At 39.4% G+C, this 72,089-nt stretch overlaps 6 protein-coding genes and 1 long non-coding RNA gene across 7 annotated transcripts; 5 read left to right on the top strand and 2 right to left on the bottom strand.

The window, feature by feature from the left end:
- Positions 1–1,458: 1,458 nt before the first annotated feature.
- LOC108829479 (transcription termination factor MTERF4, chloroplastic) lies at positions 1,459–3,214 on the top strand. Its single transcript, XM_018603129.2, has 2 exons — positions 1,459–2,827; positions 3,006–3,214. The coding sequence occupies exon 1, from the start codon at positions 1,519–1,521 to the stop codon at positions 2,806–2,808; it is 1,290 nt and encodes a 429-aa protein (XP_018458631.2). The 5' UTR covers positions 1,459–1,518; the 3' UTR covers positions 2,809–2,827; positions 3,006–3,214.
- Positions 3,215–4,192: 978 nt separating this feature from the next.
- Positions 4,193–6,711, top strand: LOC108829477 (uncharacterized). Its single transcript, XM_018603126.2, has 2 exons — positions 4,193–5,890; positions 6,194–6,711. Exons 1-2 carry the CDS (start codon positions 4,391–4,393, stop codon positions 6,542–6,544), a joined length of 1,851 nt encoding a protein of 616 aa, XP_018458628.2. The 5' UTR covers positions 4,193–4,390; the 3' UTR covers positions 6,545–6,711.
- Positions 6,712–8,682: 1,971 nt separating this feature from the next.
- Positions 8,683–10,153, bottom strand: LOC108829480 (transcription termination factor MTERF2, chloroplastic). The gene is given in 2 exon segments (XM_057006822.1): positions 8,683–9,877; positions 9,879–10,153. Coding segments are annotated over 2 exon segments (1,224 nt in total). The 5' UTR covers positions 10,062–10,153; the 3' UTR covers positions 8,683–8,836.
- A 13,048-nt stretch (positions 10,154–23,201) lies between these two features.
- LOC108828918 (uncharacterized) lies at positions 23,202–24,951 on the top strand. Its single transcript, XR_008944136.1, has 5 exons — positions 23,202–23,658; positions 23,724–23,847; positions 23,952–24,089; positions 24,175–24,683; positions 24,756–24,951. It is a non-coding gene; the product is annotated as an uncharacterized LOC108828918 (long non-coding RNA).
- Positions 24,952–41,840: 16,889 nt separating this feature from the next.
- On the bottom strand, positions 41,841–44,146 carry LOC108828915 (calcium-dependent protein kinase 19). The gene is made up of 9 exons (XM_018602571.1): positions 43,751–44,146; positions 43,339–43,684; positions 43,068–43,211; positions 42,842–42,994; positions 42,641–42,756; positions 42,399–42,566; positions 42,197–42,324; positions 42,018–42,117; positions 41,841–41,921 (listed from the first exon to the last, which is right to left on the bottom strand). Exons 1-9 carry the CDS (start codon positions 44,144–44,146, stop codon positions 41,841–41,843), a joined length of 1,632 nt encoding a protein of 543 aa, XP_018458073.1.
- A 1,006-nt stretch (positions 44,147–45,152) lies between these two features.
- Positions 45,153–46,149, top strand: LOC108828910 (uncharacterized). Its single transcript, XM_018602567.2, has 2 exons — positions 45,153–45,535; positions 45,624–46,149. The coding sequence occupies exons 1-2, from the start codon at positions 45,359–45,361 to the stop codon at positions 45,846–45,848; spliced, it is 402 nt and encodes a 133-aa protein (XP_018458069.1). The 5' UTR covers positions 45,153–45,358; the 3' UTR covers positions 45,849–46,149.
- Positions 46,150–49,873: 3,724 nt separating this feature from the next.
- LOC130511229 (uncharacterized) lies at positions 49,874–50,770 on the top strand. The gene has a single exon (XM_057008126.1). It carries the CDS (start codon positions 49,874–49,876, stop codon positions 50,768–50,770), a length of 897 nt encoding a protein of 298 aa, XP_056864106.1.
- The last annotated feature ends 21,319 nt before the right edge of the window (positions 50,771–72,089 follow it).

Genomic DNA, 72,089 nt, shown 5'->3' with positions numbered 1-72,089 from the left:
ATTTTATGATGTAAAATTTCATTAATAATTTTACAAAAATTATGTAAATTCGTAAAGATTTTGTCTATTTTGAAACAGGAAAATTCGGATATGTTTTCAAATCTATAGATCTAGTGATTCAATATGTAATCCGGTTTGGATTTCAAGAGATATTCATCAACTAAAATTTTGATAAAACCCACAAAAACCGTTAAAACCAGAGGGTGCATGTTGAACCTATAGGTGATTGATATAATTCAATTTTATTTAAATTGTTATTTTTTTATAAATTTAAAATTTAATTTCAATGTTTTAATTAGATATTTAGATAATTATTAATTGATAAAAGTCATGTCCAACATAAGTATTTTTATCTCCTATTGGTATAGGTGAACATATGAACATGACCTATTGACCTACCAAACATAACAAAACTTATACCCGCGGATCTTAAAACATGAACATGATCTATTGATATAGGTGTGGTCCAACTATTTAATAAAATAGATTAAAAACTATTAACTATTTAGAAGAAATATTATACAAAAAAACACAGATACGATTAAAACACACAAATATAATTTTTTTTTTAAATATAAAACAAAAAATATACCCGCCCTTTTAAGAGCGGATCAGAATCTAGTTGTATTTGAATTATATAGCGTAACTCTAATTTGTTGTAGAAAATGTTTAAATTATATTTTATGTGAAATGAAATATAAATAATTTAATTTTAAAAAATTACTAAATTTTTAAAAATTACTTTTTAATACTGATATATTTATAAACTATATTATTAAATTAGAAAAATGACTTATTAATAGTCTAGATATTTTATAAAATTATTAAAACTTTTTACTAATCAGTTAAGAAAAATATTCTACACAAATATGATTAAAAAGATACAAATATAAAAATTGAATTTCTAGAAAATGTAAAACAAAAAATATACTCACTCTTTGAAATGTTGATCAGAATCTAAATTGTATTATATTATCTTAATTAAACCACAGTTCATTTCCATTAATTTTATAGTGGACATAATATTTATTAATGTAAAGTATCAATATTATTGTTTCCAAATGATATAATTTTTATTTATTGAACTACGTAAGGTTGTCCACAGTTTGTAATAAGTAGTGAACCACTAATATTTTGGAATTAAAGGGTGACTTTACAAAATATGCATACATCTTAGAAGCATTACAAAATTATTTTATGAATAATAATAATTACTGGAACTGAATTTATTCTGATGGATTCCAAAAGAAAAAAATAACCGCATATTACGTAACATATAGGTGGAAGTTACAGATTTAGGAAACAAACGTGGAAGTTACAATTTTTTTAATAAAGGTAATTACATAATATATCTAGATAATTATTTAGATGCATTATATTTTACGTTGGACACAACCTTTAATCAATTGGACATGTTGAAGAATTAGTAGAATAGATATTTATCGGAGATAATAATTTCTTCTTATGCAACTTAGGGTTTAATTCGTTTTTCTCTTCTTCTCTGTATCGCCTTTTCTCATGTACTCGCTGAAGATACTCCATGGAAGAAAGTCTCTTGAGTTGCAGAAATGGCGTCACTTGAGATCTGTAGTGAACCTTCTTCAAAATGAGTCTGCTTCCCCAATTATATTATCTTCTCCTTCCCACTCCTTCTCCTCTGCTTCTGATGTGAGCTCTCTTCAAGTTTGTCGAAAAGGTAACAACTTTACAGTCTCTTACCTGGTTGATTCATTGGGTTTCACCACCAAACTCGCTGAATCAATCTGGAGGAAAGTCAGCTCTGAGGCCAAGGCCAATCCAGATTCTGTTCTGAATCTTCTCAGGAGTCATGGCTTCACAGATTCTCACATCTCCACCGTCATTACAAACTACCCACGACTGCTCACATTAGACTCTGAGAAAACCCTTGCTCCTAATCTCAAGTTCCTGCAGTCCAGAGAAGGAGCTTCAACCTCTGAGCTCACTGAGATTGTTTCCAATGTTCCGAGAATCTTGGGAATGAGATGGCACAAAGCAGTCGGCAGGTACTATGATTTCGTCAAAGACATCATCGAAGCAGACAAGTGCTCCAATTACGAAATGTCTTTGCCACATGGTACCTGCCAGGAGAACATCATCAGAAACGTGTTGGCTCTGAGACGATTGGGCGTGCCTCAAAGGTTCTTGTTCTCCTTGCTCACCTCCAACTTCCATGTCGTCTCCGGAAAAGAAAGATTCCAAGAATCCCTCAAGAAAATTGTTGGGATGGGTTTCGATCCCACCACCTCTAAGTTTGTCAGAGCTTTGTGCGTTGTTTACCAAATGAGCCACAAAACAACTGAAGAGAAGGTTAATCTCTATAGAAAGTTAGGGTTTAGTACAGTAGATGTATGGGAGATTTTCAAGAAGAATCCGTTGTTTCTTGCGCTTTCGGAGAAGAATATAGTGAACTCCTTTGAGACATTTATCGGTCTAGGATTCAGCAGAGATGAGTTTGTGACAATGGTCAAGCACTGTCCTCAGTGCATTGGGTTATCTGCAGAGTCGGTGAAGAAGAAGACTGAGTTTCTTGTGAAGGAGATGAACTGGTCACTAAAGGCTCTAGTTTCCAACCCTGCGGTATTTGGATACAATTTGGAGAAGAGGACTGTCCCTAGGTGTTATGTGATCAAAGCTCTCATGTCTAAAGGTCTGCTTGGAAGTGAACTCCCTCCATTGTCCCCTGTGTTAGCGGTTACTGATGAAGCTTTCTTAACCAAGTATGTGATGAAGCATGATGATGACAAGGAGCTTGTGGCTGAGTTGATGTCTATCTATCGTGCCTCTTAGATTCTTCATACACTTTCTTGTGAGTTTATGGAACATTGTCTTGATCTTGAATATTCTCACTATGTATACAGACTGAAGCTTATTTCTCTAGGGTTTGATGATATAATATCTTTGCTACTTTTTGGCGTTTGGCTTATTTCTCTAGGGTCATTGTTTTCGGCTCACCATTGAATACTAATTTTTTTTTTGCTTTACAGCCTAAAACAATGAAGAAGTGTGGACTGACTACTCATAAAAGTTTGAGGGTGATCTCTTTGGTACCTAAGAAAGTTTCAGAAGCTTGTGATTTTCATTTCTTGTTTTGGTTAATGTAGAGCAATCAATCACCATTGTTGCATATGCCATAAAGTTATGTAGCTTCAAATTTCGTTTTGACAGTAATCAAATTACACATGTCTCTACTCCATATAGTATGCAGACGCTGGTTTATGATTCGATAACAAAACTTAGTTGAATGGTAACGAAGTAGCCCATATTAATCTGTTGCTAGTGCAAATGGGAATCCAGGTTTGAATGTGTGTAGAATGGTGATGTTTAATTTTGATTCGTAGGCTTTAATCACCTCAGAATCAGTTGCATATAAACGATATCGCTTTTTCTGCTACTGTTGTAATATCAGATCAAGACTTTGGTTTCAAGTTTTTAAGATGATTTTTTTTGAAACATGGTTAGTTTTAAACGTTAAACACCAGGGAGTTCAAAAAGAAAAAACGTTAAAACACTAAAACAGTATACTAATGAAGGTCGATAAAATAAACAAGCGGATTGGTTGGTCGGTTAGAGGGAACAAAGTCTTTTCTATCGTCTATATGTAAATTCTCTGTTGCTAATTTGCATTTGGTCACGACAAAGTGATTCTTTCCTCACTTTTCTTTCTTTATCTTTGCTCCGTACCTTGCTGTTCTTGTTGTGTCATTTCAAATTGAAAATATATGATTAGAGAGACACTATTAATTTTATCAACTCAGACATAAGAAAACAAAAATTAACATCACTATCTGGAAACAAAATCAATTATTGTGTAATATACAAGATCATTATCATCGAACAAAGTATGGCCTCTCATATCATTTTGTTAAGCGAGTAAGAACCTTTTTACTAATTATCAATCATACATATTCCAAAACTATCATCAAAATACTATTTATATTGTACCTTGCTTTATACCATGTCATAATAAGACGTACTTTTGTATATACTAAAGTGCAAAATTTCAACAAATAAATATGAAAATTCAAAAACAAATTGTAGCAAAAGACAAAAAGCCCAAATAAGAAAACAAAGAAAAAAGAAAAAGAGTACTGACAAAAAGCCCAGAAATATCCTGATTACGACTCTCTCCCCTCCTCACGCCTCCCCAAATAAAGAGAGAGCAACAAAAACCCCATTTTAAAAAAGTTTTAAATAAAACAAAATAAATGAAGGAATAACATAAATTAATTAAATTACTCTCCATCCACCAACATCCGTTTCAGCTTCCATCGAAGAAGACGAAGTCGAGTCACTCACTTTCTGAGGAGTTAGTTTTTCTTTTTTATTTCAGTTCTCCTTGCGGTTGTCACAGTAACGCTCGCCGGAGACCATGGCTCGTCCTTCTTCGGCTTCTGCAACGGCCAAGCTACCTTCTATCAAACCAGAGGATTACGCTCACAGTCCGGTTCACTACGCCGTCGTTTTGGGAGATCACGCTACACTCTCTCGTCTTCTCTCTTCCGTCCCAAAGCTCGGAGATCCAGAGCAGATCCGCACCGAATCCGACTCACTGAGCCAAGAACGAGTCGCCGATCAGATCTCTGCCGTCCTTGACCGCCGCGACGTTCCCTCACGCGAGACGCCGCTCCATCTAGCGGTTAGGCTCAACGACCTGTTGGCAGCAAAGGCGATATCATCGGCAGGCGCTGACATTTCTCTCCACAACGCAGCGGGGTGGAATCCGTTACAGGAGGCGTTCTGTCGCCGGAACTCTGAGATTATGAAAGTGCTTCTGAGACATCACCACCGTCTAGCGTGGTGCAAGTGGCGGAGGCGGTTACCACGATTGATCGGTGTTCTCCGTCGCATGAGAGATTTCTACATGGAGATCTCATTCCACTTCGAGAGCTCTGTGATTCCTTTCGTCGGAAAAATCGCTCCCTCTGACACCTACAAGATCTGGAAACGCGACGGCAACCTCCGCGCTGACACTACCTTAGCTGGATTCGACGGATTGAAAATCCAGCGTGCCGATCAGAGCTTTCTTTTCCTCGGTGACGGTGACGAATCTCTCGACATCTCCCCCGGATCGTTGCTTGTACTCAATCGAGACGACCGTAAGATCCTAGACGCGTTTGAGAGTGCTGGAGCTCCGATTAGCGATTCCGATATCGCTGGATTCTGTTCTCAGTCTAGCTTGTACCGTCCGGGGATGGATGTTACTAAAGCAGAGCTCGTCGGGAGAATGAATTGGCGGCGCCAAGAGAAGATGGAAAGCGTCGGAGATTGGAAAGCTAGGGTTTATGAAATTCAGAAAGTTACTTTCAGTTTCAGGTCTCGCAAAATTGTTAACGACGGCGGCGAGAGCGAGCAAGTTCAACCTCTAGAGCTAGACGAAGACGACGATGGATTCCTAGTTGCCGAGAATCCCAGTTTCTTGGCACCGCAAAGGTCACAGAGACGGCACAGTAGCTTCGTCAACGAAGACAGAGATTGGATTTCCGTTGGCAGAAAAAGCGTCGACGTCTATCCCTCCGCCGCACCACCACCGCACTTTCAACCACCAAGAAGATCAGTAACTCAGTTCCAGCCTCCCAGAAGGTCAGTGGCCGTACCTTCAGCGGCCGCCGCCGCACCACCCCCGCAATTCCAGCCACCGAGAAGATCAGTGGCCGTACCTTCACCGGTGAATCCTTCTCCGTCTCCTCAGATCAAAGAGAAGGAATTCGTCAAGAGCTTGCATCCGTCTGTTTGGTTAACGGAACAGTTTCCGTTAAAGACGGAGGAGCTGCTTCCGTTACTAGACATTTTAGCGAACAAAGTCAAAGCCGTCGCGAGAATGCGTGAGCTCCTCACCACCAAATTCCCGCCGGGTACTTTTCCAGTCAAGGTAAGGGTAATCTCGTAAATGTCGTTTCTTACTCTTCCCAAGCTAGGAAACATTACGACCGTTAAACTCAACGAGTCAACTATATGACGTGTCACTCTTTTGTTGGGTAGCATGTTAGTCGTTAATGACTTTGCCACGTCAATCGTACGGTGTCGTTACATACTGTATATTACGAATTGGTTAAGGGGGAACCAAAGCTAGGCTGTTTTTTTTTTATTGCTATTTTAGATCTTTAATTTTGGGAAATTGTGCTTTAAACCTTTTTATGTTTTGTGATAAACAAAATCTTCTGGTGGGACACAGTTGTCGATTCCAGTGGTCCCGACGGTCAAAGTTGTGATCACATTCACCAAGTTCGTCGATCTTCCACCGGCTGAGAGATTCTACACACCGCTCTCAAGTCCAAGATTCCTATCCTGCGCAGACCAATGGGATGATGAGGAGGAAAAAGCAGACGCTCGGAATTCAACCTCACGGCCATCTTCGTGGCTGAGACGCGCTGGATTAGGCTCACAGAGGCGGATTGAGGAGGAGGATCAACAAACACCCGACCCATTTGCTATACCTATTGGGTATAAGTGGACTAGCATGAGGAATAACAATAAGTCCGATAGTAAAATGAAGCGATCAAAGTCTACTAAGAGATCTAAATGAAACAAGATGATATAATCTTTAGTATTTCTTTTTGTTGTTGTTCTTCTTCTTGTTGATATTCTGAAATTAGTAAGTAGTCAATATAGAGGAATTATCTCTGGATGTAGTTTCTTTTTTGTTTACTTTACATTTTTTAAAAATCTGAAATGGCTATAAGATTCAAATACCGTCATTTTTTACTTTTTTTTTTCCTTCGTCATGGTCTTAAAGAGTTTAATAACAAACGCTTAATATGGATGCAAGACTGACTAAAGTAAATAAAAAAGACGTAGAAAACAGCTATATTGTCATGCTTTTATTTATGGGCCAACCTAGGTTTACCAGACGTTGAATTAACTTTTCTACCAAAACAATATATATTCCTTGGTATTCTGTACTAAAGTTCAAACTAATGACTTTTGATAAAGCAATAATGAATGTTCTGCTTTAGGTTACATAAGACGCAAAATCTTATTCTTGGTATGCTAAACTGAAAGACTTGGTACATTATTAGAGGGTCTTGGAAACTTGGAGGTGAAGGTAATAACGTGGGACATGCTTTAGTAGATTTGTGACACTTACATTTTTCATGGGATTTATGTCGAAAGAAGGTTTTTTTTTTATAATTTTTTTTTTCTTATAAATACAAAATTGCAACAGAAGATATATGTCACATGGAATGGGACACGTTTAGATGTCTTAAATCAAGACCTACATCTTATGCTTTATACCTAGATATTCCAAAACAACGTTTGCTTTGCAAGGCGGAAACGAACAAACTTTGAGGAAGTTAAGTGCATCCAAAGACAAATCCTAAAACACATTAAACAAATTAATAAATCTAAAGATTTGAAGTTTGAACACTGGTAACAACAAAAACCAAAATAACAAAAAAATTAAAATATATTTTATAAAATAAGAAAAACTAAAGAACAAACTTAATTTTAGTCTCCATTTTCCGCACTCATTTTTCTAATATCAAAATCGTCCTCAACACATTAGAAGTACATGCATTCTTCTCTTCTAATTTCTTTAATTTAGAACTTGGAAGTATAATTCATTTTTGGTCTACACGCAACCCAAAAAAATAAGTAATATGTATCTCTAGATGTTTTTTTTTGTGCAAACTATCATTTTCATCATCTTAAACTTCAAACATACAGTAGTTATAGGGAAATATCCATCCTCTTTGATGACAACAATGAAATTTAGAAACAATAGAAACTAAAATAGATAAAAACTCCGAAGAGATTGACAGCTATAGGAGATAAAGATGAGATAGTTTAGAGATATATACAAATATGAGCTAATGCTGTATTTAGAGGTGATAGTTATCATTAACCAAGTCGGTTAATACTCATGTATAAATACCTACGTATTGTGAATAATAAAGTTAAGCTGTTCTATAAATTTATATGGTATCAGAGCAAAAATCTGAGTAAAATTTGCTTGAGATTTACAAAAATACGTTTAATGTTATGAGTGGAGAAGAATCAAAACAAGTTGTAAAACAGGGTGAAGCGATGGGTTCGTCGACATCACCATATGAGTTGTTTTCTTCTGATAATCCTGGCGCCTTGATTACATCTGTTCAGTTGAAAGGTGATAATTATAATGAGTGGGCTATGGAGATGGAGAATGCTCTTAGAGCCAAGAAGAAGATGGGTTTCGTGGATGGCACGTTAGCTAAACCTAGCGAAGAGAGTGGAGAACTCGAGGCGTGGCTGAGCGTGAACTCCATGATTGTGGGGTGGATCAGATCTTCCATTGAACCAAGAGTAAGATTCACGGTGACTTTTATCACTGAAGCGCACAAGTTATGGGAAAATCTGAAGAAGAGGTTTGAAGTAGGGAACAAGGTGCGTGTTCATCAGTTGATGGAGCAGTTGGCTTCTTGCAGACAGAATGAACAGCCTGTGATCGATTATTACGGGCGGCTTGCGATGATGTGGGAAGAACTGCAGACTTATAGACCTCCTCCGGCGTGTAGTTGTTCTGCAGCAGCAACTTACGAAAAGGAGAGAGAGGAGGAACGTGTTCATCAGTTTATAATGGGGTTGGACGATTCCAGGTTCAGCAATGTTGTTACTGCAATTAAGGCTAACCATTAAAGATTCAAATTATTTTGCCAGTCAGATTGCATATTAGAAGGAAACAGGTTGAATCCAAGTCAAATTGAGATTACAAAAGCACAAAATGGGATACATAAAATTAAGACCTCATCTTATTGTTCCCCTTTTTATCATTGGTACTAGGAGTCACTAGTCAGGAATATCTAAAACTAGAACAAACCTTGACGTTGCTCACTGTTGCTCACTGGTCTACTTCTCCGGTATAGATAGCCATCAACTCAGGCACCAGCTCGTCATGCTTCATCACATACTTGCTCAAAAACTTCTCATCCGTACACGACAAAACAGAGGAGACCGGAGGAAGCTCATTCCCAATCAACCCTTTAGACATGAGAGCTTTGATAACGTTACACCTTGGTACAATCCTCTTCTCCAAGCTGTAGCCAGCTACCTGAGGGTGCAAAGCAACGGCCTTCACCGTCCAATTCATCTTCTTCAGTAAAAACTCAGTCTTCTTTATAATCGACTCCGTAGAATACTCGATGCAGGGAGGATAGCGTTTGATTATCATCGCAAACTCATCCCTGCTGAACCCTAACCCTAGAAACGTCTCCAAGGAGTTCAACATCTTGTTCTTGGAGATTTTCAAGAAAGTAGGAGTGCTCCTGAAGATCTCCCATATATCTTCCTCAGTGAAGCCTAAGCTTTTATAGACTTCAACCTTATCTTCAATCGTCTTGTCGCTCATTTGATAGAGCATACGCAGAGCGTCCACAAACTTTGAGGTGGTCGGATCAAAACCCATCTCAACAACTTTCTTGAGAGAAGCATCGAAATTCTCTTTTCCGCAAATGGGCTGCGATTTGGAGATGAGCAAAGGGATTAAGAGCTTCTGAGGCATACCTAACCCTCTGAGAACAGATACGTTTCTGAGTTTGTTCTCAAGACTAGTACCATGTGGGAAAGAGTCATTAATGGAGCTCTTATCCGCTTCTAAGATGCATTTGACAGAATCATAGTATATGCTGATAGATTTCTTTCCCAACATTCTAGGAACTTTTGAGACAATCTCAGTGAGCTCGGAGGTTGAAGCTCCTCTGGAAAGCAGCAACTTGAGCTTGGGAGCAATTGATTTCTCAGCGTCTAGAGTTAGCACTTGTGGGTACTCTGTAACGATGGTGGAGATCTGAGAATCTGTGAAGCCATGACTCTTAAAGAGACTCAGAACATAATCTGGGTTTCTGCCTTTCGCTTCTGAGCCGATTGATTCTGCAAGTTTGGTAAGTTAAACCCAATGAATCAACGAGGTAAGAGACTGTAAAGTTATTACCTTTGCGACAGGCTTCAGGGCTCGCACTAGTGGAAGAGAAAGGAGGTTCATTTTGAAAAGGGTTCACTGCCAATCTCAAATGACGCCATTTTTGCAACTCGCCCAACCTTATTCCATGGAGTATCAGAGAATGCATGAGAGGGGGAGAAGGAAGAAGAGAAGCTCTGTTTCTATTCGACAAGATGACTCAATGATCGGTGTGTGAGATCCGTCCGTTTACTTGGAAATAGGGTTTATGATGCAAATGGGCCTTTACGGCTCATTATCCAAATATTTCTAAAGCCACCTCCTATACTCTTTGCTAAGCAAGTCTCCGCTAGGGCTGGGCACCGAGGTACCATTCGGGTGTCTTTTTTGTTTTAATCGGGTTCGATTTTTCATGGTTACCGAAATCCAGTCCCATTCAGATAATTTTAAACTTTGGTTCGGGATCAGTTCGGGTGCTCTTCGGTTCGGATTGGATTTGGTAAATTATTTTAGTATTGGTATAACCTCAAATACTATCGGTTTAGGTTTTAAATGGACTTTCGGTTTTTGAATATATCGTTTGTACTAAATGTAACCAATACAAATCTACATAAATAGTAACTTACAATACAAATAAGTAAGTAAAAACATCAATTTCGTCAAAACAACTTGAAATGACGTAAATTTGAAACGAAAACCAAGCATCTTTATTGATATAAATAAAACAATTGAAATGACGTAAATGGAGTTGTTTTTATTAGTTATTGGAGTTGTTCTGTGCTTATAAATAATTGGAGTTTCAAATTTTTTGAAAAAAAGTTTCGTCGGAATTCTCGGACTATTCCTACGGACTTTCGACAAAGTTTTCAGTTCCGTCAGGAAGTCATCGGAAAGTCATTGGAAAGGTTAGACGGAATTCTGAGCAATTACTGAATTTTATATGGGATTATCAAAAAATATGTAAATTTGGATACTACTACGCAAATAACACATATTAAATACTTAGTATAATATTAGTTCGCAACCGTTCAAATTTTACAACTATAAAAAATATTTACAAATGTATATCATTGTTTTCCTTAAATTTCATATTAACAATCATATACTTACACAATCATATTAATCTAATCTTACACTACAAAAATGATTTTTTTGTAAAATTGTGTTATGTAAACATTCTTATAGTTAAACCTTTTACAAATACTCCATTTATTATCAAAGAATTGGATTTTACCAATAGAAACTTGTTATCAAACCCCAAACACTGTTTCGTTGGAATATCGTCGGTAAATTCCGTCGGAATATCGTCGGTAAATTCCGTCGATTTTTTTTATATAAAAACCCCAAACACTGTTTTGTCGGAATATCGTCGGTAAATTCCGTCGATTTTTTTTATATAAAAACGCTTCTTATTCCTTCTTCATTTTCACCTCTCTCTCTAAAATCTCTCCCTATTCTCTCTCTTATCTGGCGACCACTCCAGAGATTTTGGCCACCACTCCAGCGATTCCTCATCCCAAACTCCAAATCTTTACCCCAAACACCCAAAATCATGTAAGTCTCTCAAACCCTTTGTAAATTTCATTTCTTTAGGGTTTTGGATGTTAATTCTAGGATTTTAGGTTTTTCATGTATATGTTTAGGACTGAATGGATAGTTTCATGTATATGTTTAGGACTGAATGGATTATTTTAGGATGTATTATTTAGATTTTGTTTAGATTGTTGTATTTTTTTTTTTTTGGAATTATATAGTGTATTTGTTGAAATTTAAAACGTTTTTGATTTTTTAAAAACGTTTTTGATTTTTTAAAAACGTTTTTGGGGTTTAGAAAGTATTGAATATATTTTTTATTAATAAAAACTTTTCGAGTAATATTATAAACAACAAAAACGTTTTTTTATTGTTTTTATAATGTTATTCTTTTTAAACGTTTTTGGGGTTTATAATCAATTGAATATATTTTTTTGTTTATCAAAAGTTTTCCAGTATTATTATATATAGATAAAAACGTTTATAAATATTTTTCTTTATAATTAAAACGTTTTAAATTATTTTTATATATTTAATGGGCATTTATATATACATATATATACATAAAACAGTTGTATCATATTTACAAAATGTTTTCATATATATATATAAATTAACTTTAGATATAAATATATATATGAAAACATTTTTAAATAGAAACGGTTTAAAAAGGTTTTTGTTGTTTTAAAATCTATATACTTCAAAAGGTTTAAAAATATTTATCCTTTTTAAAAGATTTTTTATATGTTTAAATGTTTTCAAAACTTTAATGTATATTAGAAATGTTTATTATATACATATAATATGATCATTTTAAAATTTTGATTTTTTTAATTTATATATATAAACAATTTCAATATATTTGCCTAACATATTTATTGTCTTTTGTAGGTCCGAGGATTCTGGTAGACTATTACGCCATTCCACACCCCGTGGCCGAGTTAGTTCGATGAGCAGTTCTCGTGTATCGGGAACGTCACAGGAACAAAATTCGGTTCCAGTTATTCCCGCTCCATTTCCCGCTCCCGCTCCTGCTGCAGCTACTCCACATGAGACGGGGGGTATCATGCCAGTTCAAATATTGGTTCAACAACCAGGTCGAGACCATCTCCTTGTCCTCCATCCCAATCCACGACGGGAACGGACAACGTGGTTAGTATTTTTATTTTATTTGTAGCATAATATTTTTTCATACAACTTTCTAACACTCTCTTTTTTAAGGTTCACCAAATCGAGCAATGGCATTAGCGGGACTATCAACCAGATGATGTATTCCATACTCCACATGGGACATCCAAAGTGGAGTGTGATCCCTGCTGAGGACCGCGAGTTGTGGTTTCGTCAGTTTTCGGTAACTTTTCAGTTTTCTTAAAGTATTTTTAATTTTTGATTTTTTATCATATATCTACTAACTAAACTTTGTGTGTTTTGTAGCAAGAATTCACCTGGGAATCTGGACTCACAAAAACAGTCCGTCAGGCATTCAACGAAAAGGCCATGGACTCTTATACGAGCAGATTTACGAGTGGAAGCAGCTATGGCTCAAGAACAAGACGCCACGATTTATTAACACGACAGTGTGGGAAGAGTTGCAGGTGCATTGGGGGAAGCAAGAGACTATATAGAAGTCTCTTAAGAACTCAGCCAACCAGAAGAGCGATCTTGGCGGGAAAGATATTTATGTGCACAACCTCGGTGCTTGCACTACATCTTCTAAGGAGGATAAACTAGAAAGTTATATTTTTTTTTATTTTTATATATTTATTTAAAAAAATATTTTGATATATTCCTTGGTTAATGTTGGTTTCAGGTTGAAGCAAACAACGGTAATCATGTTGATCATCTCGATGTCATAAAGGAGGCATACACTAACAAGAAGACGGATCAAATTCAGGACCCGTAATAAGAGAGGTCATTGAGTTGGTGGAGACCCAAAAAGAAGCATTTCTAGCTTCTTAGCCTCTCTCTGATGACGATTCAACGGGAGCTTCCACCAATTTGTCCCGGCTGCAAATAAACGACATCGTGGAAAAGGTAATATTTTTTCATTACTATATTTAGTTTATAATATTTTACTAAATTTAATTTTTTTAGGCGGTCCCTAAAATGAAAAACATAATAAAAATACATTAATTAATAAATTAAATATTCCGACGAAACAGTATCTGTCAGAATATTCCGACAGCATTGCCGCCGGTATCTTCTGATGGAAATATCAGACAAAACAAAGTCGGAAAGGTCCGACGAAACTCTTTGTCGGAATATTCCAACGAATGGTTTTCGTCTGAGAGATTTGTTTCCGATGAAAGCTGTTATGTTTGGAGAAGCTGTTATTTTTTGAAAACTAGCCGTTAGAGTACAAAACTGAAACACACAAATCAGAATTTCTTTTAAATTTGTAAACTAAGCAAGAAAAAATTATATACAGATGAAGAAGACAAAAATTAATAAGGTAAAAAGTGTTAACTTTTGAAAAACTAGCCGTTACTAAAGCTGTTATCTTTGGAGAAACTATTTTGTTTTGAAAACTAGCCGTTAGAGTACAAAACTGAAACACACAAATCAGTCTTTTATTTACATGTTTTGTTTAAAATTTTTAATCTAAGCAAGAAAAAAATTATATACAGATGAAGAAGAAAAAAATTAATAAGGTAAAAAGTGATTATAGAAATATCTAAGTTGTAATTATAGAAAATAATTGAAAAGAACATTCGTTGATGTATATAATCTTGTTAAGACGCAGTCAAGAAAGTTTGTTCATGTATGTATAAATAACTCTACAAGAAACTCTTGGAGTTGATTGCAACTTTTGCGAACAGTTGCAACTGTTGACGTCATTTGGAAGACACTCTTTCGTAATAGGCAACCCTGGTTACTTACGGATCCGTCCTTATTAATACTACTAGTTTGTTAGAAGATTTCTCCCAGTATTCGTTCTTAACTGATTTCTCCTCATAATGCAAGAATTCCCGATACTCAGTCTCCCGGCGGAGGTTCAAGCTTTAGTGGTGGAACGCGTCACAGACAACTCTTTTGAGGATTTTTATAGACACGGCGCTACTTGCAAATCGATGTGTGCCTTGGCAGACTATCGTGGGGTGTATGCTTCATTCGATTTGTTTAAATATCATTTGTACGTCGGGTCTAGAAATTTGTTGTTGAGAAGATGCTATGCCGAGGGAAACCCAAGTACTCTTTACATCAAGGGTGTAGAGTATTTCTATAGGCTCGATCGTAACGAAGATGGACTTGCTTTACTAAAGACAGTGGCGGGTGCAGGGTACGAGCGAACATTGTATACATATGCAATGACAACCAAATTTTTCAGTGAGGATGGGGAGTACATCTCTCGCTTTACAAGAGAATCCTTTCTAAGACATGAATGGTTGCTAGACCCTCACACGGGGGATGGAATTGGGATCATAATGCTGTGTTCTTAAGATAGAGGGACAAATCCATATCACTAGTCGTCTCATTGTTGTACAATTTCCCTTGTTCTCCTATTTTGGAGCAGGATTTGGAATTGGTGTTCATTGAGCAGAGCAAGGCTGAAGACATGTGTAACCACTGCTTCTTGATTAAAGAGGTTGCTATTTTTCTACGAGACATTAAGCCGAGCACCGGTTTTCCAAAATTTTATGCTTGGCAGGATTGAGAATGGGTGTACTTTCATGCTTGGCAGTTAGAGTTCGTCGTTTGTTTCCCTGCCGAAAACATATTTAAACCAACATATTTTGTATTCTCATTTTATGAATGTTCAATATTCTCCTTTTATGAATGTTCAGTATTCCCCTTTTATTGAATGTTCAATGTTTATTTGGTGTACAATTATTATATAATGTTATTATTGTGTAGAATTGTATGGTGTACTCCTAACACTATTAGGTGTACACCCAAACTAGATCTCAGTTTCATAACAAAATTAATTATTATATGGTGTACACCTAAAGTAGATCTCAGTTTCATAACAAAAGTAGTTATTATATTTAAAGAAACTCCCATTCAAGAGAGATAAAATACAGTACTTCATGTTGAATATTAAACAGATAGTTGCAGAGAGTTTTTAAAAATTTATTGCTGTCGAATACTTAAGAAAACATAATTCAGATACAAAAAATATTAAACATCTGTTGGGGTCAAAAACGGTCACAACGAAATTAACGTTCGAAAATATTTCTCGAAAAAGATAATTCTCATAAAAATTACTTAAACTAATTTTTACGATAAAATTCTTGAAAAGATTTGTCCGCAGCATCGAAACAAGCTCCAATGGTTTGTGTTGACGACGAAGTTAGTATCAAAATATTCGATAAAAATATACATCTTTTTTTTTCTTTACGAAAGAAATCGTAAAGATCAAATCCTTACGAAGAATTCTACGACTAAATCGTGTTCTCGTTAAAACGCGATCATTTGAAATAACGAAAGATCGATAAATGGCGAGGACACAGCTCAGTCATCACAGGGCAGCCAAGGAACGTCCGGCTCGGTCGCTATAGCGACCAAGCTTGAACACAATCTCGGTTGCTATAGCGACCGATCTCGGAAATAAGCATGGTCGCTATAGCGACCGAGCTTGGAAACTAGCTCGGTCGCTATAGCGACCAGGTTCCATACGAAGCTTAGTCGCTGTAGCGACCAAGCATATATACACCAACCATCTTCCGAAGCGTCCAAAGTCTTCCGAAACAACTATACGACGTAAAACTATACACTCTCGACTATCCTTATTACGATCTTCTGCAAACCACGACTAACCATTTCTTGGTTTCTCGATCAAATGGGATCATCAGTTTGGTTCACGATAAAACCGCAGAAAATTAACTTTATCGGAGAAATCGCGACAAACAACTTGAATCAAAAGACGGCCCAAAGAGTCCTAAACTTGATTCGAGGCCCAATTACGATTTCTTGAAAAACCCATAAACCTTGCGACGGTTTATGCTTGGAGGATAAATATCAGTTTCCGCGGATAAATGGAAAGTTTCCGCAGATAATCATGAAGATCGAAAAAATGGAATATCTCCATTTTTTGGACTATGACGGCTTAAGAGCAAAAGATGAAGGCGTAAACCAACCTAGAAGGGAGTATATAAAGAGTTCAAGGCGAGAGGCATAAAAGAAAATGGTCAACTCTTTTAGACTCATAATTCTCGGCACTTAGAAACTTAGGCTTTATTCTTGACAAGTTCGGTTTCTATGACTGGCACTCAATTACTAGACGAACTCGCCCAGGCAGTTCGATCTCTTGTCCAGCTCTATCAATTGAACTACGTTCGGCTTGATCCTCGAAAGGGGTACGTAGGCAGCCTTTAATAAGATTCAGTCCGAAATCAATCAAAAACCGTTTCTTTATCTTTTTCGTCTTTTGTTATCGAGCTGCGACTCAACTAGGTTTAAGGTTTTAGGTCGCTAGAGCTAGATAACTCTCTGATAGAACTTGCGGCTACAGCCCTTATAATCCCTTGTAATGCCCGCAATGCTCTTACGCGGATTCGAAATAAGATCTACTGTTCTTTCTAAATTCGTTTTCTTATCTTCTCATATTTTCTGCGTCTATTTGGTCACTTGTCGTTGGCTCCGCAGAAATCCGGAACCTCTAGGAAATTAGGCTTTTCCTAGTTTCCTTATTTATACGATAATTTGACGGTGCGAATTTCGGTTCCCACAGTTTGGCGCTAGAAGGAGGGGAGTCACGGATTATTCTTACTCATAGCCACAAAACGCTTGATCAAAAAGACGTATGCATATATAAAAGACAAACTCGCAGCACTGTCTGCCCCTATGGCCAACGCTTACGCAAACGCCGTAGTGTTCAACAAAATCGAAAACTTAGTCGTGACCTTCCGTCACAGGAAGAACACTAAATCGAGCTCGTGATTTTTCCCTCCAAACACAAAGGGAAACGATAAAATCTTTCCAACCCCGTGAAATTCTTCTTATTACCGAGTTGGAGAAATCTCAGCGCATAAGGGTTCGACCAAGACGATTTATCCGAAAACATTTCGGAAAAGAAAAACTCGCTCCCCCTATAACTGCGGAAAAACCCTAGGTTACTCGAAGCCAAGCTAGCGACCGAACACCAAGACAAGCTCGGTCGCTATAGCGACCGAGCACCGAGACAAGCTCGGTCGCTATAGCTACCGAGCATCGAACCAAGCTCGGTCGCTATAGCGACCGAGCAACGAGCCAAGCTCGGTCGCTATACGATATACCATGGATTTCACCCATTTTCTACCATCGTATAATAGTATTTTTATTATATAACTAATGTGTTTTCTAGCCTGTTAGGTATGTTTTCAGGTTCAGGAATGTTTCGTGATAAAGTGATGCTTTTGGAGCATTTTGGAGTACAATAGATAATACACCCGAGTTGACCATTTAAGACCAAGTCGGAAGTCAACATTCAGAGAAGAATCGATCGATATTCATCCAGAGTTGTCGATCGATGTAGCTGTGAAGATCCGCATACTAGAAGATTATAATCGATCTATACACATCTAGTGTTGTCGATCGATATCGAGCACGAAATGGTTTAGCTGACTACTTCACCAAGACTTCACCAAATTACGAGATTGCCCCTGACGAGTTTTTAACCTAATGGACATGCTTAAATATCCTGCTAAGTGTTTTTTGACGGCAATCTTTAGCAAGCAAGCTTTTGCAACCAGAGAGAAAAGCAGAGAGTGTGAGAGAAAGCTAGAGTTTTATATGTTTTGAGAGAATAGGGAGATCATTGAGAGATTTGTGATTGAACTCCATTTGTTTTCTATTCTCTATCTAATGCAATTTCTTTACCTATCTTGTGTTATGGATTGATTAGCTATGTCTGAGTAGTCTACTTGTTAGATCTAGGTTTTAAATATGTTTGTGGGATTAGCCCAAAACTATATTTGCTAAGTTGTGATATTCATCAAATAGATTGCACCCTATGCTTGTTCTAGAGTAGCTAACTAGAGCATATATCACTAGGATCCTTATATCTTGAATTATCTGTTTGAACTAGTTGTCAACTTGGAGAAGAGCTAACCGCCCTCCTTGAGACCTAGTGTTCATTATCGGCTCGCGTCTAGGCATTTCTAGAAGCCGTCGATCGATATCCCAACTGGACAATCGATCGGCGCTGCGAAAGGTGTATCGCTCGATATCTCTAAAGGATATCGATCGACTCTTTTTCTGGTCAACAGACGACAGTTGAGATCAGAGATCTAGTTATTTAACCAGTGAGACATCACTGATTGTTAAGCGGCTGAGTTCTTTAATATCATGCAAACAACTTATTAGGCATTTATAGATATTATAATATTCATTCCTGAATAAAAGCCTTAAGTCTAGCACTCTTCATTTTCATTTAAACAACCATCATATTGTTAGTTAGAGCAACTACCTTGCTCATTTTAGGATTGTCATTTATATTTCCATCATAAAAACCAACTTCACCTAGGATTGATTAACTGATTAGATTTAATTGGTTCCCTAACTGCTCGTGATTCGATCCCTAAGTACTACAGCTGAACCTCTTATTTGAGAGAGTAAAGCTCTATATGGTAATTTGAGCAGTATCACTATAGCGACCGAGCCCCAAGACAAGCTCGGTCGCTAGAGCGACCGAGCACCGAGACAAGTTCGGTCGCTATAGCAAGCCAAGCTTGGTCGCTATAGCGACCCAGCCCCAAGATGAGTCCTCCTCCGTGTTCTCCTTTGAATCCTCTTCGAAACGCTTTTCGTTTCGTCTCAATCGGAGTTTCCGTTGAGATTTTACGACGAAAACAAGTGGGACTCGTCTCAGCTTGCTGTCACTCGCTATAGCGACCTGTCAGACATCCTCACTCGCTATAGCGACCTGTCAGGCCTCAAAGGAGTCCTCCTTTGTGTTCTCCTTTGAATCCTCTTCGAAACGCTTTTCGTTTCGTCTCAATCGGAGTTTCCTTGAGATTTTACGACGAAAACAAGTGGGACTCGTCTCGGCTTGCTGTCACTCGCTATAGCGACCTGTCAGACATCCGCACTCGCTATAGCGACCTTTCAGGCCTCAAAAGAGTCCTCCTCTGCGTTCTCCTTTGAATCCTCTTCGAAACGCTTTTCGTTTCGTCTCAATCGGAGTTTTCGTTGAGACTTTACGGCGAAACAAGTGGGACTCGTCTTGTCCACTCGCTATAGCAACCGAGATGATATCCTAACTCGCTATAGCGACCTGTCAGGCCTCAAAGGAGTCCTCCTCTTCGTTTTCCTTTGAATCCTCTTCGAAACGCTTTTTGTTTTGTCTCAATCGGAGTTTCCGTTGAGAGTTTACGACGAAAACAAGTTAAACTCATCTTAAACTCCTCGGCTTTTTCCTACTCACCCTACCTCCATCTTTGCGTTCACTTTCGAATCTCGATCGAAACGTCTCTTGTTTCGCCTCGATTGAAGTTACCATTGAAACTTTATAATATAAAAAAAAAACGCAAAGACTTGTCTTCTCCCATGGATTCAAATTGATCGTATAAAACGGCAGCAGTTAACTTAACACTTTAGCCGCCTCAACTATACGATTACGTTGAATCTTTTTATTATCGTTGTAGCGAAAGGAGAAGATGCCAATCAAGTTTGGGATCATCAGTTTGGTTTACGAGAAAACCGAGGAAAATTAACTTTATCGAAGAAATCGCGACAAACGTCTCGAATCAAATGGCGGCCAAAGAGTCCTAAACTTGATTCCAGGCCCACTTACGATTTCTTGAAAAACCCATAAACCTTGCGACGGTTTATGCTTGGAGGATAAATATCAGTTTCCGAGGATAAATGGAAAGTTTCCGCAGATAATCATGAAGATCGGAAAAATGGAATATCTCCATTTTTTGACTATGACGGCTTAAGGGCAAAAGAGGAAGCCGTAGACCAACCTAGAAGAGAGTATATAAGGAGTTCAAGGCGAGAGGCATAAAAGAAAAGGGACAACTCTTTTAGACTCATAATTCTCGGCACTTAGAAACTTAGGCTTTATTCTCGACAAGTTCGGTTTCTATGATTGGCACTCAATTACTAGACGAACTCGCCTAGGCAGTTCGATCTCTTGTCCAGCTCTATCAATTGAACTACATTCGGCTTGATCCTCGAAAGGGGTACGTAGGCAGCCTTTAATAAGGTTCAGTCCGAAATCAATCAAAAACCGTTTCTGTATTTTTTTCGTATTTTGTTATCGAGCTGCGAATCAACTAGGTTTAAGGTTTTAGGTCGCTAGAGCTAGATAACTCTCTGACAGCAGTTGCGGCTACAGCCTTTATAATCCCTTGTAATGCCCGCAATGCTCTTACGCGGATTCGAAATAAGATCTACTGTTCTTTCTAAATTCGTTTTGTTATCTTCTCATATTTTCTGCGTCTATTTGGTCACTTGTCGTTGGCTCCGCAGAAATCCATGACCTTTAGGAAACTAGGGTTTTTTTAGTTTTCTTATTTATACGATAATTTGACGGTGCGAATTTCGGTTCCCACAACATCACTGATCTTATATTAACTTATAATGGGCCAGCAATCCAACTTATAATGGGCCAACGTAGAAGAAGTTGCGTACACTTAATTTTTACGGTAATTTCTATCTTCGATGGTGTACATAGGTTACGTACAGTTATTGTTTCATTTTCAAATGTGCCAGCATATTATTTCAAAGTTGTTTGTAAGTTATAATGGGCCAGCATTATTAATAGCACAGCCTAATTTATGACATTGTACAAGTTGATTACAATATGGAAATGTCACACCATAATAACATTGTATAATCGCCCAGCATAATTTTTTAATAGCACAGCCATAATAAAATTGTATAATCGCCAAGCATACTTTTTTTAATAGCATAGCCTCTAATTTATTACTAAATTTTCTTACATTTTAATATTATTTATTGTATTATGTCATCTCTTTCTTCGAATATGCACTCATTATGTATTTTGAAAATTACTACATTCAGATACGGAAAATACCTTATATTTATCCTAATGTAAATGCTTATTAGTTTCACTCAACACATTAATGTCTTTGGTCATCTCTCTCTTCGCTGGTGTACGCAAGCGACATACACTTTTCGTTTGAAAAAAAAAATTAATTAAACTCTGATTTTGACAAGAAAGTTTCATATTTCAATTCGCGTGGTTTAATTAGTCGGATCTTGTTGGCATCTCGAGAGCTATTTATAATTAATCTATCTTATTAAAGTTGAAGTACAATTTCGGTGTGTTTGGATATTTGGATAAGAGTTTTAAAAAAAATTGGTGTGTTTGGAAACATGGATTGTAGTCTTTTAAAAAAAAATAATTTTGTTTGGAAACAAAGATAGTAGTATTAAACAGAAAAATTAATGGGCTTAAGTTATTAAGTCCATTATAAAAGAATATTGTCAATATATATAAGAAAAATACAATATAAAGCTCAATTTGAAATACCAACTCAAATTATGGTTTTTATATTTCATATTAAGTTTTTAAAATATAATATATGTAATTATTTATATGATGATACATATTAAATACTATTAATTATATGATTACGTATATGATGGTACATATAAAATACAATTGATTATATGATGAAATTATACGATATATAATAATGACTAATGATGGGTTTTCAGACATCCATACGGGTTTGGTTCTGATCGGTTTGCTTTTTGGGTTTTCGAGGTCAAAGATTTCAGTCCTATTAGGATGTTTCTAAATTTTTGTTTGAGTTTGATTCGGATCTTTGCAGGTTTGGTTTGGGTTTAGATAACTTATTTAAATTATTTTTAAAGTTTTAAATCACTATATATTTTAAATTTCTCAAAATCTATAAATAAAGTAATATATTACCTATAAATTTAAATAACATATGTCAGAATACCTAAGATTAACATATCAATTGGTTTGATTTAAAACTTTGGATACGAAATCAATAACTATTTTAAGTATTTTTGGTGATTTGAGTATACTTTAACTATTTCAGATATTTGTTTTTGACTATATATATTTTCAAGTATTTTAAACCAATTTAAAAGTATCATTCTTGATGTTTTATATACGTTAAATATAAAAATAATTAATATATAAGTATATAAATCTATTTTTAGATAAATTCAGGTACACGAATACTTCGGTTCAGATCCGATTCGGTTCTCTAACTAACAAAATTTTGAATAATTCGAATATTTAATCAATTTATGTTCAGGTTTGGTACTATATTTACGGATTATAATCAGTTCTATTCCTCGGATTCATTTTGCCAAACCCTAATAATTACATGAAAAACAAATATCATCATATTTTTTAAAATATACATCCGCGGAGGTGCAGAGATCAAAGTCTATAATCATTTATTTTAACAACAAGCCAAATAAATATGTTGATTGAAGAGCGAATAGAACAAAACTAGAGAAATACATAGTTTATCAGAGACACTCTATGTGTCGAATTTATTATAAAGAAAATTTTATTAAAATAAATAAATTCAATAATTACAAACAAATAATATATTTTATAAAAGTGAAAAATAATACCCGCGTTTCGAAAACGCGGGTCAAAATCTAGTAATCTATTACAAGCTAAATTAGTTTGTCTTTAACGAGTAGTTACAACCGAGGAGTTGCAATTGACTCCAATATCGGTTTCCAAATAAATATTTATTACTAGTTATCGATTTATATCTATTTATATAAAGTTGAGTTACTCTCTCCAGGTTGCGCCACATCGTCATCCAGGTCAGAAAGTCGCCTCATGTCCCGTTGACACCTGTCCCTCTCACCGAAACTCACCGTATCATTTAATCATTTGTTGCTTTATACTTATTTTCTATTGGGCCTTTACGTTTCTTTCTACTTATTCTTCATAATTGGGCTTCATGTTTTATTTTGAGTATCTGAATTGATTATTTGCGTGTTGAGTGTTGCGCTGGCATCATGTCATGAAATTAACGCTAAGAACGGTTGTCGAGCTCTTTCTTCAACCATGGTGATCTTCAAATTTCTAGGGTTCATATCATATTTTTCTTTCTTTCTGTAATTAGGTGGACTGACAATGGAGTTTCTGGACTTCATGAGGAATCTCTTTAGCTAGCTCCGTTCGTGTCGTTTTGTCTCAGATTCTTCTCCTAAGGACCGTTACGGGATTCATTGATTCAACGCCATTGAAGACCTTATTTATTCCTTAGCCCCACTTCAACCATGATTACTCATTAAATGCATTTTACCTCTCTCCAAGGCGGTGGAGCTCCAGTTATTAAAAGGTAAGGCTTGAGCATCATTCTCACAAATCCTAATATCACTTGAAACTCTCTTTTTTTTTCCGTAGAATGGTAAACTCATTGATTCTCCTCGCTGAGGCTGGCTGGCTGTTGTTCTTTAAATCACTTTCCTGCTGAGATCAAGATCTATTACTATTTCATTGTCTTTCTTTTCCGGACCGATCAGAAAAAGTAAGACGTTACTTCTTTATTTCAGTGGGGCTTCGTTGACATACTTCGTTTATTAATCTTCATGTCGTCTTAGTTCCAAAGCGTTTTGTTTTTTTCTCCTTTAGGCCAAAGCTTGCTTTTCAGCTACCAATTGGTCGCCTCAACAGCTTAAACAAGAGAACCCTTGATGTGATCACTTCAAGATTGTATTTTTACTATTCTTTGAGTTATGAGAAACTTGGTGATCTTGCTGAGATTTGTGGGTGAGTAATTCATTGATGATTTGTTTTCAGTCTATTATATCGAGTCATTAGTTAATTAACAAATCGATTTTAATTCTATTTGCAGTACTCAATCCGTCCTTGGGCCATTCTGCAACACTGCATTGGGACAGATACGTTTTGAGATAAATGTTATAAACACTAGAAACTCTTTATTCAGCTTTTGTTTTGGTTTATTCAAGGTGTCGTTTTAGATGATTGGCTTAATTTTTTTTTTTTAATGATGTATGATGATTTTGGTTTTGTTTGTTGTTTCTGTTTTTGTTTGTTAATGTAAGATTATTTTGTTTCTGTTTATTTTATTGATTTTAGAAAGCTTGAATTTTGATACCGTGTGGAGTTAAGCGTTGCTGATGAGATTGACGAAGCTGATTTTATACTCTGTCTTATAGGCTGGAGGTGTTTCGAACCCAGATGATATTCAGTTCCCTGTTTATTACCGACATTGTTAGCAAGACATACACATTCCAGCTCAGCCCGACCAGTTTCAGTTACACTTTGAAGCATCAGACTTTCACAATCTCACGCATCTTCGACGAGCGTCAGCGTCTTCGAGTCTATGACTTTGTTGTCGATGTAATTTTGTAACTACGTTGGATACCGCTCTTCTGTACATAAAAGTAACATTGTGTGTCTTGGTTTTATCAGGGCGGCAACGGTGGTTTAGGTGATGATTTGAACGGTGGAAGCTGTTGGCCTAAAAATGTATCTTTATTTCATTTTGGAGCATTGCCATTTATTCCATTTTGCAGGCACTGTTGATACTATTTAGAGAAATACATGTTTTACTTCCTACGAACCATTTTGAAACTTCATAGAGAACATATTTAAGTCTTACCCTATTGCCAAGATATTTATGCATCTATGTTACGTGCTGCATATACCCGATCGTGTAGAGTTTCAAAAAATAGTTTAAAGGGTGGTCTTTGAATCCCCAAATAGCTTGAGTTTACCAAAGTGGGAAAACCAAGCTCCAACGCTTTTAAATCCCTGAATCATCTTCTAATTCATATATTGTTTTCCGTTCAAGATTATGAAAATGTGTTCACGTTTATATATAAAGTTTCTCTTAGACCATCTCCAATGTATTTCTCTATTTTTATCTCTAAAATAGAGGATCTCTAAAATAGAAATGTGTTTCTCTCCAATGTATTCCTCTATTTTTACCTCTAAAAAGAAATATTCTTAAAAGATTCTATTTTTATTTTACAACAAGTATCTTTTATTTTTGAAAATTGCAAATCAACCCTATTCAATTTTACTTTTATAAGATTTTCATACATTTTTAACTTTATTTAAACAAAAGTTTCACTAAAAAAATTGTTAGGTAAATCAAAAGTGTCATTTTATGTTTATAAAAACTGTGTTTTCTTATAAAAATAATTGTTTTTGATATAACTATAAAAGTTCAAAAATTGAAGGACTATTTTGAAGAAAAAAAATGTCTCTATAATAGAGGAATGCTATTTTTTCCTCTATTTATAGAGGTGAAAATAGCATCTCTCTATTATAGAAGTGGATATAGCAATAGGTTGGAGCACTTTTTACTCTATTATAGCATTTGGAGGTGAATATAACAATGGGTTGGAGATGATCTTAGAGAAGGTTAATGGCAAGCTTCAAGTTATGTACATGCTCCAGGCTCCAGCAATCTGGCAGATCTCATAGTTTGTGAATTTGATCGAACACAAAATGCATGACTCAATCAGAAACAGAAAAGGAACAGAGAACCTAGATGACTAGAGAGAACATTCCTAAGTGTTATATACATGAAAATACCTAAGTGCCAAGAACATTCCTATAACTTAAAATAATAATAACAAGAACAAGTGGAAAATATATATATTACAATCACTTTCAATTAAGAATAAACTAAATACTCTTTTATTCTTCATTTTGTAGTTATGTTTTGCTTCCCTATAATTCCTCCAATAAATTATTTGATATGAAAGTGGTATGTAACTAAAGTAACAATTTGCTATAGAAGTATACTATTTCATTAATTTATAAAATACTATTTTCAAATAATATTTTAAAATGTTATGAGAAAAATTCCTGACAAATAATTGTTACTAAACAGAGTTCACAAGAGATATAATTAAAAAAAAAGTTCACAAGATATATAATAAGTTACGAACATAACAAGTAAAATTATTTATTATCATGAAAGAACATGATTTTAAATCATATAATATTTTAATTATTTTATATTATATTTTCAATGATTTAGCTTGGAGATAGATTAATTTATTATAATGAAAGAAATAATTTTTGTAAAAGTATTTTAAAACTTAAATATTCTTGAAATAAATTTAGTATTATTTATTTAAAATTTATATTTTTATTATGTCAAATTGAACTATAAATAATAGTAATATATAAATTATTACATTTTACGAATTATTTTTTACTAATTTTGTTTTCACTACAAAATAGGGAATAATGAAGGTTACTGTCATTTTAATTCAAACCAAAAAATATTTATTAAAAACAACAATATGACCTCAAATTCCTTTTTATTATTTGTCCATCTATAATATCATTTTCAGTTTATAATGATTTTAAATGGTTTTGAAATAATATAAATTTATATAAAATATTTTTTTATAACTTCCCGCCCGTAGGGCGGGCCGACCCTAGTATATATATATGAGGGATATTTCCGTTTTGTCACTTCATCTCTTTCTCCCAACAAAATCAGTTATTTAGTTTTCCCTTTCCATTTCTTTGTTCAGTTTCTTCGTTGTTTAACAGTTTCGAAGATGGAAATCAGCCAGAGATCAATAACCGTTAATCAATACACGGAGTTCTTCAACAAGCTTGAGATTGTCCACCAACAAGACGAGCAGGAACTGATCAACCTCGCGAGGGACGGATTGAACGAAGAGATCCGAGAAGGTTTGGAAACACCAGAATTTCCAACTCTTGAAGCCCTTTTTGAAGAGGCTAGCAAAGTCGAAGAGATTCTCGAGATGGAGAAAACCCCTACCCGAAAACGCAGTCGCAAAGCAGACAAGAAGGGGGAGCCGGAAGATGAGGATTTAACTTGGTGGCCTCAACGCGACTTGGCCAGTGAAGAGGATCAAGTCAGTGACGATTGGGGGTGGTATCATGGAGGTACCCGCATCAACGAGGACAAAGGAGATATGGGTGACAATATTCTTGTGTCTCAGCAGTTCATGATTGTTACGTTTTCAGCCTCGTGTGATTGTCAATCTAAGTGTTTAACTTGTTACTTGTATGTTAAGCTAAATGACACAAGCAACTTTAACGAGTTTCCGGCCTCTAGCGCGGTACGTCTCGTGGGAGAACTCTTGCTCCCAAACTCCACTAGATCATTAAAGAGTACAAGAACCAATCACTTATAGAACTGTGATGATTTAGAGATACACCAAGAATATACAATTAGTCTCAAGGTCTTTAAGCTAGAACAAATGAGCTCAACAATGTTCTCTTAGCTTATACTAATGTCTCTGTCTCTCTTGTGTAGCTTGACTCTTTTTCTGGCTTGATCTCTGGTGGCTGATGAAGAAGAACCGTAGTCTGCAGTAGACCTAACACATGTTATGTATGCCTTTAACCTAATGGACTTCGTCGACTAAGCCCATAGATTATTCACGCGTAACTTGTGCAAGCCGGCCCAACATTGAACAAGTCGGATGGGCTTTGACCCAAACCTCACAATTATGAACGAGTACCCAGACAAGGAAATCGAATCTGGCTGCAACGAGGATCTCAACTCCGGAGACGCGAATCTGGCTCCGACGAAAAAGAATGAGTCACGAAGACATGTTTAATGTCTACTGTTTTAATAAGTTTTTTAGTATGTTTAAAAACATAATACTTATTAGTAAGTTTTTAGTTTTTTAATATGTTTTTAATTTTATGTTTAATATATTTTAATTTTGTGATTAGTCTCTTTTTAATACAGTTTGAGAATCAGTATTGATCAAATTCGGTCCCTAAACCTTAAACCGGTTGCAAACTTCAAACCAGCCTAATAAATAATTCTCCATTAATCCAACGGAATACATTTATTCGAAAATAACAACACAAAACAGACGATAAACAGTGAAATATATTACGCAAGCTAGGTTTCACATAAGGTGTACGCACACATGTATAATATAAGTGTACACTAGATTCTTTACACCATAATCATATTTTTAAATATTATAAATAAGTTTTCACTTTCTGTTCTAAAATAGTAAAAGGACAACTAAACAAAGTCATACATATAGAAAATAATGGTTTCACACAAGGTGTACATAACTGTGGTATAAGGGTGTACACTAAATTCCGTACACGACAATCATTTCATGTGACACAATCGAATTGTACATATCGTGTTGAAAAACCCTTTTAAAGCATGTGAAAAAATGTTGCAACATATCCAAAATAACCTGCAGTTTTTGCAAGAACCTTCAAAATCGATGGTGTAATCATGGCCATAAAGGCACCTTGTTGACTTGATTACCTTGTCATCTGGAAATCTGAAAGATGCACCATATCTATTCATGTATGGCGCTCCAAATGATAACAATCGCCACTCTAGGTCTTCCTCCCATTTCAACTATCTCATCAGAGTGAAGATCATGGTGTTAGGCTGCGAACTGCTGAAACACTTTGCTGGCTTACTTGTCTTTGTCAAGACAAACATTGAATATGCTGACATCTAAAGTTGATAATCCATGCTTTGACACATTAGGTTCCAATATTTTAATATTCTCCTTAAGTCCTATGATCGGTGCTGCATGGAGACCTTCATAGTAGATTACGGTTGTGTTGCCAGCATTGATGCACTTAAGCAAAAACTTCTGAAACTGACCACCGTTGCTGATTTGACAGGATTCAAAGGTGACCATAAGATAAACATAGCACAACTTTAAGGCAGATGGTTCATGGACAAGTGTGTAACCGCGTTTCCCAGTCCGCAAGAAACCACCAAGATAGTAAAATGAATCCTCTCCAACAAGCTCGATGATTTTGCAAATAATGTCGTCGAGAGGATTTGGGAGTACTTGAGCTTCCATAGTATTAGGGTCACTTGGAAGAGTTTTTAATCTGTATTGACTAGGTATAGCACCGATTATACCAACTTAAATAGAGAAGTTCGTAAAGAATGACCGTGAGTTTAATACGAAAGTTATTGTCCCATCCACATTTTAAACGTACCATTCTCAGAGTAAGATTTATTGCATCCATGGTTTAACTTTTAAAAATAAACAAAATTGCATTAAATTTAATTAATTTTAGACTAATTTTAGACAAAGACTACCGAAAATGTATTAAATTGATACAAAAACAACCACACACGTTTTGTTAAACATAATGTTAAACATTTGAGTTTCCCACATGGTTAATAAGGTTCGGCATAAAGTTTCTTGCAAATATTGAACTCCTCACAAAGCCTAGTAACCCTGATGGGGTGTATCGGTTCAAACTCACGTAAGAATAGCCCAACCTATTGGATCATGAAGCACTGTCTGCACTTGTTCTTGCCCTTGCTCTTTTCAATGTGCCACAAATCCCAGTCAGATTCCAAACCAGGAGTGCATTGGCAACTGTAGAACGCAGGTATAACATTGGCCATCAAGTCGTCCCGCTTTGTAAGAAACATATCAATACGAGTCATACCCCATCCCCATCGATGTCCTCGAACAACTTTCCCAACACCTCTCGAGGAACTGCCTATTTAAACACGCCAAAGCCATGCCATCTTCCCAGTAAATCTGCCTTGTCATAGCGTAAGTATAAACGGCTTGCTCATACCATTCATCCGCCAAGCGCTTCATGTATGCAAGTCCTTCGACTTTAAGGTCAAAGGTGAAGAAATATTGAACCCCCTTCATGTAAAGTGTGCTGGGATTTTCCTCTGCGAAACATTTTCCAACAGATTTTGAGGGATCGCTATGCCCCATGGATACTCCAACAAATCGAAAAAATGAAAAATCTATGCCTCTCTGTTAATTCCTTGATCGACTTACAAGAAACCCTCAGTCCGTATAGATCTATGAAGGAATTACGTGCAACACGCTCAACCACTAACGTTTGAGTTTCTTCCAGCAGTGCTAAAATAGGGAAATATTCCATTTTTCCTGAACAATATGATGAGAGAGACAAAAGAAATTTCAAAGGAAATTGTTATAAATAGGGGATTAAAGTATAACAGTTGTGGAAAGGGTGCATAGATAGAGACGCCACAAATGTTTCATTTCGAACACGTTTATCCTAACCCTTTATCCTAACACGTTTCAACCAATATCATATACCGTTTTGATAGTTAAACAGGTTCCTAACCCCTAAACCGTGCACCTTAAACCCTAAAACCTAAACCCTAAACCCTAAACCCTAAACCCAAAACCCTGAAGCATACAATAACTCATACATAGTGATGCAACAATATACTAAGAAATACACAATATACAAAGAAACAATTTAAAAATTTCGAACTAATAAACATATCTCATTAAAGTGTGCATACATTGAGTTGCAGGTTGTCCTTTACAAATAGGAATAAGAAACACACTCAACACATTTATAAGCCTGCCAATGTTTGACCATCGTTGGCTACTTTTGCGTTTTGAATGAATTCCTCATAGGTATCCATCGTGTATTTTTTACGGAATATGTCTACCTTTTTGTCATCTATCTGCCCCATGTCCACATATTTACATCCCGCTACATGCATTTCAAGGAATTTAACCGCGCATGGTCCACAGTCGCCAGATCTTTCGTTGTAGTAAATATTGTTTGGGCACACCCACGTAATTCACCATCTTCAGGTGGAGTCCAAACGATCGGAGGCCAAAACTCAGCTATGACATAGAGAAATGAGCATAGTAGAGGACTCATGTGCTCGTTGACATCATGATCAGTCTCGTTATGAGGAATGTTGCGGTCCAAGATATCCACTTGTTTCGAACTCAAGTTGATCACAAGACCCACCTAATGATCTTTTCCTCACAGCATTGGGGCAAACACCCTGTCCACATCACGCTGTAGCTCCATCTTATCATTTCGACGCCGGCTTTTTCCAGTGATAAAGAAACTCACGACCCCCCCCCCAATCGTATTTCAATTTATCTGGTGCCTTCTCGAACTCTGTGAAACTTATTAAGATGCCCGAAATAGTGTAGTAGTCTACAAATCTGCACCTTTGCTTTAGGTACTTTCCTCCATGCCGCCTCCACAACATACTAATTAGCATGGCAATATACTGAGGAATATGTGCAAACAATCTAACATGAAATCGATTAAAAAAAGTAAATTATAACTACAAGTGTATAGCTGTAGCTTATGAATATCTCGGTGCTGACCCAATTTATTGGCCTTGCCAACGACAGGAAGAACTGATTTGAGACACGAATCCCAGAGACAATTATAAATTCGCTGCCATTTCAAAAAATAGAAAGTAAAGATTAAACATTTGCAATCCGCACAATATTTATAAGCAATAAACGTCTACAAATTTTTCAAAACAACTTACTGTTCAGGGTTCTCTCGAAGTATTTTTTCAAACTTCTTAAACTTCGCTTGCTCGGTGTCTGCTAAGGGGTTTCCTGCAGCTGTGGAAAAGTTTTTTCAGTCTCTTGTCTGGGGTGTACACTCCTCCAATCTTGGTTGACCGTTTCGGAATGCGCTTCCCCTGAACCTCCTCTCTTTTGGTTGAGCTTATTGGAATACAGTTCTCTTCTCCCTCATCTTTTTTTGTTGACCTAGTCGAATATCGACGATTTTACCCCTTCCAGCTTCTGGTGTGCACATTTCAGACATCAGAGCATCCTCTAGCGGTTTCTTGTAATCTTCAGAATTTGTAGGGGAGGCTTTACCCGCTTATGCGTCTGTCACATCCTGCATATGTGACAGACCATCCTGATCTGAAATAGTTCATAAAGCTAAAAAAACGCACCTCAAGCGGAAGGACTTAAGCTTTAGGTTTCACCCAAATGGTAATGACCAAATATTTGTTCTCCTCCAGAGGTTCCTTATCAACATGTTCACTCCCAGATTCCTTCTCAACCTCTTCTGCTAACAAGTTTAGCCCTGGCAAAGGAGCCTCATCTACTCTGTGTACCTGACAACGATCGGATATAGAAAATTCAAAGATTGCATTAATGAAACACTAAACATCAGATTACATTTGTGTGAGAATCTGTACACCTCAAACTACTTAGTGTTCACCTTTAATTTGACACTAGTATGTTGTATGTACACTTATAACAAAAGGACAACAAAAATGGCTGTACACCTCATCACGAAATGTCCACAATCACTTTTTCAGTACACTTAACGAAATTTATATATCCACCTAACGAACTGGTTCTGTACACCTCGTATAATATTTTTGTACACCTCAAAAACAATAGTTGTACACCTATCGAACTTAAGCTGTACACCTAACTAACGTGTGCTTTGCACCTAACTAACTTAACCTGTACACCTAACGAACTTAAGGTGTACACCTAACGAACTTAACCTGTATACTTAACTAAATTAAGCTGTACACCTAGCGAACTTTTGCTGTACACACACTACAAATTCATGGGTATATGATAACATTTTACCTCGCTCTCTTCCGAACTTTTGCTGTACACACACTAACTAACGTGTGCTTTGCACCTAACTAACTTAACCTGTACACCTAACGAACTTAAGGTGTACACCTAACGAACTTAACCTGTATACTTAACTAAATTAAGCTGTACACCTAGCGAACTTTTGCTGTACACACACTACAAATTCATGGGTATATGATAACATTTTACCTCGCTCTCTTCCGAAACCTTTGGTTTTGATGGCCTTGCTTCCACAGTTGGTGCATTACTGGGCGAGACTTCTGCACGTGTGGAAAATGTGGGTTCTTCTACAGTTTGTGCCCCACTCGGCAGTGCTGCTTCCAAGGATTAATCATGCATTGTCGTCTCATCAACGTCCAACCCATCGTGAATGCCCTTCTTGTGTTTCTTACACTTAGAGCCACCAATGTCAGTGTCATCAACACTGTTATATCGTCATTTTTTGGGTGATCCCTGCCACTGACATCATGAGGACTGTTGTTAGTGGGGGTTTTTTTGCTTTCGGCTTTGCTTTGCGGAACCGTCAATGAACCTCCCCTGCTATCTTGATGACCAAACCACGCGTTGGGATGAACCCAGCTAAAAATCTCATCCGGCAATGTTTCCAACTAGTATCTCAGCTCAACTCGAATCCAATCTTTCAACTCTTCGTCCCTAACTGTTACGTTTCCTGGTTCAGCCTGTTTACGAAGACCATGCCGCGGACGAAATGGACCATGCGGCGCCTGAATCGAACATCCAGGTTCATCAGTTGCTTTGCGAAACCGCCTACTCGGCTTTCGACACTCTTTTTTAACACCGGCCCCTTGAACATTTTCGGTGGGCTTCAGAGGGGATGCGATGAATCACCACCACTGAATTCTTTTGCTTTGAATTTGTGGCCTTCCCGCATTAGCCGAACTAAGTTAACAATTCTGGGTTGATTACTTCTTTCTTCCACTTTGGATCCCCTCCTTCATATGGGATTAAGAACGTGACAACAACCTAATAACACAAAACAAACATATCATAACTTCTCAACCTTTATTTTAAGGTGATTTTTGCAAATCAAATAAGACAACTGAATTGTACCTCAGCATCGGTTTCCACTTGAAGTATGTCTTCAAAGCTCATAAGTGTATTTGTTGAGTTGCATCCTTCAGGTTCAAACAACAAAGTTGTGGTCTTATTAGGTTCAGGAATTTTCCGAACCAATGCAGGGATGGCTTTGAAAGACAACAGTTGCAGCGCCAGGGGGAACCCATAACACGCTGATGTTTGTTGTTTCAAACGTTCGCGTATGTCCGCAAGGGATATACCCATTTCAGAAGGAGAAGCAGGTTCAGTGGGTGTCAATCTAGAAAAAGTACTGAGGAATGCCTCTCTCCCCCAAGGATATAGAAGAAACGATCTGGTGTCTTCCAGCATTTCGACGTAAGATGGCGTCAATCGAAGATGTTTGTTACCACAAACTAGCAGACTATCTACAAGCACAATGAGAGCTAGTGGCATACACTTCCACTGAGTAGACTTGGTTGTTCAAGCATTCCAAGAACTTGTGTTACTGTCACATCTAGATGTTCAGTTTCAAACAACTCTTTCCACATACGTCCAGTTGTCACATCGTCCAATGGTGGATCATTCCAATTTTTTCCACTTGAGGCTCACATTTCAAGCCCGTGATGTCACCAAATTCACGTGGGAAAATTGTAGTGGGTAATCTGCAAATAAGAACCATATCTTATATATGCGGAGCGTGACCAGTTGACGGCTGACGACAGAATGTACATGTTAGCAAAACAGGTAAGTGGAACAAAGCTCCGAACTGACTTCCTAGCAGACAATTCATTTATGGGCTGCCTCTAAACGACTTCACTAAGGATCCAATGATAATCGCCTTTGAATATATGTTCAGGCGAGGTTTACTAGGATAGCAATTACGTGCGAACAGTCTCTCCGGGACGATGTTTCCTCTTGGTCGGATTCTGTGCTGGATTCTGAAATACAATTCGCAATAGAGATGTTTCAACAAAGCCAGTTGAGTTTAGTTTCGCTGCCCAGTCGTAATTGACTTCCAGTTCTATATCAACATCTCTGCGACTTTTCCATAAACATGGCACAAACAAGGTAAAGAAAGGAAATACCTGCATAATGAGGTGCATGTTTAACATCTCGGCGACTTTGCCGGGGTTTTGCTGGTCTCTGGCCGCCGGATTGACTACGATTCATCCTCCTCGAGGGCGTTTGGCTACGCAATTGAGATACCATGACAGATCTTTGGTAATCGGTCGGGAATACAATTTAAAAAGGGTTTCAATTTCTCGAAAGAACCTTCAAGAACTTCACAAAGTCGCTCTCAAATCTGGGCACAGTCGAGAGTAAAAAGTGTATTGATTCTGGACACATGGTGCTATGTTCTTAAAGGAAAATTGAGCAAATTTACAATCACATAATTTTTGTTTTTTTGTTAAATTATTAAAAGAATTAATTAAATTCAAATTTTTAATTTTGTCATTTAAATTAGAGAATGACACAACTGTAATAACAACATCTCTGCGCGCCCTTTTGAGACATTTTGCATGTGCCGAAGAGTAAAAGTCGCCCAATTCTCCTATTAAAACTTGAAGTCGTCCAACTTACCAATTAGAAACTTAAAATTAGCCCAATTTGCCATTATTCAATAAATAAATGGATCAAATAAAATAACTGCGCGAATGAAAGAAATTAAATTAATGGAGGCAAATATATCATTTGATGTGGGGGCAATAAATGTTATCTGTAATAACTTACAATTAATTATTTCTCACTGGATCCAGCTAGACATGTCAATTAGGACCGAAACCCGCAGTCCGAACCTGCCTGGCCATAAAAATTACTGGGCTTGGGCTTAATTTTATAAGCCCAAAGAAATTGGGCTTTTCGGACTAAGCCCATCTGGGCTTTGGATATTTTGGGCTTAAACCCGTATAGGTTACGGCCAGCCCGAAAACCCGAAACTTTGTATTTTACTTTAAATATTATCATTCTTGCAATTAAAACTTTTATTAGTATTAAAATATTATTTTAATATTTTTATCTAAACTCAAATAAAAATTATAAAATTTGTTTTTTTTTTTCTCAAACGGCTATTCTATTACTCAAGCTTGAGGTGGTCTTGGGAATCAGACCGGAACATAACAAAATATAAAAGTTGTTAATGTACCTTATTGTTTGATCATTACAAATGTCATATTTTAAATTTTGCAAATGTAATTTCTTCTTTATAACATAGTTTTTTAAAATACAAATTCTGAAATGTTTGATCATGTTTATCATAAATTTTGTTCTCTTATATGTTTAGTTTAAATATATATTTGATTACTTAAATATTATTAAATTTGAATAGTTACAATATGTTTTTAAAGCATACGAAAAAGTAAAATATTTTTGCTAAAGAAAGAAAAGTTTAAAATCACTTTACATTTTTTTTAGAAAAAGGTTAAAACTGATTTTTTATGAAATTTGTATGTATTAAAACGCTAGAAATGAAAAGCCCAAAAAAACTTGAAAAGCCCTATAGCCCTATAAGGGTCGGGCTGAGCTTTAAATTCTAGGCCCAAAATATTTCCGGACCAAGCCGAGCCGGGCTCAAATATTTACAGGCTTAGTGGGTTTGGGCGGAGCCGGGCCGGACCAGCCCGAATTGACACCCCTAGATCCAGCTCCCCCCATCCCACATAAGGTAGATCCACCGCTGGATGGGAAGGAGTCCACTCCTTCAGAGCAATCCTCTGGACATGAGAGCTTTGATTACCTTACACCTTGGGACAGTCGTCTTCTCAAGGTTGTATCCAAGTACCTGAGGGAACATAGACACATCCTTCATTGGCCCCTCCATCTGCTTCAACACAAACTCAATCTTTCTACTTTGTCAACTCTACAGAATATTTAGACAAACAGGAAAGTTCTTGACCATCATCATGATTTCATCTATCGACCATTCCTCTGAAAACAATAATGTTTCTGAGTTTATCATCCTGTGACAAAGACTCTAAATAGTTTTGTCCACTTTCTTCCCCAATATTTTAGGAACTTGTGAGAGAATCTCAGTGAACTCAGAGGTTGAAGCTCCTCTAGACTGCAGAAACTGAAGCTTGGGAGCAAGGGACTTCTAAGCATCTTGAAGAAGCAATTGTGGGTTATCTGTGATGATGGTGGAGATCTGAGAATCTTTGAACCCATGACTTCTTAACAGATTCAGAACAGAATCTGAATTTCCCTTTGCCCTCGAAGCTGACTCTCCTGGAGATGGATTCTGCGATTTTTGTAGATAAACCCAATAAACTAATGACGTCTGAGATTGTTAAGTTGTTCTACCTTTTTGACCATCTTGAAGCAGCCTCACATCAGCAACCGTTGCACAAGACAAAGGAGATGCATTTTGAAAAAGGTTTACTGCATATATCAAATAAAGCCATTTATTTGATATATGAAGATATATCAAATATACATGAAAGAGATGAAGAAATTATACATTTTCTTCATCTCTTTCATTTGTTTCTCATTATTTTATTTTTGTCCTCTCATTATATAAAATAAAGTCATTTATTTGATATATGGAGATATACAATTAGTTAAATATATATAGTGGATGTCTGAATTGGCAAATTATACATTGACTGACGTTAATGGTCTGTGTCATGCACATTATAACCTGAACGGACGATTATATCCCTGTGTCAATTTTAAAAAATCAGTTAGGTACACTGTCGCTGCAGGAAGTAGAAAACCCCTCTCTTATCGGACACCCTCTCTCATCTGACATATTATCTCTCCTCTGCAATTCCTCATCTCCTCTAACGTTGTCTTTCTTCTTTTATCCATTTCTTTTCTTTTTGTATGATACATTTTTTTTCTTCATCTCTTTCATTTATTTCTCATTATTTTATTTTTGTCCTCTTACCCCCATTGTCGTTTTCCTTTGTTTCTTTTGTTTCTTTATTTCTTCTCTTTTTTCCTTTCTCTAAATATCTTCATTAGCTCTTCATTTTTTATTACACATAAAATTTTGGATGCTAATTTTGAAATTTTGGATGATAAAAGTCAAAAAATTAAGATACTTAATTGATTAGCAAGTTAAATGTTATATGTAGCGCGTCAAACAAATCAATAACATAATAACAATATTAATAATTTAGTATTATTTATTCATCTAATATATTATTTATATTGTAATAGATAAGTTAATAACTAAAATTTTAATTAACGAATAAAACAACAAATTTAACATTGAATAATCGTTACTGTAGGTTGTTAATAGTTAATATATCATTTAAAATATATAGTAGCTGTTAACATATGGATTAGCTGTTACTTATCATGTAGCACATATAATAAACATACATATTAATATTTGGTACATGATTTGTTAACTGTTACATAGTCTGATAGATTGATTGTTAAATAATTTATTATTTAGTATATGCTCTCCTAAATAATACATAATTTGATACAAAAATATATCAAAATATATAGTACGTTAAAAATAGTAATACACATTGATATATTTGCAGGATATTTATCATTTTCATATTTAGTTAAAGGAAATTTTATACTACACAAAACAAATAGTATCTTAATGAATAACAAAGGACTTAATTGATAAAGGTAAAAGAAAAATTATAGCATATTCTGTGACTCATAATTTGAACTTTGAGCTTGGGTCTAGTTCTAAGAGCAAGCATTGCCTATGCTTGACACCAATACTGATGAAGATGGGCATGAGAACAACCATTGCCTATGCTGAATATACAAAGAAAACATGTATTAAGTAATAAAATATGTATCATCTAATAAATTATGTATCAATCAAAATGAAACAGCTAACAAACTATATATCATATAACCAACCATTTATCTACTAACAATACCTATTTGGAAACATTTTATATCATCAAATTCTAAATGGCGATATAAAACTAAAATAACATCTAACAATATATTTATCTCAAACAGTGACATAAAACAGTAGATTCACTAGACCATGAATAATATCGGATAACAAGTAAAATGTTTGCTAAAATAAATGTGAATCATATAAAAACATCTTTTCTCCAGTGGTATGAAGAAGTCTCGTCAAAAGAGTTACAAGACTGGAAGAACCGCCCTTCTTCGAGTAAAGGACTGTCGTCGTCGAAATTCCCCACCAAATCTGGCATGGAGATAACGATAAGGTTAAGAGAAATTTTGTTGGGCGCGTGTATGCCATTTCCATACTCCGACCGTGTTACAAAATAATATAGTTAATTAAATTAATATGTACATGTTAAATACAAAGTGTGTCAGCATGACATGCTGCTATTTATCCATTTTTCTTCGAGATCTCATCTTTGAAACTATTTTTCGGAACTTTAAATCTTCTCCTTACTCTTCCTTTGGTATAGAAAAATGTGTCGTCTAACAAAATATGTACCGGATAATAAATCAGGTATCGGATAATATGACTATTAACAAATAATGTAATAAAATAACTTCATGTATCAAAAATGTACAAGTTGACATACCATTTAACAAATCAGTTATCATCTACGCAAACCATGTGAAAAATAATGACAATTTTTTTGTGACGTCATATCAAATATTTATCAATTCCTAGGTATCAAATTATATACCGGGCAATGAATCATTTATCAGATAACATACAATTTATCAAACAACGTATTAACTCACACACCATGTATCAACCCATTTGGCAGCTATCAAACCAAATATCAAACAATGTACAAATTGACAAGCCATTTATTAGCTAATCATACCATGTATCAATTTAGGAGAAGTATTTTGTAACATCAAACCGACCATTTATCAGTTTTTTTGTATTAAACTATGTATTAGCTAACAAAATATGAAGTATGTAACAAAATATTTATCAAATAAAATATGATCTATCAGATAATGGATTAATCCAAAAACGTTTATCAACCAATTTATCAGCTAACAAACTCTGAATCAAATAATGTATAAGTTGTAACAACAAACAAAATATGTATCAACCAATTTATCAGCACATAGATTTGGTAAAAAAAACTAATTTTAAGCATAGCGAAGAAATTTCTACGTATATAAGTTCATAGTGGAAATTATGTTGGTTTCACAACTAATTTATGAATTCCTGTAGGGAGATTAATTGAGGTTATTGGTGAAAGAGGAACTCATAAGCTTGGCATTTGTTCGAAACAAAAACAAAATATGTATTCCAAAGAGTAAAAATCAAGATTAATTTTGCATAACTGAGTAAATGTTGTGAGAGATAATGAACATTATACCTTATTTGTATGTCACCGATTGAAGAGATTTTTGTTTTCGTGGTGTCGTTGAAATCATCTGATATTGTTGGATCTCTATGAAGATTTAAAATCATAAATGAGATTGATAGTGAAAATTCAGAGTGTGTAGATTGCTAGAACTTGATATGATAATTAGAAACTGAAATTAATAAAAAAATAATTATTAAATCCGTAAGTAAAGGAAGAGGAAAGGAAAGAAGAAAAGAAGATGAAAAATAAAGAGAATGGATGAGAAAGCTTTGCACAGAAAAAAGGATGAGAAAGCTTTAGGAGAGGTAAAAGAATACAGCTCCACTTTATGACACTGTCTGAATCAATATCGCTTTCAAATCCACTATGCTGACCTAGGTATCAGTCTATACATCACATGAATAGTGTAGACCATAGGGGTAATATCGACACAAAAATGTTTTCTCTAAAGGGATGGTATATCTCCAATTATGTTCAATTGTATGCCTATGCATGCCAATTAAACAATTTGAATTTTGGTATATCTCCAATGGTATCTCTCAAGATTTAAATTTTGGTTTTTGTAAAAACTATTTTATTTGTCAATCAATATTTTTAGATTTCCTAAAATTTAGGGAAACTAGTTTTTCAACATTTTAGCCATTTTATGAAGGAAAAACCAAAAACCAACTATTGTGGTCTTCTTTCTTTTTGTATAAAGGGCTATATTTTGATTAATTAAAAATAATTAAATAAATATTCATAAAGATAAAAGTTTCTCTACAGTTTTTTTGTACAAAAGATATCCTTTAAACAATAATGTGGAATTATTTACTTCTGTTTCATATGTGTACAATAAACTAAGATATTTATTTATAGTTTTTATCAACAGTTTCAAAATTTTGGTTAGATTTAATTTTTATAATCTATAGATATTTATTAATATTCTAGTATAATATAATTTTCTTAAAATATATAATAATTAAAAATATATTAATGTATTTTTATATTTTTAATAACAATCACTATATTTTGATAAATTTTAATGGTGATTTTTAAATATTTTAATTCTATTTTGGTTCTATTGTTTAAAAAATGTATTTAGTTATTTCAAAAACAAAAAACCTAAACCAGTACAGCAAAAATTAAAATCTAAAACTAAAACTAAAACCAAAACCAAAAGCGGAAACAAGATATCCAGTGAAGATAGCCATCAATTTAGCCATAAGCTTCTTATGATCACCATCATGCTTCATTACATACCTTTCTAAAAACATATCACTGGTACATACCAATACAGAACCAATTATAGGAATTTCACTCCAGCAATCCTTGGAATAGTCCTCTTCTTCAAACTGTAATCAAGTACTGAAGGGTTCGAGACTACAACCCTTTACTGTCTAATTCATCTCCTTCATCAGAAACTCAGTCTTCTTGTTTACCATCTCTTCAGAGTTATTAAGACACTGAGGATGGCACACTTAGTGTGGGGTCTCCAAAAATTTTAGTTTTCGTTCACGAAACTCAGTCTTGTTTTTCCCCAAACAATGCAGAAAAAACTATGTTGGTATTTTTCCATGAAGTATCAAAGAGAAACATAAGAGAATGAATCAGGAAAATTTCCATGATCAATCTCAAAGCTTCTTCAAATCAATTCGTCGAATATGACTTACATAAATCAAATGCAACAAAACCGTTAAGAACAATATTTGGGAGGGGGTAAACCTTAAATAAGTATATTAGACCTTTCATGGACCTTATGCGAGCCTTATATGAGCTTTATATGAGTTTATTGGATTAAGGATGATTTGGTGGAATCTTGACATTACACTTTGGAAATATATGCAATAAATGAATTGCAAAACAGAGAAAAATTGTGAGTCTTAGTTTGGTTTTCAAATTTATTGAACCAATTCCGTCTGATGTGATCGTGAGCAACTCTTCATCATATTGCAAAACTCTTGATAGTTGATACTTCCATCCTTGTAAAAAAAAACATGAATCAAAACCTTACGCCAATTACTAAATTAATCAAACTATGTTGGTATTTACTACTTTAATTATAAAATACAACTTACGTTATCCGCATCAACATCAGAGATAATCTCCTTGATCATGGAATCATCTCCCATATTATATTCTTTCATAGCAGTTTCCAATTCTTGTCTTGTAATAAACCTATCAGCACACATTTATCTGGTTATTGATCCGTTTTAGTTCTGGTTTATATGTGGTCCATATCGGTTTTCAAACGTACCCACTATTATCTTTATCGAAGTGTTGAAAAGCTTTGAACAGATCCTCCTCTCTTTCAACTCTGTACCGGTTCATTGTAGCAGAGATGAACTCAATGTAATCAATCGTACCATTCCCATCGACATCAGCCTAAACATAATACATTAACAAAGTAGTAAATACTGGTTTAATTCAAGGAAAAATTACAGAATGTCATGCCTTACATCTTCCAAGATCTGCTTAACTTCGGTTTCAGTTAACCTTGAACCAAGTTTTTCTAGTCCGGTTTTTAATTCAGCGTACGTGATTGTACCGCTCTTATCAGTATCCATGTTTGCAAACATCGTCTTGAGACCCTTTAGTTCCTCTTCTTTGAGATTTTGCGCGATAAACTAAAACCAAACTGTACCAATCAATCAAACCGATCTAGTATTCACCACTAAACCAAACCCTCGAGAATACTTACTTTCAATGCAAGCTTCTTAAGCTTGTTCATAGCTCGAAGTTGCTTCATCCTCGACAAAACTGCACTATCAATCGGTTTATCAGAAGCTTCTCCACCTTCTCGTATCCATGGATGTTCTAGATAAAGAAAAACAAAAATTGGTTCAGTTTCCTCAATTCCAAACATTAAACCGAAGAAAATAAAGTATACTAGTAACCTTACCTAGGACTTGAGCTGCAGTATACCGACTCTTTGGATCACTATTTAACATGTTCATCACCAAATCTTTAGCACTCTCAGAGATCGATGGCCATGGTTTTGACTTAAAATCAATCTCTCCTCTCAAGATCTCCTCAAATATCCCCTTATCAGTCTCTACACACAAGAAAACAATATCAGTAAACATGAGAATTACAAAACAAAACCAAGTGACCCGGTTAAAGATTACCGGCCCAAAACGGAGGAGTTCCACAGAGAAGTATGTAGAGAATAACTCCAGCACTCCAAATATCAATTTCTTTTCCATAGTATCTTTTCAAAACCTCTGGTGCAACATAATATGCACTTCCTACAATGTCTTTGTACACTTTTCCTAGAAAAAAATAAAGACAGTATAACAATTCTTGGATTGCAAGAAGTATATAGATAGTTTCTTGCTTTTCAAGAAATTAATTTTATCAATTTATGATTAGAACATTGCTGATGTTTGTTAAGTGTACCTTCTTCGATGAACACCGAAACACCAAAATCAGTAGCCTTAAGCATTGCGGACGCTTCATCTTTACCAGATAATAAGAAGTTTTCGGGTTTTAGATCGCGATGAATCACACCCATGAAATGGCAAATCTCTACAGCTTTAACCACACATCTTATGATCTCTGCGGCTGCCTTTTCTGAGTAATGTCCTCTTTTACTAATCTTATCAAAGAGTTCACCGCCTTCACAAAGCTCCATAACAAGATGCACACTTTGTCTGTCTTCATAAGCTCCTTTGATCTCCACAATATTTGGTTGCCCTGACAAATACTGCATTATCTGTATCTCCCTTCTTACATCTTCTCTGTCCTGTAATATAATTTCCCAAAAATATTAACCAAATTAACTAGATTTGAGTGTTAATTAGGTTCTTACCTGAGTTCTGATGAGTTTTCTCTTTAAGATGGATTTACAAGCGAAGTTCTTGCCTGATGAGATCTCTGTACATAGATACGTTATACCAAAATGGCCACGACCCAATTCGCCACCAAGACTGTACATTTCCTTAACGTCTTCAAATGGTTTTCCTAAGATCGGTTCTGGTTGGAGCATTAGCTTTTGTTGTTCTTGAGGCTGAGGAATCGGAAGAGGAAGCGGGAGTTTATGAGGCTGCACCACGATCTGGATATTGGCTCTTGGAACAGTTTGTCTTTGACGAAGTGGTTGTTTTTGAGTTCCTTCTCCGCTCTGGAACTCTGTGTTTTCTTGCCCATTGTTGTCTGGTATTGGTTTCTTGAGCTTCTTCTTAAAATTGATGCAGAGACATGCCATATTCCTGGTGTATTGAAGAAATAATTTTTAGGACGACGTGAGAAAACTTGATGTGTTTAAAGTACGTTTCCAATTCATAACGACACTTAAGCACGTTAGTGAATTTGTTTCAAGTCTTGCATATTTTGTTTTCTATAGTTCTTAGAAGTCAAATGTGTGATAAAATTTGGAACAACCTATTGTATTATTATTTATATATTTTTGGACAAATTGGAGGGAAATGCCGTTTTATTGTTTAACAAAACTATGTTACAGCTATTTTGGGAATCTTTGAAATTTCCTACTGAAACTAAAAATGTGATGCGCGTTGTAAGTGGCAGGCATGTTATTATATGTGATGAATTCATTAAGAGAAGTAAATGGCTGATAAAAATGTAGTTATTATTCCCAAACATGAGTAATTTTATCTTCAGTATATGTAAAGTATATACAACTAGAAGCTTACAGAGATTATTTTGAAGTTTTTCTGTAACAGCATAATGAACCGGCGTTTAAAAAAGACTTTGAAGTTTTTGTATCGTCTTATGCAAAGAGAGGAATAGCCAACTATTTGTTTGTATAAAAATTGAAGTGACGTACCTCTTTCAAGCTAGAATCATGTATGCATATTTCTTTCGATTTACATTTGGATTCCATGTTTTTTTTCTGAACAACTTGGATTCCATGTTATGGGAAGTAACACAAAAAGAAACGTAAAAAACAACAATTGTGACCAACACGTCTTCAAATAAAAGTATTAAACCAATTTTAATTTATTTGTATTGTCATGACAACCAAATCTGCAGTTTCAAATTAAAATATAAACTAATTAGTACAAACTGTGATTTAAAAAAAACTATAAATAATAGAGAAATTACCTATAATAACTTACATCTTTTGCCTAATGACTAGAGTAACACACAGAAAAATAAATAAAGAGAAATACAAAGAAAAGTCTAAATTACCCCAATCACATAAATGAATTAAATCAAAACTATAAATTTTTAAATAAAAATTTCATTAATTTAAAATTCTAGAAAGGGAAGATCTTTCAGAAAATAAAATCATTCCCCGGGAAAACCCATTCCCGTAAGTCGTAACCCATGAACCCTAAATCCCCTAATTTCTCAACTCCCTCAACTTCACATGATTTCTCCTTGATTCGATCTTTTTTGCACTTTCTTCACACAGCGTAAGCGTATCCAAGCTCACTGTTCGTCGATTCATTACTGAATGGAAGAAGAAGGGGAAGCAGATAACATGTCTGCGATTGTTTGCAACGGAAAGAGATCTCTGTTCGAGGCTTCTTCTCCTCCCTCTCCAAGAAACTCTGTTCTTTTTCACCTCTGTTTCTTCCCCTCTATTCTTCTCGATCACCTTGCCCCCATTTTCCCCGACCTGGATACTCACGTGAGCTTAATTTTTGATCCTGAAAGTTTCAAACTTTGTTGTTGGGTATTTGCAAGAATGTAACTTTTCGTGAGTTCTGTAAGTTTAGATTCTTGAGCGAGCAATCAACGAATGTGGAGAGGATCTTGATTCTCCTGGTGCTGGCGCAGCGAAGCAACACCTCGTGCTGGTGCAGATGCAGCGAAGAAAAGCAGTCTCCAACAGGAGAAACTTGATGCTGAGACAGCAGTTAGAAGCTATTATCCAGGAGGATAGTTTACTCAAACGAGCTGTGGTGACACAGCAGAAGCGACAGAGAGAGACCAAAGATTAGAGTCAGGAGTTGCAGGGTTTGAGGCAGATGGTTACTCAATACTAGAAAGAGCTGAGAATTCTGTAGGTGAACAACTATGCTCTCGCTCTTCATCTGAAATAAGCACTGCAGAAACAATAGTTCCATCCCTGGCCGGTACCATCCAGAGTTGTTCTAATGTCTTTCTCAGAGGAATGCTCAGGCCTCTATCTGATTTTTGTTTATACTGTTTGCTTTATATTTCTTCTAATGTCTTTCTCAGAGGAATGCTCAAGTGTATTTTATACCAAAAAGATTAAACTGAACTCCATAATATTACTCACTTTCAGTTCCATAAAACGTACATATACTCTTAATTACCAACAATGAAATTCACATAAGAGGACACCACAAATAAGAAATCAGCAAAGGAAGTAAGAAATGATGTTTTATGAGAGGAGAATTATTCAGCCAAGAAACAATATTTACATGGAACAGGTTAAAGTCTCTGATCACACATCTCATTGGGCATAACAAAATAAAAGTATTCAGTGGTGGCAGATCGTTAGAGAATCTCAATTTTGAAAAAAAGAACAGTGGAACGAATCATATTTCTATTATAGAATTTCTCTATTTAGATAGTAAAATATTGAAATACGTTAAAGATGGTCTACAAGTAACTAAACATGAATCTGTTACTACATATAACTCGTAAAGGTCTGCAATAATGTACATAAAAACATGCTATGACATAGAGTTAGTTTTGTTATTAATTTATAAGTCTGCTATGAAGTATATCTATTGGAAAAGTTTACCGTTTGTAAACAAAGAAAATATAAGTCTGTTACGAAGTATATTTATTTGAAAAGTTTGCCATTTGTAAACAAAAAAAAGTATAAGTCTGCTAAAATGAAATAATCTGCCAAACTATTAAAAAGTCTACGAGAATTTTTTTCGTTTGCTTTGAGAAAGTCTTCCACATATTAAAAACTTGCTATCATACAACAAAAATCTGCCATATAAAACCTGCCAACTGAAAAGAAATCTTTCAACGTAAATAAGTCTACTGTAATCTATGGTGGACTTATTTTTGAAAGTATTTAATGATATTAAATCTGTTTTGATAAGTTTGCGGTAGATAATAAATTTGCCAGAGACCAAAAAAACTGTTATCTCATATAGCAGATTTTTATTGGCAAACTTATTTATCTTTAGCAGACTTTTGATGACATGGCAAAATAATAATAATGGCATTTTTGGTAAATATGTTTTTTGTTAACAAAGAGATAAAGGATATTATAGGTATGAAAAATAGTCTAGTAATTAAAAAAAGATATAAGTTAATCTAGTAATAAAAACATTATTTAGTGTTATTTGAGTAATCTTCCCATAATAATATTTAAAAATGAAATATAATATATAGCATTAGCTTTGTTGAAACTTGAGGTGACAAAATATATAATAACCGAACACCATTGTCGCTTTGTAAATATATTATTCCGCTTCTGTTTGTGTTACTTCCCATATATTATAGAGAATGATGTTCCATGAAAACGCCTACCTGTCTTCTAGCCCGATGCTTACTAGGGTAATACTGCCATTATGAAGCCCTCTTAACCTGTAAGGCAACTTCTTCATCTTCTCTTGGCTGGCGTGGTATCCTTATCGGAAGAGACCTCGTGGTAAAACAGCTGGGATGGATGGTAGGATCAGGCAACTCCATTGATGTATGGACAGACCATGGCTTTCTCATTCAGAAAAGCTAAGCCCATATGGTCTTCCTCCAGAATACCTACAAGATCTTAAAGTCTCAGACCTCTCCTTACCAGAGACAAAACAATGGGACCAGAAAAAACTTGATCGATTCCTACCTTTCCATAAAGAGCAGATTTTGAAGATTAAAGTCAGTGCCAGAGGAGTACCCGATGAATTGGTGTGGTTAAAGAACTCCTCTGGTGATTACTCAACTCCCTATGGATACCTCATTCTTAATGAAGAACTGATGCAACCAGTTCTTCCTGATCCTACAAAAATAATAGACTTGTTAGGTAATGTGTGGAACCTGAAAACATCTGAAAAGATTAAATTTTTCATTTAGAAATCCCTATAGGGTGCTTTACCTGTATGAGAACATTTTGAAATCAAACAAATCCCTCTCACCAGTCTGTGCCCTAGATGTAATGCGGAAGAGACAATCACCCATGTTCTATATAGCTGCTCGTATGCTATGGAAGTATGGAAGTTAGCCCATTATAGTGTTGCCTTTCCAACTAGCTTTGGTGAATACTGTTATAGCAGGGTTTGAGCTAGTCAGAAAGAACCCATCTCACCCACCGACAGGACTAGCTGCTGGAACCCTCTCAGCTGGATCCTCTGGTCTATTTGGCTAGCAAGACACCAATTAATCTTTCAACAAAGAGAATTCTCACCGGAAGAGACTATTGTGAAAGCTCTCTCAGACGGGAGAGAATGGATGTTCTCCCAGACCCAATCACCGAAATCTCGAACCAAACCCTTCATGACCATTCCATGTCTCTGTTTTCGCAGATGCAGCTTGGAACCCATTGTCTGGATGCGCACGAATTGATTGGATCATTGATGATATGGTATCATCGACACAACATTCAGGACTACATCTAATGGCGGAAGCCATGGCTGTTCGAGAAGCCATAAACTTTACCCTCAATTGTGGAATTGTATCACTGGTGGTATTCTCCGACTCTCGATCTCTGGTTGGATTGGTCTAGAACAAGGCAGTGAGTCTGGAAATCTATAGAATCTTCCACGACATCTATCAGCTATCTCTGTTGGGGAAAAATATCCAGACATAAGTTTTCTCCAGCTTCCGGATAGGTCCTCGACTTCCAGACCCTTGCTCAAGTAGATACCAGGGACCGACCCCTGCCTTAGATCCGACCCCTAGATTGGACCGACCTCTTGGAGCAAAATAGAAGCTTTCTACCTAAGGGGAAACTTCCACTTTTCTGATTATGGAAGAGTTCTATTATTTGAAGCCGACATCTACAACTATAAAAGGGGAGCCCAAACCCTAGAATGAGGGATCGAAAATTCGAGACTTAGAGATTAGAGTTTAGGCGACTAGAACTAGGGTTCATACACCATCAAACATTGTAGTCCCAATCAATAACTCAATAACATATCTTTGTTCTCGATTTACAACTCTTACAAACAAATTCTCTAGTGTTCCGTAGCACTTAAACGATCCTACACAAAAATACCCTAACAGTTTGGCGCTAGAAGGAGGGGAGTGATCCAACTACGTGACGATGACACTAGAGGACGATACTAACCAGACGGAGATGACTCCGAGAGAGATTGAGCTCCTCAACAAGCTCGAGTTTCTTCAGAGTCAGGTTACCGATCTTCACAAAGCTCGGGAGAAAACATCCGGAGGTCCTGAACTTCTCCTCGAAGTTCAAACCCTAAAAGACCAAGAGAACCATGGAGAGCACTCCACACAACTACAGCAAAGCGCCGAGAAGCTAGACGCCATAAAGGCGGAGAATCTTGTCCTTCGACAAGAGAACCATACCCTCGGTGAAGTTAGCAACAAGCGAAAGCGGTTCCGGACTAGGGTACGACCCATGGCTTCACTCTACACTCCGCGCGACAGTGAAAAGGTACCTCGTCGACCCGCCTCAACCGAAGACGAACCCGAAAGCCGAGGAGCCGCGAACGATGGGACCCAATTACAAGTAGATCGTGATTCCGATACGGAGGACGAAGAGTATTCACCTGATGATCCTTGGATCTCAGATCCGGCCCTAGCAGCCTACTTATAAATAGTGGTCTCCGAAAGGTTCAGCACCATTCAATCTATGGTAGAAAGGCTCCCAGGGGCAGCTCCTCCTATTCGAAGAAGTAATCAGGGGTCCTATTCCGATACACCTTTCGTGGAAGAGATTGCTTCGGTGGAGATGCCGTGAAAGTTCTCTTTCCCGAGCATAAAGATGTATGAAGGTACTGGGGATCCCAACAATCATATTGCTCAGTACAAGCAACGCATGCTAGCAGTAGCAATCCCTCGGGATGCACGGGAAGCTACCATGTGCAAAGGATTCAGATCAACCTTGACCGGCCCTGCTCTCCAGTGGTATATCAACATGCCTACCAAATCCATCAAATCCTTTGCAGCCCTTAGCGATAAGTTCGTAGAGCAGTTTGCTAGCAGCCGTGACCTAGAGAAGAACTCAGATGATCTCTATGAGATCCTCCAGCATAGGAATGAGCCCCTTCGTTCTTACATAGCTCGCTTCAACCAAGAGAAGGTGGCTATCCCTGGGTGCAACGCTGATACGACTATCTCAGCCTTTAAGAGGGGTCTATTTCCTGAGGGAGATCTTTACAAGGAGCTGATCAAATACAAGTGCAGGATTATGGAAGACGTACTGTGTCGTGCTTGGGCTCAAGTAAGATGGGAAGAAGACGTTGCTAGTAGGGCCAAAGCCGGTCCGAAGTATAATCAGAAGTCATCAAAGCCTACAAGGAGTGACCGCGACGAGCCGTCTCACTCTAAGTCCGCTAGGGAGACTAATAACCCGAACAGGGGCAAGTATCAGCATCGACCTTTGTCTAGACCCGAAGGGATGATGGTATCTACTTGGCCTGACATCTCCCATCTTGCGATATCCAAACCGAAACTGATCGGTGTCTTACGACAAATGGGTCCTCAAGTCAAGTGGCCTCCTAAGATGAAGGCCGCAGAGGCTAATCGAAACCCCAAGCGATGGTGCGAGTTCCATAGTGACCATGGTCATACTACGGAGGATTGCATAGCCCTGAAGATGGAAGTCGCCGAGCTCCTCAAGAAAGGCTACCTACAGGATTTCCTCTCGGATAAAGCCAAGAACCTTCTAAATAAAGAAGGTCCCGATCTCCTTATCGAGGCAGCTCCTGCATTGCCACCACAGCAAGACCGGGTGATCCATGTCATCACAGGCTGATCAGAGGTAAGCGGAATTAGCAGTGCCGCAGCCAAGAGAAGTACTCGCAATGCCAGGAATGGCCAAGAGGCCGAGGGTCCCAAGCGCCTACTCCTTGGAACAGATGAGATCAGTTTCACTGCAAGGGAGCAAGAGGAGGTCCTCACCCCTCATCATGACGCTCTCGTCATTTCACTTACCATAGCAAACCGTTTGATCAAGCGAATACTGGTAGATAATGGGAGCTCCAGCAACATAATCTTCCATTCGGCCTTCGCCGACCTGGGTTTGGAACCTACAGCTCTAACCATAAAGGCAACTCCCCTCGTAGGCTTCAGTGGAGAAGTCAAACAAACCTTAGGAGAGGTCCTTCTTCCCGTGTATGCCGAAGGGGTAAACCAAGCCACGAAGTTCCTGGTCGTCGACTGCCCCTCATCATACAACGTGATATTGGGAAGGCCTTGATCCATGACATGGGAGCCGTACCTTCAACTTTGCACCAGCTGGTCAAGTTCCCAACCCCTTGGGGCATCAAAGCGGTCAAGGGAGATCAAGAGAATGCTAGGTCTTGCTATCGGACTACCCTTAAGGGAAAGACTCAGGTCTTATAGCAATTACAGAAGACGCTTCCGGCCCCACATACCGAAGAGCCGGAAGTGGAAGAAATGGATGAGGTCCCGCTCACGGAAGGGAACTCGAGCCGAAACTTAAAGATAGGCTCCAAGCTTCTAGAAGGCTTGAGAAGGAGACTGGTCGATTTCCTAAGGTCCAACTCCGATTGCTTTGCCTGGTCTCATGAAGACATGCCTGGAATTGATCCCGATGTTATCATGCATCAACTCAAGGTGGACCCGATGCATCCTCCTGTCAGACAGAAGAGGAGAAAATTCGCTCCTGAAAGGGACGAGATAATCAACGAAGAGGTCAAGAACCTACTAGATGCTGGATTCATACGAGAGGTGCAATACCCGGAATGACTAGCCAATGTGGTGGTGGTCAGGAAGAAGAATGGGAAGTGGAGAGTCTGTATCGACTTCACGGACCTTAATAAGTCCTGTCCTAAAGATCCTTTCCCTTTGCCTCACATCGACAAGCTAGTCGACGCAACGGCTGGTCATGAGCTGATGAGTTTCATGGATGCGTTATCTGGGTATAACCAGATCCTAATGCACCCTGACGAGCACCCTGACGATCAAGAGAATACCTCATTCATGACCTCAAGGGGTATCTACTGTTACAAGGTTATGCCTTTCGGATTGAAGAACGCTGGCTCGACCTACCAAAGACTTGTCAACATGATGTTCGCCGATCAGATAGGGCAGACCATGGAAGTCTACATTGATGACATGTTGGTAAAGTCTCTAGACGCCGAAGACCATATCTCACACCTTCAACAAGCCTTCACCACTCTGAGGAGGTACAACATGAACCTAAACCCTTCAAAGTGCTCGTTCGGAGTAAGCTCTGGAAAGTTCCTAGGGTACATAGTCACCCACAGGGGTATTGAAGCAAACCAAGAGCAGGTGAGAGCGATCCAGGTGATACCTTCACCTCGCAACGTCAAGGAGGTGCAAAGGCTGACAGGAAGGATGGCTGCTTTGAGTAGGTTCATCTCCAGGCTATCAGACAAGTCGCATGCCTTCTTCGAAACCTTGAAGGACCCCAAGGACTTCCAATGGACCGAGAAATGTGAGCAAGCCCTAACCGATCTCAAGGCCTATCTCACTGCTCCACCTCTCCTCTCAAAACCCTTGGAAGGTGAGGTCCTGTTACTCTATTTGGCGGTATCGGAACACTGATATACCATTGATTTTACCTATTTTTACCCATGGTATATAAGTGTTTTATATACTATTTACTATATATTGGAGTCTACTTAGAGTATTTACAGGTTCAGGGACGATTTGGAGATATATGGTGATTTTGGTGCCTTTTGGAGTCTTTCGCAGTGCAGGACTGCACAGACGCTTCAGATATTTATCTCTCGATGGATACCTTCTTACCATTGGATTTATCCCATATTTGGACACAAGCTAGAGCTTTGAGTTAGCTTTCCAATGCCACCGGTTTGAGATCAATCCAATAGTTAGATCGGAAGTTATGCCCGTTTTACTGAAGCGTGGTCAGTCTGCCTCGCGAGAGGAAGCTGCCGAGAAGAGGATTGTATGTCGATCGACACAGCACACTGCATGTCGATCGACAGGGACATCAGAATGTGGGCTGAGTATATTTCATGACCGACTGAAGCCCAGGAGTCACCACAAAGTTACCAAAATACCCTTGACGACCAGAAATCCTATTTATGTTATTTCTAAGCCATTGTTGACGGCTACGCTTTCTATGCTTTCTTTGTTTTCATTGTTTCTATTAGGAGAGAAGGGAGGAACTCCTTGAGAGTCCTCCTGGAACTCCTTTACTTTTGGATTATCTATCTATTGCATTTTCATCTATTCATCTATGATTTCTGTGACAAACTTCATGTCTAAATAGATCCACCTATTAGATCTATGGTTCAGATAGGTTTGTGGGATTAGCCCCAAACAAAACTTGCTAAGTTGTGATATTCATCAAATGGATTGAATTCTATGCTTGTTCTAGATTAGCTAACTAGAACATAGATCACTAGGATCTTTGATTATCTTGAATTATCCATTTGAGCTTGCCTGTCTCCCGTTGAGAAGAACGACAGTTCCTCCTTGAGACCTTGTGGTCATATTCGGCTCGCGCCTAGGCAGATCTAGAAGCCGTCGAACGATATCCCGACAGGTGAATCGATCGGCGCTGCGAAAGGTGTATTGCTCGATATCTCAAAAGGATATCGACCGACTCTTTTTCTGTGTCATCATGCGAAAGGTGTGGCCAGATATCTAGATAATTTAACAGTGATTTATCACATATGTTAAGCGGCTGAGATCTATAGTATCATGCAAGCAACTTGTTAAAGCATTTATAGAAATTATAATCCCCAATTCCTGAATAGAAATCCTAGATCTAGCTACCATCCTTCCATCAACTACCTTGGTTTCATAAGAACAACTACCTTGTTCGCCCTTGCTATTTAATATATTTCCTATCTTTTTTACTGCTTTATAATCTATTTACTGTTAGCCTAGCTTAGTCATAACTATTAGATCTAGTGTGTGCCTTAGCTCCTTGTGGATTCGATCCCTAAGTACTATAACTTGACCTCTTTTGATGAGAGTAATTCACTCCTTAGGGTAATTTGAGTGATATCAAATTTAGCGCCGTTGCCGGGGAGCTTTGATCGCCATTAGATCTTATTTAGTTAGATTTTGTTTAGGTTTTATAATTGTTCAAAAATCTCATAAAATTTTTTCTTCTGTTTCAAGTACATACCATAAGCAACAATGAAGAAATAATTTTTAGCTTATTCAAAGAAGCAACATGCTGGTTTATGCACGATCCGTAAGTCTACGAGGGATGTAACGATCGACACCCTCCAAGCAGCATCGATCGATAGCATACACCACAAATCGATCGACATCGTCCATCACGAATCGATCGACACCCTACAAGAACCGGTGATCGACATAGTACACAAATCGTCAAACGACACTGTTCACGCGAATACTGTTCACCGATGTACTGTTCACCGAGATACTATTCACGCGGGTACTGTTTGTTGGGGTCAAAAACGATTATCTCGAAATCAACGGCTAAGTCTATTTGTCATACGAAAAACCTTCCGACAAACGAACACGAACACCCGTAGACCGAAGGAACCGAGCAGCCGACCCAGGCCTTGGCTGTAGCCGCCGGGCGGCTAGCCCCGTGCTGGCCGTGGCCGCCGGCGGCTAGCGCCCGTGCTGGCCGTGGCCGCCGGGCGGCTAGCCCCGTGCTGGCCGTGGCCGCCGGCGGCTAGCGCCCGTGCTGGCCGTGGCCGCCGGGCGGCTAGCCCCGTGCTGGCCGTGGCCGCCGGGCGGCTAGCCCCGTGCTGGCCGTGGCCGCCGGCGGCTAGCGCCCGTGCTGGCCGTGGCCGCCGGGCGGCTAGCCCCGTGCTGGCCGTGGCCGCCGGCGGCTAGCGCCCGTGCTGGCCGTGGCCGCCGGGCGGCTAGCCCCGTGCTGGCCGTGGCCGCCGGCGGCTAGCGCCCGTGCTGGCCGTGGCCGCCGGGCGGCTAGCCCCGTGCTGGCCGTGGCCGCCGGCGGCTAGCGCCCGTGCTGGCCGTGGCCGCCGGGCGGCTAGTCCCGTGCTGGCCGTGGCCGCCGGCGGCTAGCGCCCGTGCTGGCCGTGGCCGCCGGGCGGCTAGCCCCGTGCTGGCTCGGGTCTTCGGTCGATGATCTTCGGTACACGAGTCCTAGTTCCCGGCAATCAGAAATCTGTACTTCGAGTCTTTCCTAAGTCTTCGCGAAACCATCGGAAACATTTCAGAAAACTCGTAAGACATCGACGGGAAGGAAGATCTTAGATTCTTCGTACGAAACAGCGATGGTCATCTTAAAACACCATTCGTCTCAACTCTACGAATGAACGAGGAACTTCTAAAGAGATCGTAGAAAACAACGGAAGTCCTAAAGACGGTCCGAAAGGGACCAAACGCGATCGAACAGTCAGTCTACGATTATCTGAGATGGATACGACGATTTACGCTTATCTTTACATAACAAGATAAATGTTAAATCGTCGGATGGATAAATGTCAAGTTTCCTAAAAAACGCGGAGGCCGACGAAAATGGAAAGAAGCCCGCCCTGCGGCCCAGAAGAAGAATAGACCGTCATAAGAAGGAGTATATAAAGGAGCTTGGGGAGAGGAAGGAAGGCAGAGCAAAAAATCCTAGAGAGAGAGCAAATCCGAAACTTAGGGACTTAGAGAATTCCTGCTAGCTTAGGACTTAGGAGGTTAGACTAGCGGAGCAAAGCTTATAACGCTTTGTCTCCTTTATTTCCGTCGCTTTTTGCTTCAGCGTTTCTCTACTTCCCTTTTTTCGGAAGAATATTGTACCATCTATTTAATAAAACGCCTTAGTGCAATCTTTCCGCTACGTTGCTTTGTTTTATCATTTTCGTTTGGTTATCGCAGAGAATCCGAGCCTTCAGGGAAAGCTAGGTTTACTTAGTTTTCCTTCGATTTACTTACTTAAAATCGACAGTGCGAATTTCGGTTCCCACAGTTTGGCGCTAGAAGGAGGGGGGGTCGGATTCTCTTACTCAAAAACCTACGATTGGTAACAACAGCATGGCCACATCACCTGTCCGCAACATCGTGTCATTCGGGGACAGAGCAACGGCTGATCAAGCCAAACCTCATGACGAACTCCTCGTTATCAGACTAACGATCCAGGACATTGACGTAGCGAGAATATTGGTCGACACCGGATGCTCGACCAATATTATATATAAAAACACCCTCGAGAGGATGGGAATCGACCTAAACGCTATCACGGACGATCCCAATCCGATAATCGGACTCTCAGGAAACATCACAATGACCCTCGGCTCGGTCGATCTTTCGGTCAGAGCCGGGAGCGTCACAAAGACGGCAGAATTTTTGGTAGTCGACGGTCCAGCAGCATATAACGCGATCGTCGGGACTCCGTGGTTAAATTCCATGCGAGCGATCCCCTCGACTTACCATCTGTGCCTCAAATTTCCGACCCTCTCCGGAGTGGAAACGATACAAGGAGATCGTAAAGCACCGCAAGTCTGCTTGACCGCTGGGTTAAAACGGAAAAACTCTGAGCCCGAAACTAAACCAAAAAAGCAAGCAACCCACGAACCAGCATCGCAGGACCCTCCAGAAATCTTCTGGCAATCGCAAAGAGCTGAGGTCCTGGAAGGGAAACGTGAGCCCACTTGCGAACCTGTAATTTCGGTCTGCCTCGATGAGACTAACCCAGAGCGGTGCGTAGAGATTGGAGCCAATCTTCGCGATCCGTTGAAAGCAGAACTCATCGCATGTCTCAAGAAGAACCTTAACACGTTCGCTTGGGCTGCGGAAGATATGCCGGGAATCGACATTAACATAACATGTCACGAACTCAACATTGATCCAACCCACAAACCCGTAAAACAAAAGAGGCGAAAGTTAGGCCCCGAACGGGCAACTGCGGTCAATGAGGAAGTCGAGAGACTCCTCAAAGTTGGATCAATAACAGAAGTAAGATATCCCGACTGGCTCGCCAATCCCGTCGTCGTCAAGAAAAAGAACGGGAAATGGCGAGTATGCGTTGACTTTACCGATCTCAACAAAGCGTGCCCGAAGGATTGTTTTCCGCTTCCGCACATCGACCGTCTAGTCGAGGCGACCGCAGGAAACAAACTCCTATCGTTCATGGACGCGTTCTCCGGTTACAATCAAATCATGATGAATCCCGAAGATCGCGAGAAGACGGCATTCATTACCGACCGAGGAACCTATTGCTACAAAGTAATGCCTTTCGGTCTTAAGAACGCCGGCGCCACGTATCAGCGACTCGTCAACCGAATGTTTGCCGAGCAACTCGGAAAAACCATGGAGGTGTATATCGACGATATGTTGGTAAAATCTCTCGACGAACGCGATCACGTGATCCACCTAGAGGAATGCTTTGAGAGGTTGAACCAACACAACATGAAACTCAACCCATCAAAATGCAGATTCGCCGTGGCGTCGGGAGAATTTCTCGGTTACCTCGTAACATTCCGCGGAATTGAGGCCAATCCGAAACAAATCAACGCACTGATAGAGATGGCCTCCCCGAGAACCAAGCGGGAAGTCCAGAGGCTGACCGGACGAGTCGCGGCCTTAAACCGATTCATCTCGCGATCCACGGATAAGTGTCTCCCCTTCTACGAAACCTTAAAGGGGAATAAAAAGTTCGAGTGGTCAGAGGATTGCGAGAAAGCTTTCCAACAGCTGAAGCAGTATCTGGCCACCCCTCCTATCCTCGCAAAACCCGTAGTCGGAGAGCCCTTGTTCCTCTACATCGCAGTATCCGCATCAGCAGTCAGTGGCGTCCTGATTCAAGAAGAATTCGGAGAACAGAAGCCGATCTTCTACATTAGTAAAACATTACTAGATGCCGAAACTCGGTATCCGCTGATGGAAAAGTTGGCACTCGCTGTCATAACTTCGGCAAGAAAGCTTAGACCGTATTTCCAATCTCATACCATCGTGGTGCTTACTACCTTTCCGTTACGGACGATTCTACACAGTCCAAGCCAGTCTGGTAGACTCGCGAAGTGGGCGATTGAACTAAGCGAGTACGATATCGAATATCGTCCAAAGACCTGCACGAAATCGCAGGTACTCGCGGACTTCTTAGTAGAATTACCCACGACGGATTTAACTAATGAAGACCCTGGATCAACATGGGATCTCCATGTCGATGGATCTTCGACCAAGCAAGGATCTGGAATCGGGATCCGGCTCACTTCGCCGACAGGAGAAATCCTCGAGCAATCGTTCCGCTTGGATTTTCGTGCATCGAACAACGAAGCAGAATACGAGGCGCTAATTGCGGGCCTACGACTGGCCCAGGGGCTGAAAATTCGAAACATTCACGCTTACTGCGACTCTCAGTTAGTCGCAAACCAGTTTAGCGGAGAATACGAAGCAAGGGATGAAAGGATGAACGCATATCTGAAAGTTGTCCAAGACTTGGCCCACGATTTTCAGCAATTCGCGCTAACCAGGATTCCCCGCTCGGAAAACGTCCAGGCTGACGCTTTAGCCGCTCTTGCCTCGAGCTCGGATCCAGGGCTTAAGAGAATAATTCCCGTCGAATTCATAGAGCATCCAAGCATCGGACCGCCGGTAATCGCCAACCTGATCAGAACTCAGATCGAAGGCGCGGAAGAAAACGAAGATCAACCGGAAGATGACGCAGACCAAACAGACTATGGCTGCGACGTTCCCTGGTTAGAACCTATCAAAGCCTACATTATAGATGGTACCCTACCCGCGGAGAAATGGGCTGCCCGGAAAATAAAAATCCAGGCAGCACGATACGTAACCGTGGAAGGCGAAATTTACAAATGGCGATTCTCCGGACCTCTCATGACTTGCGCGGAAGGAGAGAAGGCGAGAAAAATCATGGAAGAGGTTCATTCTGGATCGTGCGGAAACCACTCCGGCGGAAGGTCTCTCGCAACAAAAATAAAACGCCACGGATTCTACTGGCCAACTATGGTAAAAGATTGCGAGAAGTACGCTCGGAAATGCGAGAAGTGTCAGCGGCACGCCCCGACAATTCATCAGCCCGCCGAGATCCTCTCTTCCATCTCGTCTCCGTACCCTTTCATGCGATGGTCGATGGACATCGTCGGACCAATGCACAAATCAAAACAAAAACGTTTCCTGCTGGTCCTCACCGATTTCTTTTCAAAATGGGTGGAAGCAGAATCCTACGCAAGTATCAAAGACGTGCAAGTCGAGAACTTCGTTTGGAAAAACATCATAACCAGACACGGTGTCCCGTACGAAATCATAACGGACAACGGGTCCCAGTTTATCTCCACTCGATTCGAAGCATTCTGCGAAAAATGGAAAATACGACTTAACAAGTCTACCCCCAGATACCCGCAGTGCAACGGACAGGCTGAAACCATAAACAAGACCGTCCTAGACGGATTGAAAAAACGCTTGGAAGCCAAAAAGGGACGATGGGCAGAAGAACTCGAAGGGGTCCTTTGGTCTCATCGAACCACTCCGAGACGAGCAACGGGGGAAACTCCATTCGCTCTCGTTTACGGAGCAGAATGCATGATTCCGGCGGAAGTAGAATTCCCCGGCGTACGGGGGAGATTTCTTCCCGAACGGGAAGACCTGAACAATGCCATGCTGCTGGATAATCTTGACCTCATCAACGAGCGTCGCGACCAAGCCCTCATCCGAATTCAAAATTACCAGCAGGCCGCCGCAAAATACTACAACGCGAACGTACGGCATCGAAGATTCAAAGAGGGTGAACTGGTCTTGCGAAAAGTCTTCCAAAACACTGCTGAACGAAACGCAGGAAAACTGGGAGCAAACTGGGAAGGACCATACAAAATCATAAAAGTCGTCCGACCAGGTTCGTACCAAATCGCAAACATGCAAGATGAAAAAATCCCGAGAACTTGGAATGCTATGCATCTCAAGAAATACTACCACTAGAACGTAAACGTGGACAACAGAACTACGAGATGGCTTGATCCTCGAAAGAGGTACGTAGGCAACTCGCCAACCGGTGGGTTCAGCTATCCCCCCGATTTAAAAAGGGGGAGTGGGGTGCGTACACCCGCACGCTCCCACAATTTTCGAAAAAACCGAACTTTCGAAAACTTTCCACAATCAATTCGCCTAACGGCCTTAACAATGGATCCATTATCCATCGAACAAACCATAAAACTATCGCCCGGAAACATTCCGCGATTTCCAAAAAGCCCATAGTCCTCTATGGCATAAGAAAAACAAACTTCAAAGCACTGCGAGACGTCGCTTCGTGCCCGAACATCCGTTTTTCGATTAAAACTTTCGTACGCCTCCTAAACGGTATCATATCGTTGTTGCTGATCACAACAAACGAACTCTAACGTCCTAAACAGACAAGCCACCCAAGGGTAGGCTCTTTTACATCCGACAAGGATCCCATAGCGCGCTATACAAAAAATCCAAATTTGGTTCAGCACTTCGTAAAGGAAGTAGCTCGATTCGTGCCCATACAAATCATATAAGCCGATACCACTTCGCGGATTTTAAAACGGTACGAATCAGGTTAAAATCACGAACAGGCAAAACGAAAGCCGATTTGTCATCGCACAGCCTCAGTCTGAGAGTAAACCTAGGTCGTGCCCTAAACCCAGCCTTGCTGGTATCTTAACATCTCATAGGCAAAGCGTCAACGACGCGAGATCCCAAAACTTGTCTCTTCACTCAAATCTGTACGTTTCCACGAATTTTCGCGTAAATCGTAAACCGCAGGAAAATCTCGCTTTGTACAAACTACGGATACGGTGATCGTCAGGGAGGCAGGAATGAGACGACAACTCACACCCTGCCCCTCTAACTTCGACAAACAGAAGTTCTAAAACGCAAAATATTTTATAAACGCGTACCGCGAATTCAATACAGCGCCCTAAAAAGGGCAGGGATTCAAAGCCACCAACGGCCAGTCCCGAAATCATACATGATGGCCAACCAACGGCCGAAATATAATCAAAATAAAAATCCCCTCAGGGATTGATCAACCTAGGCGTCCTCCGGGACACCGCCTTCATCCTCCGATTCACCCAAGGCAGGAACAGCTTCGCCATCACCCTCGCCGACTTCCTCACCACCCTTGTCCGCAACAATTTCAGCATCCTGGACCTCTGGAATTTCCGAGCCCGGGATAAGGGCACCCGAGGATGACGGGCCGGCAAGCTCCACCGCAGTGCAAGTTCCCGCCTCCTCAAAGCGCTGAATCCGCCTCTTCAGACGTCGAACTTCCGAAGACTTGCTCTTCTTCTCCTCCTTCGCTTTGAGCAGCGAGCTCACAGTCTTTCCCAGATCACGCTCGAGATCGCTGATCCTAGCTTCGAGCGTCGACGTCTGGGCAGCATGAGTGCTCTCAATCGATTGAAGCACAGCCTCGGTACGCTTCAGAGTTTCCCGCGACGAATCCAGCTCCTTGGACAAACGTGTAACCTCCAATCCACAATCTCCAAGCATCCCGTCGATCAACGACACAAACTGATCACATGAAAAAATGTGAGAATCGAAGGGATAGCAAAGGAAAGAAGGTTCTCACGAAATACCTTGGAGCGATGCTGCGATAGTCTCGCCGAAACCTCGCCTTCCTCACTCCTAGTACACCTTTTCCTCTTCGCTGACCCGACAGCCCCAGCTCTTGAACGTCCCCTCGATGGCGGAACAGCGTTGGACGCGGGAAGTCCCAAAACGATCTCTCTCTTCTTTTCTGGAGGAGGAGGCATGACTTCAACCGCATCCTCCGAAACCACTATCGGCGCGAAAGGGGAATCCTCCGGGCGAGCCTGGACATCGGGTACTTGCTCCGAAACGACAATTTCTCCAGCAGGCAAAGGGACATCGGGTCCAGAGGCTGGGAGTGTGGAGATCGAGACTGGGGTAACGTCGGGTCCAAGAACCAAAGCCGCGGGATCCGGGGTTAAAGTGACATCGGAACCGAGAGTCGGAACCACAGAAGTAGCACTGGGACCTGCCACGCTAGACTCCATCTCAGCACGGCGTCGCTCCATCTTGTCCTGAAAAGAACTGAACCCCTCGACGAATGTCTGCGTAAGAGCAGGAGAATCTTGCGCCAACGAGGCTTGGTTAGCTTCACTCATTTCGACATCAGAATCCTTCTTGTCATTTGGAGAGAAAGCCATGTTTTCTAAAAAATTTGAGGAAAGGAAAGTGAGTGAAAAATGAGAGGAAGATGGAGTGCTACTTATAAGAAATCAAAGGTGGTAGAGTTTTTCGGAATAAAATATTCATAGCCGAAAATTTCGATTTTCAAATCCTTCGCACACAAAATCGCTCCCGCGTCTTGCATGCTGGGGGGCTAACTGTTGGGGTCAAAAACGGTTATCTCGAAATCAACGGCTAAGTCTATTTGTCATACGAAAAACCTTCCGACAAACGAACACGAACACCCGTAGACCGAAGGAACCGAGCAGCCGACCCAGGCCTTGGCCGTAGCCGCCGGGCGGCTAGCCCCGTGCTGGCCGTGGCCGCCGGCGGCTAGCGCCCGTGCTGGCCGTGGCCGCCGGGCGGCTAGCCCCGTGCTGGCCGTGGCCGCCGGCGGCTAGCGCCCGTGCTGGCCGTGGCCGCCGGGCGGCTAGCCCCGTGCTGGCCGTGGCCGCCGGCGGCTAGCGCCCGTGCTGGCCGTGGCCGCCGGGCGGCTAGCCCGTGCGTGCTGGCCGTGGCCGCCGCGGCTAGCCCTGTGCTGGCCGTGGCCGCCGGCGGCTAGCGCCCGTGCTGGCCGTGGCCGCCGGGCAGCTAGCCCCGTTCTGGCCGTGGCCGCCGGCGGCTAGCGCCCGTGCTGGCCGTGGCCGCCGGGCGGCTAGTCCCGTGCTGGCCGTGGCCGCCGGCGGCTAGCGCCCGTGCTGGCCGTGGCCGCCGGGCGGCTAGCCCCGTGCTGGCTCGGGTCTTCGGTCGATGATCTTCGGTACACGAGTCCTAGTTCCCGGCAATCAGAAATCTGTACTTCGAGTCTTTCCTAAGTCTTCGCGAAACCATCGGAAACATTTCGGAAAACTCGTAAGACATCGACGGGAAGGAAGATCTTAGATTCTTCGTACGAAACAGCGATGGTCATCTTAAAACACCATTCGTCTCAACTCTACGAATGAACGAGGAACTTCTAAAGAGATCGTATAAAACAACGGAAGTCCTAAAGACGGTCCGAAAGGGACCAAACGCGATCGAACTGTCAGTCTACGATTATCTGAGATGGATACGACGATTTACGCTTATCTTTACATAACAAGATAAATGTTAAATCGTCGGATGGACAAATGTCAAGTTTCCTAAAAAACGCGGAGGCCGACGAAAATGGAAAGAAGCCCGCCCTGCGGCCCAGAAGAAGAATAGACCGTCATAAGAAGGAGTATATAAAGGAGCTTGGGGAGAGGAAGGAAGGCAGAGCAAAAAATCCTAGAGAGAGAGCAAATCCGAAACTTAGGGACTTAGAGAATTCCTGCTAGCTTAGGACTTAGGAGGTTAGACTAGCGGAGCAAAGCTTGGAACGCTTTGTCTCCTTTATTTCCGTCGCTTTTTGCTTCAGCGTTTCTCTACTTCCCTTTTTTCGGAAGAATATTGTACCATCTATTTAATAAAACGCCTTAGTGCAATCTTTCCGCTACGTTGCTTTGTTTTATCATTTTCGTTTGGTTATCACAGAGAATCCGAGCCTTCAGGGAAAGCTAGGTTTACTTAGTTTTCCTTCGATTTACTTACTTAAAATCGACATTGCGAATTTCGGTTCCCACACTGTTCATCCAGGTACTATTCATCCGATTACTATTCATCCTGGTACTATTCATCGGAGTACTGTTCACGAAAACACTGTTCATCCGAAATCGATCGACACTGTTCATTCTGTGTCGATCGATACTTTTCATCGTGACACTGTTCATCGCGACACTATTCATCCGACGTCGATCGACACTGTTCAACCCGTGTCGATCGATACTGTTCACTTCGGCACTATTCACGAAAACACTGTTCATCCGAACACTGTTCATCCCGTATCGATCGATACTGTTCATCCGACGTCGATCGATACTGTTCATCCGACGTCGATCGATACTGTTCATCCGACGTCGATAGACACTGATCATCCGACGTCGATCGACACTGTTCACCGAGACACTGTTCATCGGGGTACTGTTCATCGCGACACTGTTAATCGCGGTACTGTTCATCGCGACACTGTTCATCGGGTACTGTTCATCGCGACACTGTTCATCGCGGTACTGTTTACCAAAACACTGTTCACCGCGACACTGTTCATTCGGGTACTGTTCATCCGGACACTGTTCATCCCATGCAGGAAAATTTTGTTCATCAAGAGTCGACCAACACCACTTGCGGGGAGACAAAGGAGGTCAGAGCACTCATACTTAAGATTGATAAGAGAGGTATCTGGCGAGACGAAGAAGGTCGCCCTTGCAACCCCAGATGACAATTGATTAATGCAGATGGTGATTTAATCCCTGATGTGATTGATGTTGCTGAGACAAACGACTTTAATTTGACAAGCCAATGGTATGATTTGGGAAGCGAGGACCCTTTCAAAGGTCTTCCTTTTGAAAATCCCAAAGATCTTATCGAGACACTCGAGGGTTAGCCTCATCAGCCCTCTCATTAGCAAACAAGCAGAATGAGGTACATGTAGATCACATTATCTGCAAGATTTTCCCATATTTTTTATCTGGAGATGGTTTTAGCTGGTTTAGTAAGTTGCAGCCAAGATCTCTAACCTGTTGGGAAGACATCAAAAGCGCATTCCTAGGTAAATTTTTCAGTGAAGCTGTAGCAATTCGAAGTAAAAGGTTTGATTACATGGTGGAGAAGATGATTGAAGATCGTGAGAAAGGAATAATGACTAGTATCAGCCAGATTATTGATTATGTCTACAGCGAGAAAAATGGAGATTCTGAGACCCCAACAACTCATGTCAAGCAGCCAGACATTCAGGATCAACATGCTTATGAGGATACACAGAGGGACAAACTGAACAGAGGACAGCTGGTCAACCATGGTACGGTTGAGGATGATGAACAAGATGGATCTGGAGAGCCGAGCACAGTAGAAAAAGCTGATACAAGTGATTCGATTTCAGCATCGATCTATATCAGCACTTCAGAAATGATCGATACAGACTTGTCTCATCGATCGATACCTCTCGAAATCCCTGATGCTACTGCTGTGAATGCTGGGACAGAACAACAAAGAGCACTCAGAGACTACAACAGTCCTGAGGATTTATATGCTAAAAGGTCTGCATTGCGTCGTTCAACATTCCAGAGCTCCATCCCTGAGCTACCTACTGCATATATCTCTCTTGTGGGTCAGACTCCTTTTCATGGTTTTCATTATGAAGATGCCACTAACCACTTAGAGGCATTCGAAGATTTAGCTTCGACCATCAAATGCAATGGAGTCCCTGAAGACTACTACTTCTGCAAATTATTCTCATATTCTCTTGCTGGAGAAGCAGCATGTTGGTTCAGGAAGTTGCCACAAAGATCTGTTACTACCTGGAAGGACATCACAAACGCCTTCCTCAACAACTTCCGATGTAATGCTGCAGCAAATCTAGAGATTGAGGTAATATCTATGCTGGAATATATGGTAGAGAGTGTTGAACAACATGAATCTGGCGAGCTGAGTAGAGTAGAAGAAGACGATATTAGTGACACAAGCCCGGCATCGATTGACCCCGCGACCTCGACATCGATCGACAACATCACTTCAGAATCAATCGACACCAGCATCTCAACATCGATCGACAGAGACGTTTGTCACAGATCGATACCACTTGAAGTCCATGAAAGTTTGAGTTGTCCTCAGGACACTACAGACTCGACACTGGAGTACACTGATGTATCAAGTTGTTATCCTGACCCAAATGAAGAACAAGAGATCACCATGGAAGATTTCTTGAAGCTAGAAGAATTTTTAGAGTTAGAGGGTGGAAAACAACTTGGAGACTTGGATTCGAGTGTAGAAGTCACTATGGAAGACTTCATAGAGCTGGAGGAATGGCTTGAGTCGGAACAGAAGCTTGACGACGAGCGGAACACTATGAGAAAAGATATGGAGACTTCGTCAAAGGCTAGCATCGATCAATACCAACATGATGAGATCGATCGTTACCCACCCTTCATCATCGATCTACACCCACCCGAGTGCATCGATCGACACACATCATTTGATGAGCTACCATGATACACAGTTGAGTCGGAACCGATTGAAGTGAGGATGCACGAGTCTGAAACTTCATTCCTTGCTGTCCCTGAACACCTAAGACCCATATGCGCAGAAGAAGCTGCTGGGATTTGCAAAAGAGCGAAGAGGATACATGACCCTGTGAATATTGTGGTTCCCTGTACCGTGTTTGAAGCTGAATCTCCTATACCACCAGATAGAGGTATACATCTAGATTCCTGCAATGGAGTATTTAATGATCATCAGCATGTAGTAGCTTCTCAGAGGGAGATGAGGTGTATAACTGAAGTCGACAAAAGCCTCAGAGAAAAAGTCTCGATCGGCACTGTTCAGAAAACATCAATCGATAATATCACTCCACCATCGATCGACATCTACCGGATACCACCGATCGACATCATCAATATGTCATTGATCGACACTACCACTGGTTCATCGGTCGATACCAGACGCGAATCAGAGCAGAATGAGTATGAAGTGTGTGTAAATATTTTTGATGGAGATACCACCACGCGTTCAGACAAGTCTGGGGGAAAGATGATGATGAATTGGAGGAAGAGGAAAAGAACCAAAAGGGATTCCCAGTTATCATTGATTCCTCACTTCTCCGATGATGTCAGGAAATTTGGAGTGAGACTACACAAGTCTGTGGGAAAGAAGAGGAGAAATTGGAAGAAGCGGAAACGAACCAAGGGAGGTTCTCAGTTACCATTGACTCCTTACTTCTCAGATGGTGTTAGGAAATCCAGAGTGTGCAGCAGAAACTTCTCACACCCGTTTGCAAGGCTTCGAGCACTCCTTATTGCTGAGATGATAGACAAAGGAGAAAAGTCTATGGAGGAGGCTTTCACACAAGAATGATAAAGCCTCAAAGATTGGACATTGAGATTTGTTTTGGAGCATGTTCTCATTCTCATCCGAAACAAATCAGATCTCCAAAAGTCAAGCTAATGACTAAAAATAAGCGCTGAGTGGGAGGCAACCCACTGAAAGTTTGTTTTCAATTTGGTTTTATTTTCATATACTACTGATTTTTGTTTTTAATTGTTGCAGGTAAAAAAAAAATTTAGTTAATTCGTTTTATTAGTTATTTGTTACTAACTTTTAGACTTTTAGTGTTTTATCTATGTTAGGTTACAGGAGAAGATTCATGGACAAAGCATTGATATACCAATATCGGCTGATGACTGCGCAGCATCGGTCGACAGAGTATTAATAGCATCGATCGATCGCCACTTAATTGTGTTGATCGATAGAACATCAAGAGTATCGATCGCCACTTAACTGTGTTGGTCAATATTCACATCAACGTTAGGTATACTGTTTTTCCTTGTTAATTATTGTCCTTATGATTTATTCTCCCACCAAACTTAGACTGTATAACACTGGTAACAGTGTTGTTTAAGTCTGGGGGACGTCGTACTAATATTATATTTTAGATTAGCTATTTAGAATAGGGACCCAAGTAAACGATTACCATAATATCGACCGACGAGAAGAAGTCGATATCGATCGACATAACCAAATCTGCCACGACCGATGACAACACATTTACATCGATCAACATCTATTCCGGTCAGGTATTTCGTTCTAACTTGTTAAATTGAGTACTTATGGTTTATTTCTCACCAATCTCCGACTTGGTAACACCATTATAGTGTTATTTAAGTCTGGGGGAGGTTCTACTGATACTGTGTTTTAGTTTTGAAAAAAAAAAAAAAACCAGATCCAGGTAAACGATTGCTCAGCACATCGCCCGATGAGACCAGCTCGATATCGATCGCCAGCACTTCATATCAAACGATCGATTGTCTCTTCATTGTGTCAAACGATATTTCTAGCCATCGACTGATCAGATAATATCGATATCGTTCGACAACGCTTCATCTTCAACGATCGATTGATACTTCATTGTGTCGATCAACACAGACATCAGCGAGCTGGTATATCGTTCTAACTTGTTAACTTTCGTAATTATGCTTTATTATTTTCACCTTACCACCGACTGTTTTACACTGGGGACAGTGTAATTTAAGTCTGGGGGGAATTATTAATGATTATCTACTTTATGAGTCTTATCTAAAATGTTTTCAAAAAAGTTTTTATTGAGTCAAGAAGGGGATGATGATCTTATTCGATTTATTACTTGTCATCTAACCACTCTTTAGACCAGTCTTAGATTTACTGACTGCAGAAGTACTAGATATACTAAAGTGGATCAACCTGTCAACTATGTTTGTACTTGCTGAAATTGTTTGAAGGAACCAAAGCTGACCTCCAACCTAATACTGACTTGATTTGCTTGTCTTGGGGCTTGGTAACCATTGGATCGGAATCCTCCTGCAAGTCTGGAAGGTAAAAAGTCTGTGTGTTTCTGGTTCCCTTCCTTCTCTCTCTTCGGCATCTCAGGATCTAAGTTATAAATAAAAGATTGATATGATTTCTCGAGAGGCAGAGGGGTAGGAGTGTCTCCTGCGACCCCATTATTCTAAATCTCAAGGATGATCACACATTGTGGAAACGAGGGATAGGTAAATTACCTGGACCCCATTATTCGCTACACTTTGTCAAAATGTATGAGTTACAAATGCAAATGTCAATGAGATAGACTAGATGACCTTTGTAGCATCGAAACCTGTTGAAATTGAAACTAATAAGAGATTCAGAGAAGAGAGATGAGGGGAGAAAGGGATCAGAGAAGACTATCTGTGTGTTCAAAAACTTGTTTGAGTTGAATCCATGTGTCGTTTGATCAATACTCCCAAGGTAAAGCCTACACTTTTATTTTTATGCAAGAAATGAGGTTAGTAGAGGGGATTGTCAGACATGATCTATTAGGTAGTGGAATTAGTTGAATTTGGTTGCTATACTAGGATATTGTATAATATGCTTCTAAGGTTAGGATGTTTAATGATTTGGCTTGCATTACTAGAGAGATGATGACTGAGTTTTTTAAATCCTTTGAGTCCCTACTGTCTTCAAACCTCTTTCAGAGAGACTGCCTGTTTGTTTTGCTTGAGGACAAGCAAAAGGGTAAGTCTGGGGAATTGATATACCATGGATTTTACCCATTTTTACCCATGGTATATAAGTGTTTTATATACTATTTACTATGTATTGGAGTCTACTTAAAGTATTTACAGGTTCAGGGACGATTTGGAGATATATGGTGATTTTGGTGCCTTTTGGAGTCTTTCGCAGTGCAGGACTGCACAGACGCTTCAGATTTTTAGCTCTCGATGGAGACCTTTTTACCATTGGATTTATCCCATTTTTGGAAACAGGCTATAGCTTTGAGTTATCTTTCCAATGCCACCGGTTTGAGATCAATCCAACGGTTAGATCGGAAGTTATGTCCGTTTTACTGAAGCGTGGTCAGTCTGCCTCGCGAGAGGAAGCTGCCGAGAAGAGGATTGTATGTCGATCGACACAGCACACTGCATGTCGATCGACAGGGACATCAGAATGTGGGCTGAGTATATTTCATGACCGACTGAAGCCCAGGAGTCACCACAAAGTTACCAAAATACCCTTGACGACCAGAAACCCTATTTATATTATTTCTAAGCCATTGTTGACGGCTACGCTTTCTACGCTTTCTTTGTTTTCATTGTTTCTCTTAGGAGAGAAGGGAGGAACTCCTTGAGATTCCTCCTGGAACTCCTTTGCTTTTGGATTATTTATCTATTGCATTTTCATCTATGATTTATGTGACAAACTTCATGTCTGAATAGATCCACATGTTAGATCTATGGTTCAGATAGGTTTGTGGGATTAGCCCCAAACTATACTTGCTAAGTTGTGATATTCATCAAATGGATTGAACTCTATGCTCTTTCTAGATTAGCTAACTAGAACATAGATCACTAGGATCTTTGATTATCTTGAATTATCCATTTGAGCTTGCCTGTCTCCCGTTGAGAAGAACGACAGTTCCTCCTTGAGACCTTGTGGTCATATTCGGCTCGCGCCTAGGCAGATCTAGAAGCCGTCGATCGATATCCCGACAGGTGAATCGATCGGCGCTGCGAAAGGTGTATCGCTCGATATCTCAAAAGGATATCGACCGACTCTTTTTCTGTGTCATCATGCGAAAGGTGTGGCCAGAGATCTAGTAATTTAACCAGTAATTTATCACATATGTTAAGCGGCTGAGATCTATAGTATCATGCAAGCAACTTGTTAAAGCATTTATAGAAATTATAATCCCCAATTCCTGAATAGAAACCCTAGATCTAGCTACCATCCTTCCATCAACTACCTTGGTTTCATAAGAACAACTACCTTGTTCGCCCTTGCTATTTAATATATTTCCTATTTTTTTTACTGCTTTATAATCTATTTACTGTTAGCCTAGCTTAGTCATAACTATTAGATCTAGTGTGTGCCTTAGCTCCTTGTGGATTCGATCCCTAAGTACTATAACTTGACCTCTTTTGATGAGAGTAATTCACTCCTTAGGGTAATTTGAGTGATATCAAACACGCAGTCAGTGCGGTCCTAGTAAGGGAAGAAGGAAGAAAACAACATCCTATCTACTACGTGAGCAAATCTTTACTAGACGCGGAGACTCGCTATAGTCACCTCGAGAAGCTGGCTCTTGCCTTAGTTAACGCTGCCCGAAAGCTACGTCCCTATTTCCAGGCACATCAAATCGTGGTAGTCACCTCCTTCCCCATCAAGGCTGTTCTGCATAAGCTAGAAGTGTATGGACGACTAGCAAATTGGGCTATAGAGCTGGGGGAATACGACGTGATCTTTGTGGGAACCGAAATTCGCACCATCAATAATTCGTATATTTTAGGAAAGTAGGAAAACCCTAATTTCCCAGAGGTCCCGGATTTCTGAGAAACCACACGTCAAGCAATCAGAACACGACAATAACGGAAAATAAAAATAAAAATCGTAAAAGAGAGTAAGAAGGATTTTATTCCGAATCTGCGTATGAGCGTAACAACAACTGGACAACGTGCTTCGTCTACAAGAGCTGTTGGCGAGATCCTAGTTCTAATACCCGAAGGTGGCTAAACCTAGTTGAGTCGCAGCTCGAAAAATAAAAACGGAAAGTTGCCTAAATTGCTCTAAGTGCTAAGTTGCTCTGGAAAAGTGATGTCTCTATGCCTCTCGCCTTGAACTCCTTATATACTCCCTCCAAAGTCGGCTTACGCTTCTCCCTTTTGCCCTTAAGCCGTCATAGTCGAAAAATGGGAATATTCTATTTTTCCGATCTTCATGATTATCTGCGGAAAGTTTCCATTTTTTCCCGCGGAAACTGATGCTTATCCTCCAAGCATAAACCGTCATAAGGTTTATGGGTTTTTAAGAAACCGTAAGTGGGCCTCGAATCAAGTTTAGGACCCCTTTGGACCGTATTTTTGATTTGAGACGTTTTTACGATTTCTCTGATAAGGTTAAGTTTCCACGGTTTTATCGTAAACCAAACGGACGATTCCATTTGATCGAGAGATCAAGAAACGGATAGTCGTGAGTTGCGGAGAACGGCTATAAGGATAGTCGAGAATGCATAGCTTTACGTCGTATCGTCGTTTCGGAAGACTTCGGACGTTTCGGATAATGATCGATGTACGAACGCTCGATCGCTATAGCGACCCTCTATACGGAGCTCGGTCGCTATAGCGACCGAGCTGTAATCGTAGCTCGGTCGCTATAGTGACCGAGCGTGGTCTCGTGATCTGTTCGCTATAGCAACCGAGCTCTCGTTCGTGATCCGATTTCCATCGCGATCGGGTTTATGCCGTGGTCTGAGGTCCGTTATCCAAGTGTTTGAACCTATCGCAAAGCTATGATTCTCTTAGGATGCTTGTTTGCGGAGGTTTGGTCCTTTGATAACAAAGTTCCGTTTGACTTTAAGAAATCGTTACTTTCTTCAATCGTTGATTTCTCAAGTCGTTGATTAAGAAATCGTTGATTTCTTAAGTCGTTGATTAAGAAATCGTCGT

Source organism: Raphanus sativus, chromosome 4 (genome assembly GCF_000801105.2).
Source record: "Raphanus sativus cultivar WK10039 chromosome 4, ASM80110v3, whole genome shotgun sequence".
Lineage (NCBI taxonomy): Eukaryota > Viridiplantae > Streptophyta > Magnoliopsida > Brassicales > Brassicaceae > Raphanus > Raphanus sativus.
Note: the sequence above shows the minus strand (reverse complement) of the source record. Positions and strands in the feature narration are given on the sequence as shown.

Coding starts and splice junctions, on each gene's coding strand:
- LOC108828910 (XM_018602567.2), top strand. CDS start 45,359: ATGGAAGAAGAAGGGGAAGCAGATAACATGTCTGCGATTGTTTGCAAC. Junction 45,536..45,623: donor TCCCCGACCTGGATACTCAC/GTGAGCTTAATT, acceptor CTGTAAGTTTAG/ATTCTTGAGCGAGCAATCAA.
- LOC108829477 (XM_018603126.2), top strand. CDS start 4,391: ATGGCTCGTCCTTCTTCGGCTTCTGCAACGGCCAAGCTACCTTCTATC. Junction 5,891..6,193: donor CGGGTACTTTTCCAGTCAAG/GTAAGGGTAATC, acceptor GGTGGGACACAG/TTGTCGATTCCAGTGGTCCC.
- LOC108828915 (XM_018602571.1), bottom strand. CDS start 44,146: ATGGCATGTCTCTGCATCAATTTTAAGAAGAAGCTCAAGAAACCAATA. Junction 42,757..42,841: donor TACTGCAGCTCAAGTCCTAG/GTAAGGTTACTA, acceptor TTCTTTATCTAG/AACATCCATGGATACGAGAA. Junction 41,922..42,017: donor CTGATGTTGATGCGGATAAC/GTAAGTTGTATT, acceptor TTTTTTTACAAG/GATGGAAGTATCAACTATCA.
- LOC130511229 (XM_057008126.1), top strand. CDS start 49,874: ATGTGCAAAGGATTCAGATCAACCTTGACCGGCCCTGCTCTCCAGTGG.
- LOC108829479 (XM_018603129.2), top strand. CDS start 1,519: ATGTACTCGCTGAAGATACTCCATGGAAGAAAGTCTCTTGAGTTGCAG.